The 72,089-nt window shown below is 32.9% G+C and overlaps 1 protein-coding gene across 1 annotated transcript; it reads right to left on the reverse strand.

Annotated features, from left to right (window-relative positions):
* Window positions 1-7,814: 7,814 nt before the first annotated feature.
* On the reverse strand, window positions 7,815-33,996 carry LOC148273659 (uncharacterized; the record flags this gene model as incomplete). The annotated part of the gene is made up of 9 exons (XM_088238395.1): window positions 32,808-33,996; window positions 26,916-26,988; window positions 26,726-26,766; window positions 25,669-25,863; window positions 23,345-24,038; window positions 22,965-23,145; window positions 22,625-22,791; window positions 22,185-22,303; window positions 7,815-8,031 (listed from the first exon to the last, which is right to left on the reverse strand). Coding segments are annotated over exons 1-9 (2,876 nt in total), but the record flags the coding sequence as incomplete, so codon positions are not given.
* Between the last annotated feature and the right edge of the window lie 38,093 nt (window positions 33,997-72,089).

Below are 72,089 nucleotides of genomic sequence, written 5' to 3' on the forward strand. Positions count from 1 at the left end.
GTATATTATGAGTAACATTACAATCTGACATAACTATATTTTATTTTGAATGAGTAACTCGTAATATTAAATTATTTTTTTTAAAGAAAAAATAAATATTTGCGTTCATATAATTCACCTAAATTTTTAAATCTTAGGGGCCATTTTAAATGAGTTGTAAATAACTAACTATTAGAAAGTGGATTGGAACCTCGGACCTTTGATCTATGAGTCCGCGACACTCACGGATCCACAAGCCGCTAAACAATAAAAATACCATAAAGATATTTTTACCTCCCGGCTTTCAGAATTAACCTCCCACTGGTTAAATTTATTTAAAAAAATTCCACACAGTAAATGCTGAAACAATAAATAATATACCTCTGGTTATGTCGATCAGAAGATCAGTCAGGCAGCTGAACATGATCACTTTAAAGATCGACATCTTTCACGTAAGAAATTGTGTTTAAGAGGCAAATACTCTTGCTATTGGAGAGTATTATGCCTTTTAATATCGAGCCATTGGTCAAGGGTTCGTGGCCTGATGTGTTGTCCCAATTTTTTGTTTTAAATGTAATGTTATTTTAGGTCCAATAAAAAATGAATTTGAATTTGAAAAATAGTGAATACACATTTGATAAATTTAGGTTATACTTGCTAAAAAAGTCAGAAATGTTAATAGATACAGGTACCTATAATCTGTAACATAACATTTTTGTGTAAATATGTATTTCACGCTTATCACACATAGGTCTGATAAATACAGGCGAGGAAAACGGAGGACTAAAGCGATAACAATAACATTGACGTATTATTTTAGCACTTCAATAGCAACTGTTGCAGTCTAATACATATATTAGGTATTTCCTTAACTATTGTAGGTATGTAACGCTCACTGTTTACAATTGTTATTTACTGTAATGACAAGAGAACAGAATATTTAAGTAAGAGATTAGTATTTATCTAGTTATGGGTATGGATGGCGATGTATCTCATTTCCTATGCATTATTGCACAGCGTTATCTTATGATAATAAATTATCCTTATTCATATTATAACGGAATACAATATTTTTGATAGGAATATATATATATATTTTTTTAAATATTTTTTTTATTTTTTTTATTTATTTTTTTATTTGTTTATTTTTCCACACACATATTATTTACAAAGATATATAATTACAAAAATACACGTTAGAAAAATACATCTTAAAATTAAGCTATAATATGAATTGAAAAAAATGCCCACAAAGACTCCAGCGTCTGAGCGTGGGCCATTCCTTTTTTAATTATTAAAAAGTTAATAGCATATATGTATATATGGTATGACATGAACATGAAAAAAAAGAAAAGAAAAAGAAAAGAAAAACTAAATGAACATATGCTGATATTACGAAAACATGATTTATTTGCAGAATGCATTTATTTTAAATTTTAATTATTTTTTTAAAGAATGTGTCTATCTGTTCCTTCCACGCTGATCCAAGACCTCAAACCTACTTTAAAATGTACCAGTGATTTAATGATTTGTAGTTCCTTGGTTAGAAAATTTAAGGATCTTGGACCAACATGTGAGGAGTGCCTCTGTGCGAACTTAGTCCTGCATTCTGGAACTGACAGTACACTATCGGATCTATTACTAATACGATTTAAATTATTACTAAATGAAAAAAATTAAGAGGTTTTTGACAATAAAAATAATGTAATATTGCAGCAAATATGAGTTAAAAATTGAACTTTGTTAGATTTAGTAAAAAAGTTTATTTTTTGTACAAAATATTTGATTGTATAAGGTTTTACGTGAAATTAATGCTTCAATAAAAAAAAGCAAAGAAAAGTTCAGTAAATTTGATGACTTGAGTTTACTTAATTTAGCAGCCTCCGTGGTGTAATGGCTAAGACGCGTGCCTCACGCTCGGAGGGTTGCGGGTTCGATTCCCGGTGAGATCACAAAAAATGAATGTGATTTTTGTCAAGCCTGGGTGTTCAGTGCTATAACTATACATTCACTACTGAAATTAGGTCACCTGGCCTGTTGTAGTCTAAAAAATATATATCATTTAACAAAAAAAGGTAAAAACATAACTAAACGTAAAAACAAATAATTTTACTTTTACGTGTATTTTTTATCAAAAGTACCCTATCAAAATATTGTTTTTATCAAATGTTTATTTTTTTAATTCAGCGATTTGAAAGAACGGCGTTTTGAAATAGCAAAATCGTATGATTTTCTTGTTTTTATCAGACTACAGCCTTAACATAAAAAAAGGAATTAACAGATCGATTTGTTTTTGCCTGCTGAGAAAGTTGTAATGACAAAAAGTTGTCAGTTATTTGTTGTTTCTAATGTTTTTTCATAAGAGTAATATTGTAATATTCATGAGATTCAGAATACAGACGAATTTTTAGAGCTAAAAACACTATCACGCGCACGTCAGTACATTTGAATTAAAATATTTATAATAGTAGCTGTCTTTTTGTGTGACCAGAATAAAAATACGCGTATAAATAATATACAATGTTTCTTCCTTCCTGTTCGTATGTTGAAACCAAAATAGGCTTGCTCTCATAAGAAAGCGTGTCGACAGTCCAAGTTGGCAAGATGGTATGTAGCGTTCAACTTTTGTCTTTCTAGTGAGCTAATGCATTATGTATGTGCACATATTTACACGCCCAAACACTAATTATTTTATTGTTCAAGACTCGCAAATCGGAATTGTTTGGTGAATTTATCAGACCGCAAAACTGGAATATAAAAAAAAAACGCTGCGAGTTGGAAAGGAATCGACGGTACCAACTGTGTCAACAAATTATTATAAATCAATATTGTAAAAACATCAAAACACTTTTGGGTGTAATTTTGTCTGTGACCCCGGGGGATAAAGAATGCAGTTCTGCGTGTGAAATAGAACCAGAACACTGGACAAGTGATTTCGACCCGATGTAATGGTTACTCTCAGGTAAAAATCGTGAAAAAAAAATCGAGTGGGTATAAGTACGCCTCGAAATGTAAAAGTTGGCGCATTTGTCTACTACGCTTAAGATACCCGGTTTCGTTTCCCGGTGACCCTACCGTGAAATATATGTGTTACACTGCAATACAGTACACATAAAATATGCAATGTGTAACCTGACAATATTATGAATAGTGAGTTCAATACAGGAGTGAGACGTAGGCTAAATTATTTTTTTTATTATACAATAAAATATAAAATATAGTACAATATGTACTTAATGTTTTTCAAATAAAATTATTAATAATGTAGGTTAAGTATGAAACAATCTAAAAGAACCTGCTGACGAGTTGTGTGCTTACAATTAAGCGGGACTTTAATTTTAAGATTACTGTGTGAATATTATTGAAAAATATTTTTTTTTAAAGATAAAAAAAGTGGTTGATACTGAAATATTTCACTGTCCCTGGACTGGTGCTTACAGTGTATGACTGATCACCTTACCTCGCGTGTTACAAAATAATCTAGATATGCTGCAATTGGAGTGGTAATGTAGTTAGTGCCAGATCGCCAGCCCAAAGCAACTGTTAGATGAACCCGAAATTTCTGATTTTCAGATACACATGCAGATATGTTAGTAAATGAAATGAATGAATGTTTTCAAAAACAAAACATTAAAGTTAGATAGTAAAGTTAATCTATGTGAAAATGTAGTATTCATAATCTACTTCAAATAATTTAATTCAGTCAGACCCTTCGCACACCTCAAAGTCCGATTATCTCAGAACACGTTCTTCAGAGATATCTCACTGTTGCTTCGGGCTAGCGATTTGTAATTTTTCTTATTTTTAAGGTCATGAAACTATCGGGATGTAGTTAAGAAAAAATAATGAAAGCTAAAAGGCAGAAATCAAAGCGATGGGATGCTCACGTGCCAATGTATGGAAGTGCATGCTAAACTTGACCGGATATTGGCGATTGTGCGCGGACGAGTGAGATATATTAACATAATAAATAGGCAGCATCCTGTTATGCAATATTAGGTTATGGGAAGTCTTTGAAATTAAGTAGCCTATCAAACACATCATGAACTAGTGATGATGGAAAAGGCAGGCGGTGCGTGGTCATGGAAATTAATGAAAAATTCAGTATTTTAAATAAATAATTTTCAGTTGCATCCATGTCATGATGCAATAATTATTAAAAAGAATTATCATTTGAACAAAAGTGTCGAAATTAAAAAATATTACTTAAATCTAACTTAAATATTACTGTGGTTAAAGTTTCTTATATTATGATTTCTTACTATTTCGGGTGTGTTAACTATCTTTATATATATAATTCCTCTGTACGTGTGATGTCACTGAACTCCTTCTAAACGGCTTAACCGATTTACGTGCGGTTTTCAGAGAAATATAGATCTTTGCGCTGTGCGTGTTCGTAGATATTAAAATCTTCAATCTAATGTGTAAAAAAGAAGTAGAGCATAAATGTTTTATTCATCGATAGATCGATGGTAGACCAGGGTTGCATTCGAGACAAAAAATGGAAAGATTTTGTTTTTTGTGTATTAAAAAGTTTGTTTTTTTTTTGTGTATAAAAAAAGTTTGTTTTTGAATGTTTACAAACAGCATTTGTTTTTCGTGGATCTCAATCCGATTCTTTCCTTAAATTCTTTATAATTTCTACCCATTTATTTATTTTTACTGGATTTTTGGTAATACTAAAATAATATTAAATTTAAAACATTTTTAAAAATCGTATTCCAACATAAGTACACCCCTCTGTTAGTGAGATGACCGGAGTTTGACGTTTGAAAAAAGTATGCCATATTTGAAAAAATATTTATTTTATGTTTTGGAATTCAACTATAAACAAGTACCTACTTAAATTTAATATTTGAATATTAACAATTTTTAGTTTTGGAATTTAATCACAAACAAGTACCTAGGTACCTACTTATCAAGAAAAAGTATTTTTCCAAGGTAAGCCAACGTTCGGGCAGAACAACGTCTGTCGGGTCAGCTAGTGTATGATATAATATTATGTATTGTAACAAACATGTTTTCTTCTTATGTACGGTCCCAAATGAGTTTTTTTAAATAAATAAACTTAAGACTTCCATATTTCCTTCCTTTACATTTTTATGTTCTCATATCTGTTATAATACCTACTACTACTACTACTACCATCTCGCCATTTCTCCGAAGTAGTAGGCAGAAAGAATGGACCGCCACACACGTCTATCCTGGCGTACATTCCTAGCTTATTCCACATTCATACATCTTGTCATACATGCCCTTCGTCGGTTCTCCTTGCTTTTGACATGACCAGATTTAATATTTTGGTTTATCTGATCATGCCACGTCTTCCTTGGTCGTCCTCGTACCATGTTACCGTTCATTCTTGCCATTTATAACTGTTTTACCATTATTTCGTCATATATTCGTTCTACATGACCAAACCATCTCAAAGACCCTTTCTGAATCTAATCAATATACCTGACTCAGACACTCTCACCTGATTTCAACATTCGTAATTAATTTCATACATTGATTTCCCACATATTCGTCAAAGCGATCGCATTTCGAAGGCATCCACTCTGCTTTCATCCTTCCTCTGCCAATTCCATATTTCACTTCCATACGTAAGTGCTGGGACTAAAACTCCGTTGTGCACAGCCAGTTTAGCTTCGATTGACATATTTTTATTAGCAATTACTGTGGCGTTCATTTTGTTGCCCGCATTCACCCTCCTTCAACGTATTTTTCTACTCTTTCATCTCTTGAAAACATGCTTCTCAGATACACAAATTCTTCTGCTTGTTCAAGAAATAAGTTGTTTACATTTTTTATGCAATCATTAACCTCACTTCCACTTTCAAAGACCATCACTTTTGACTTATATTCGTTCATCACCAATTCGCTCTCCGGCGGTGATATTCTGAACCACTCTCGCGGCCGTAGAAAACAGTTTTATCTCGCGTATTTTGTATGTAAATAGACGAGATAAAAGCTTTTTCTACGGCCACAAGAGCATTTAAAATATTACCCCAGACATACATCGTACATTTTAGAGACTATTTGTTGCAAATCCTCCTCGCTGCTTGCTAAAAGAACTGCATCATCAGCGTACAACAAACAGCTTACTGAAAATTATACATTTTCGCCCCAATACCCATAAATCCTATATCTTTCATACAGTTGTCCATGTATAGATTAAACAACAGTGGTGACAGTACATATCCCCGTTTCACGCCTTTTGAGATTGCAAACCACGATGTGAATCCCCCATTAACTCTTATACAAATGCGCGGAATAGTTTCTGACTTTTTGCCAAAAATTCAATACCTACATATAAGGCTAAGTAATTTATTGTTGGATTTGGGCAAGTAATACAATAATTATTATAAAGAATAATCCTTGGCCAACAATATTTGGATTTACGATGGCGGCGCACGCAAGTTGCGTTATGGGTACTTTTCTAGAACTTTCTTCTCCGTCTCCTGCAGTCTGCTCCACGTCAATTAGGATAAAGGTTGGCATTTTCGGTACGAAGAGTAATTACTTTAATTAACAAAACGGGGCTTCCTCGTAATACCGCGTAGGTGCTACAAGGAGAGGAGGTTTAGATATGCTTAAAATGGATACTGGGAATGCGATTAGGATAGCGTAATAGAATAAGCTCCGCTAGGGAGTGCATCCCCGGGGTGGGGAGCCCGCTACCGCCACACGCCCCCATTCTCGCTGGATGCAGCGAATATTTGTGATTCCAATTTGCTTATTTAACCTTCACGCCTTGTCTCTTGTGGAGTAGTACCAGCGATTGCAGAGAATTAGGTCGTCGTTTAGCGAGTCGACGGCGCAGATAAATTCATCTATTGTGTGAGTAATTCCCATCAGTAGTAAATTAGCGATTAAACAACCAACGGAAAAAGCATTAAAAAATTGTCATGAAAACTAAAGTGAATCTCACAATTTTTCAGTACAAACTGTGGTTTTTTGTGATTTTCTTTGGCTTTGGAGCTCTTAAATATTTTTTTAACTTTCTTAAAACTGCTTATAAAAGTTATGCAAGCACTTTTTGCTTTTTTTATAGAATAACCCGCTAAGCCTCTCTTTTAAAGGCTTGTCAGCAGGTGGGAAAGCGAGAATGTGGAAGTAAGTTTTGAAAAATACACTTTATTGAATTTTTTTCTTGCAACTGTTGGGAATCGGACCCGCGACGCCAGTTTCACAGTTGGCTGTCTAACCAACTGCGCTACGGCGCCTGTCATCAGACAGTGATTTAAAACAATATTTTCATGGTTCTGTGAGTGATTACTACCATCACGCTATTTCCCCGTAAGAACAGGCAGAATCCCTTATATAGATCCCTAGCGTTTTCCACTTCTATAGATCTTGTCATACATACCCTTCGATTGAGTCGGCTTTTGACACGAGCAGACTTGAGATTTCGGTTTTCCTGATCATGCAACGTCTTTCTTGGTCATCCTCGTCCTACGTTACCTTTCATTCTCGCCTTATATATCTGTTTTATAATTATTTCATCATCCATCAGTTCTACACGACCAAACCATCTCGGTGACCCTTTCTTAATCCAATCAATTATGCCGGTCTGAGATTTGCATTTTCGTCTGATTTTATCATTCATAACCCTGTCATACATTGATTTCATCCTTCGTCTACTATGTAACACTTACATGTATGTGTTGGAACTAAAACTTCGTTGTGCACTGCCAATGATTGAAAGAAGTAATAAGATAATTAAGTTTACAAAATATAGTACTGCTGATGAATTTGGGGCCACCGAGTGGCGTTAATCGATGATCACTGGCACGGTTTGGTTCGAAGAGAAGAGGAAGAAAGGAGATAGTTACCTCGGGTCCTTGGGTTGCTTGTCGTGCGGCGGCAGGTGCTGCGGCGGCGGCATGGAGTAGCACGCCGCCCCCGGGCTGTAGGCGGCCGGGGCGGGCGGGTGAGGGTAGGCGGGTGGGTAGGCGGCCCCACACTGGTACTGGTAGGGCGCGTACCCGTTGCCCGGATACTCGGCCTGGGCCATCCCGTACCCGGGGTGAGGGCTCGCCGCTGCGTAACCTAGTCATAGTAATAATGATGGTGATAATAATGATCATTTGTCGAAAGAGTCGAACTGTTTTTTTTTTAAAATCATTGCTTGGAGATATGACTCATATTTCGTATGAAAATACGGCTCATATGATGGTGTGTGGAGATATGACCTTTATACAAGCCAACTAGAACATGACATTTTTAATTTCAATTTTCAATTTAAATATTTATGTACAAAACAAGATGGAATATCTTAATTCATACATGTAGAAATAATGAAATAAAAAATGTAAAATTAGGTATTTATAAAAATAACACATTTATACCCATACATAATATCCAGAGAATAATATGTCAAAAAAGTAAGAGAATCTTGTAACGAAAAACTCCCCCAGAGACGTGGAAAATGTCAATGTCATTGTTCAACACAGAGATAGCCCTCAATATAATAATACCATATATAGTCTTACCTTAATAATAGACTACAATCAGTAGTCGTAAACGGGTTTAGTTCCGATGTTGTAAATGTACCCTCAGGCGTTCCACAAGGATCGCATTTGGGGCCATTACTATTTATAATTTTTATCAATGACATTGGTAAGTGCTTTAAATTTGCAAATTTTTTACTTTTTGCTGATGACATGAAAATATATTTAAAAATAAAATCTAATTTAGACTGTGTCAAACTCCAAGAAGATCTCGATAGATTAAATTTATATTGTAAACAAAACTTACTAAAATTGAATATTAAAAAATGCTCTGTGCTCACATTTTCAAGGAACAACTTTAAAATCATCCATAATTATTGCCTTGACTATCAAGTACTTACTAAAGTTAATGAGATGCGGGATCTCGGGGTTCTACTTGACAATAAGTTAACGTTTGAGGCACATGTCAACTCAATTGTGAAAAAATCATACCAAATGTTAGGTTTCCTCTTCCGTATAGGGAGAGAATTCAATCATGCGCGCACTCTTAGAACTCTTTACTTCACATTTGTTCGAAGTCAATTAGAATTCGCATCTCCCGCTTGGAGCCCTCAATACAAAAAATACATTAACCGAATTGAATCTATACAATCAAAATTTTTATCGTATTGCAATTTTAGACGGTTGACTCAGAATACAGGTCCAGATGAGTCTATAAACTTACCTAAACTCCAAACTCTCCAAACTCGAAGGAACATGGCTGATGCCATTTTTATGTATAAAACTTTGAATAACATGATAGATTGCCCTAAGATTCTGTCACTTATTAATTTTAGAGTCCCAGTAACGCAGACCAGAAACCAATCTCTTTTTAAAATTTCTAAATGTAAAACTAAATCTTTTCAAAATTCATTTGTAAATAGAACCTGCCATATGTGTAATCAAAAATTAAATTGTATTGATATTAATAATATATCTTTAACTTCCTTTAAAAGTGAAATCTCCAAAAATAATTCAAGTTATGATGTTGCGCCTTGAATCCGCAGCCTATATTATGCAAGTGATGTGCAGTTCTGTATGTAGGCACATAATAAATGAACACTGTATGGTCAACTATAGTTGTATTATTTATTGTAATGTGCAACTGTGTGACCAATATTCATTTACATTTCTAGTAATATTATAAGTTTTGTATGATTAGTTATTTTATGTTATGTATAATTTTTATGTGACAACATTTATAATAACAATATTATGTGGAAGCCTCTAATTGGACTTTATGATATGTATTTATAGTATAACTGATTCTTATAAATGTATAAATGTCTGTTGGCTTTCCAATGAAATAAAATAAAATAAAAATAATACCATAAATACGTATAATATTACCATAAATAAGATAAAATCAGACTCCCATTTATAAAAACAACGGTCGCAAATTTCAATTTTATATAAAGCAGAAAATAAATATTATGATGTGGGAAAAACATTTATGAACAAAAAAAAATATATCAAAATTCAAACTTAAGATGAAGACATATTATGTTGTAAACAGTTTATAAATAATTTAAATATACAATGTAATTATAAGAGGACATATACAATATGTTTATGTGTGCCCTACTTCAAGATTCCTAATAAAATAATTTTAAAAAACAAATACGACTCACATTATAGTATATGATGTACGAGTATGAGATTTGACCCACAATAATTATAATGTATGGAGATGTTTTTCCTAAGTGAGGTTATTTACCAGAATTAAGACAATATCAACAGAAACAAAAGTTATGTAATATTTAATTGATTAAAAACCAAAAAAAATTATTTATTTTTATCAAAACCGTTGAAAAAGGTGTTTTTACTGTCTTTAACTGGGTTCAATTCCCGTTATGGATGACATGAAATGTTTATTAAAATATATGTTTTTATACTAGAATATTTCATAGTGCCTGGGATGGTATTTGAAGCGAAAGACTGATCACCTTACCTTCATGTAACAAAATATATCAAGATACGCTTCAGTGAGTGTTCCTGTTGGTGGAACAATGATGACTACAATATTTTTTTATTTGGGTACGTATAAAAATAAATATGTATTAAGTAATATAATTGAATGAAAAAGTTAAAGAATTAAATTTAAAAAAATAAAATAAAACAACTTTGTTTTTAACCACTAATTTTTATTTTCAAAGCAAACAAGCTTCTTCCTCAAGGCTTACGTAACTAATGAATTGATTCCTTTTTTATTTTTATCATGTTCACTAAATACTACACGTGGACCCAATAAATCAAGTCGTATTTTCCTTACACGGGTGGTAATTTGATATAATTATTTTCGAAGTTAGACAGGAGAGAACTAAAAGAAATATGGTTGTTTTGGTTATTATTGATTGTTTTCTTATAGTTAGTGCTTCAAATATAAACTTTAAACTAAATTTTAATTTCAGATACATGATCTTAACTTTGCTACACCATTTGTTATTATTATTATAATCTGTGTTATATTTACTAATCTACATTATATTTTTTGATATTAATAAATTTTTATTATGTGTTTTGTATATTGATGCGTTATAATATTTATAAATATATTGATTTTAGTATAGAAGAGTCGGAGTCAGGACGTGAAAATTAATAGCTGTACTATAATAAAATAGTGCATAGTGTGTATTAAATAAAATTATAATAAATTACTTACAACTGTAACAATATATAATTAATCACAACAAATATACCGCATTTAAATTTATCTTTAATTCTACGAAAAATATTATTTATCCGTAATTTAATATATATATATTTTTGTTTTATTTGTTATTTTAGTAATAAAAAAAGTTAGATTTTGCTTTGCATTATGGATTATCATTTTCAGAGTGGTGTTGCACAAAGGTCCCGGAATATTAAACGACATATTTTTAATATCGTCCCGATCCACATCAGCAGCATGTTAATAATCATCCCTGTTACGAAATAAAAAGATGAAATGCGCCAACTGCCCGTTCCGGCAGGTTCGGGCCAGAATAAAAAGGTAAGTTAACATCCACCCCCGCCCCCGCCCCTGCCCTCGGGGGAAACTCTTACGGGATAAATCAAATATGCGAAATGTGAATATTCCATTATTAGCTGCGTCAGGGAGTGAGGACCGGACTGTTCAAATTACATTTTAATAAAATCAGTGTATTTTGAAAACTTCACACGTGTCGGGCTCATCATTGAAAGCAACCCTTAACTTGGCCCAGCACCGGGAGAAATGAAGGCGAATCATACATCTGGTGCCAGTGCCTAGTGCCTAGTTCCTAGATATCTCTGGATACCACGCCGCTCAGCATTGAAGATACAACACGATGAAGAATAATATGATATACGCTGTAAAGCGCTTCGAGTATTTTCTCATGAAAATATATAATTCCATATTCTAACACATTTATGTAAAGAATTTATCATTTGAAAATATTTACTTTCTATTTAATAGTACATATAAAGGTTAACATATATTTTTCTTTTATATTTATTGCGTACGGTTTTTAAAGGGATATTTTTTTAAAATAAAAATCATACATATAGAAAAGTAAAAATAAAAAACAAAACGAAATACCACACAGAAATAGAGAACCTCTTGTGTTTGGTGTGATATTACATGCTAACTAAAGCACAATCTAAATGTAATTAATTACATAAACAATGGTACATAACACAAAATGTGTAAATATATATGTACACTAGCGGACCCGACAAACATTGTCCTGCCCAAACGTTGGCAAAAGACTTTTCATTGATAAGTAGGTACCTAAATACTTGTTTGTGATTCAATTCCAAAACTAAAAATTGACAATATGCAAAAAAATATTTAATTTAAGCAGGTACTTGTTTATGGTTGAATTCCAAAACATAAAATAAATATTTTTTCAAATACGGCATTCTTTTTGTAAACGTCAAACTCCGGTCGTCTCACCAACAAAGGTGTCTAATTATGTAGAAATACGATTTTTAAAAATGCATCAAATTTAATATTATTTTAGCGTTACCAAAAATCCAATAAAACGAAATAAATGGTTTGAAATTATACGGAATTTAAGGAAAAAATCTGATTAAGGTCCACAAAAAACAAACGCTGTTTGTAAACATTCAAAAACAAACATTTTCATACACGAAAAAACAATATCTTTTCATTTTTTTGCAACTGCATTCTCCTCGAATGCAACCCTGGTAGATCGATGAATAAAACATTTATGCTCCTAACTTCTTTTTTATATATTAGATTGAAGATTTTAATATCTACAAACACGCACAGAGCCAAGATCTTTATTTTTCTGAAAACTGCACGTAAATCGGTTTAGCCGTTTAGGAGGAGTACGGTAACATCACACGTACAGAGGAATTATATATATATAAGATTACACCGTGATAAGACTGATAAAACAGAAATAGTTGATAACCAAAAGAATATAAATCATAAATTTATTGAAATGAAAAGAATACAAATAACAATTAATTGAGGTAGTCAATTGATAAATATTTTAAACTTGAGATTGAATTTAGTATGATTCTACATTAATACCCGTATGCAAAGACAAAACTTAAGGTGAGGAAAGTACATTCTAATCTTAAATGCGGAGAATAACCCGAAGGTGAAGACAATAGAATGTACTTTCCTCACCTTAAGTTTTGTCTCTGCATACGGGTATAAGTGTAATGAAAATGTCTCGTGATAGTATCAAGGTCTGACATGAGAACCCCGTAAATATTTTGTTAATGTGTAAAAGTTTTAAAGGTCCACACTCCTGAGTTCGGACCTGTGGAGTAGTTGTGGCGAGTCCGCGAGCCAGCTAGAGCGGGCACATATCCCTAACCCCTTTCTCTACAAGTTGGCGATGTTTTAATTTAACACATCGCGTTCTGCCGCCCGCGTCCCAGAGGAGAACCCCCAACCCCTATTGATAATTTACAGCGACTCTATGGCAGGAATTTTTCGCATTTTTTGTTTTGCATAACAAAAAGCTATCGGCCCAAAACAAAAGAAAGAGAATGGAAAGAATTATTATGGAAAACTCGAGTGTGCTCTGCGTAACTAGGTAGTAATTTCAAATGACTAAAATTAAAGTAAACAAATCAGTACAATATTTGTGTTTGTCCAAATGTTCATAGACAAAATACTGGATTTCACCCCCTCGGGGGTCATTAAGATTAACAAATTACAACAGGGATGGAGAATACCTTAAATAAGGGAATATGGAAGTCAAGGCATTTACAGGGCTTATGGCCTGTCATTGGCTGGTTAAAGTGGCCACTTTACTATTTAAGGTATTCTCCATCCCTGTTGTAATTTGTTAATCTTAATGACCCCCGAGGGGGTGAAATCCAGTCTTTTGTCTATGAACATTTGGACAAACTCAAATATTGTAATGAAATCAACTGGTCCAAGAAGAAGTTTAAAAATTGAAAAATTGTTTTCAGGCGTTGCCTAGTATGTGAAATAATTCAGTCAGATGAATCTCTTCACAACAATAAAGGTTTCAGCTCTTTAACTTCACTAAAATCAACAGATGGAAGAATTGAAGAAATATGGATGTTCAAACATAGGCAAAATGGTGAATGTTACACAGTGTGTAAAATGGCCACTTAAACCAGCCAATGACAGGTCATAAGCCCTGTAAATGCCTTGACTTCCATATTCCCTTATTTAAGGTATTTTCCATCCCTGTTGTAATTTGTTAAACAAATCAGGATTAATAATAATAAAACCAATATAATCATGTAAATGACCCCTTTTCAAATAAGTTCCGTTTTGGGTAAAAATTTCAAATAAGAAAAGATAATGAAATTGGAGGAAACTGTATTTGGTTTCCTCTTGAAAATAGCACCATGTATTAGGTGTTAAGATAAGTTTTGTCGGTTTTTCCACAAATTTAAAAATGAGCACCAAAAGTAAAACAAAATGGTACGAGTAAAGGTTGCACGTCATTTGCAAGGAAATTTTCTGTTATACAAGACTTTGTGTTTACTTTTACAATGCATATCGTCGACGATACTACAGTACTGTATAACCATCAACTGTTTTTTTGGAAGGCAAATCTAAAAAGCATTCTGTTAATACATCACTTACGATTTTAATCGACCAAAAATACTACTGGTGTATCAAAAAAACTATAATTATTTAGAAAAAAGATAGCAATAAATTGAAACTAGCGGCTCTTAGTCTCTTCAACGAATTGATTGCAGTAAAACATTTTCTTAAAAAAAGGTTACGCGGGATTACAGTATCACCGATGATATATTTATTTATTTAACACTTTATGTACATATTCAATTTCTATACATATAAGGGCGGGCATATATCGCCTTAAAGCAATTTCATCCTACCTACCCAAACCATTGAATTTGAGAAAAATACAAGTACATGGACATATTGAATCTTACGATTTTATACAACATTAAAAACGAATATATCATTTTGTTTGATTACATGTCTTCAAAATGAAATGCCAAGTAGACAAAAGTGAGCATTTTTGACACCTCTTTCTGTTCGCGTTCAACCGAGGGATTAAAGCTGCCAAAGTTGATGGCGATATTTGTGCAGTGTACGGGTGAAGATGATATGAATTATTGACTAATTTGTTGTAAAATAATAAACGAGAATATTTTTTTGACTAATTTGAGGTATTTTTTATGTTGTGTCCTCTTGTTCTCCTCATTTGAAAAAAAACGGACTAAACTTATGTTGACATTTAATAGTTAAGGTACACAAAACAATGCTAGACTCAATTCAATGATTATTGGTCACATAAGATAATCATAGTAATTATTCTGAGCTTAAAAACTCAATATGAGTTTTAAATACATATCATGAGCGTATCTCAGTAAATTAATGCATATTATCCCACTATATATTATGATGTAGGTAATGTGCACAATATTTAAATACATTATTAAAGTATGATCTAAAGTTGTAGCGACGCGACGCCGACGCCGACGGGTAGAAGCGAGGTGCCAGTTGACCATCACTGGGCGAAAGCCATGGCGATATCAACACGAAGGGAGACATGACATGCTCAGAATTCCGCCAAGCCCGGGGCATCATAGAAACAAAGGATTGTTTGGTAATTTCGAATTTCATGATTTTTTCCCCATACAACTGAAGCCCCTAAAATGATCGCGAGGCCAATGCCATTCCCCCTTCTGACTGAATTAAATTCAACATTTTCCCCATTAGATATATTTTATTAATGGCAATATAAAGTTTACGGAGATTTAATTCAATGAGGTATAACAATAAAATCCCATAACATAATTTTGTATTTTTTTGTACCGCAAATAAAGGTTGAGCCAGGAGGTTCGATTACAGTAGTGATTTATAATACGCAACACCGAAGCTTGAGAAAATCACGTATTTTTTTGCGATTTTACAGGGAACCGAACACGGAACCCTTCGTATATGAGGTTATAGTCTTAGTCATAACATCGCAAGGGAAGTCAATATAATACACATTGAGTTTTAAAATAAAATAATTGTTAACTCTACAATATTTAATATTGACTAAAAATCAGATATCAAGTATCTCGGAAAGGAACGAAAAACAAACATATTTATATAAAATGAATAAAACTATAACTTCTAATTTTTTATTTCTTTCCACCGACCAGTTTCCAAGCTGAACAAGCTTCTTTCTCAAGGTATACTTAACCAATTATTTTTTTCCTATTTTAATTTTTCAGTATGATGACAATGAAACTAATAAGTCAAGTCTTTTTGTCTTGAAAGGATGGTAATGTGAGATAGATATGTTCGAAAATAGACAGGAGTGGACTAAAATAAATATAGTTTATTTGGTTATCTCTCAATTTTTTCTCAAAGTTAGTGCTTCAAATATAAATATTTCAAACATATTTTTATTTATTAAACGCCCCCAGGGCTCTTTCAATAAACTGTTTTAATGTATATAAATGATATATAGCAAAAGTTATAAAATATAAGTATATAATAAAAATTTCAACCATAAATCATTGTCAACGAATAAAGAAAAGGAACTAAAAAATATTAAAAAGAAAAGAAAAACACTAAAAAATGAGTTGGAGAATTGAATGAATAGAAAATGATAATAATTCATTTTTTTAATATTTAAAGCAGTAACTTCGTTGAACATTATTATTCAATATATAACAAAACTTTGTTTTGTTATATGTACCACTTTGTGCTTTTATAATTTAATAACCAAATAGTTTCGGCAAAACATTATGCCCTCTTAGAGTTCATTACAAACAGAAGGCATAGTCTTATGCCATAACTATTTGGTTATTAAATTAGACAAAAATAAAGAAGTACATGCAAAAAACAAAGTTATTTAATTGTAATATAATAAAAAATAATTAAATTGAATTGAATATAATGTTTAATACATAAAATAATGTAGAAATAAATATGTACAAATCAATAAATTTAACGGTAACTGCAAAAGTCAAATATCTAGGGCACATACTGACTGATAATTGTAAAGACGATCAGGACATAGAGAGACAGAGAAGAGCCACCAATGTCAGGGCCTCTATGCTAGCGAGACGCTTCTTTCAATGCAGTAACGAAGTGAAGAAAATCATATTTACTTCGTATTTGACGTCCATGTATACAGCGGAACTTTGGAACAACTATACGCAAGGAGCGTGGAATAAATTAAGGATCACGTATAACAACTCATACAGACAATTATTCGGATTGCCTAGGTACAGCAGTGCCTCTGAAATGTTTGCTGGACGAATAAGCACCTTCGCTGCCCTGCTTCGCCAAAGAGCCTGGAGCCTATGGGAACGCCTAAAAAACTCTTATAACGAAATTCTCCAAGCCACTGCCAATCGCCGTTGTTCGAGCGATGGCGCGATATGTTAAGACCACCATAAGTGCTGCAATTTAAAATTTTATTTTATGTTTATATTTATGTTTATCGTTATATTTATGTTTATTGTTATATTTTTGTTTATATTTATATTTATGTTCATGTTTATATGGTAGAATTGGCTCTGCATTTTATAGCCATTTTACTGGAATAAAAATTAAAAAAAAAAAAACATTATTTAAAAAAAGGAAAGATTATAATATTAACATAATTAAAGTATCTCTAAAATAAAAATGGTAGTACCATTCATTTCGGTTCATAAAATAAGATATTGCAAGCAAACGTAACATAAATATTTTTATTATCCTATGTGAAAAAAATATAAAAGGTACAATTACGTGTGTGAGGATTTGAGGATTTTATATTTATTTACGAGTAGACATGGCAGTTGGAACGTAAAAGCGTTGTCGGATCAACAAGTGGAGATTGTTTTGACAGTAAGAAAATAGAAAGCACCCAAACAATAATAATGGAATATTATCAAGAAAAAAAACTCAAACAATTACCTATTGTAAAGGAAAAAGAATGGTATTCAGTGAAAAGAAATGAGGTAACAAAATGTTACGTAACAAAGTTCACCGGCTTCAATTGGAAACAAATTATAAAGTGTCGTATGGCAACAGCCTTCCTTCGGTACAAAATGTTACTTACTCGTACAATGAATAAAAGAGAATCAAAGACTAATTAAAATGTGCTTCTAAATGACGTGTAACTCGCCAGATTTTTTTTTTGGAAGTAAATAATAAAGTTCTACTTAAATTGAGTTTTTAAGGTTTCGTCTGGTGAATGACAAAGATATGAAAACAAAGTTCATCGACCAACGCGCGACGCAGCAGAGTAAAAAAGACTCGTTTCCCAACAATAATTGTTAGTGAATTAAAAAAATATTGAATACATGAAAAAAGTATTTGTTTTTTACTTTCTTAAAATCTGATAAAATATCGGTCGTCTTAACAAATATTTTTGTTGAATTGAGAAAATGACTTGCGTAAGATTTTGTTATTATTTTTATGATGAATTGAATAATTTTTTTTTGTTTTTCAAATGAAATATTTGTATTTTTTCAAATTTCTGCTTAGAAAAGTGGGAGCGAAAATTTACGTAATGTCATATTTGATTGGAAGAAATAATTCCAGTCCAATACATGATAAAAGTATTTTTAACCAATATGATTAAAAATATAGTTCTACACGTGAAATATAATCACAACCCTGGACTAGTGTTTTCGGCTCGATAGCTGCTCTCAATAAAAGTCCTGAAATAGCAAATCGAGTGGAGAAAAGTCCGCGTCGTACTGGTTGGCGCATTCTCCTACCATGCTTGAGGTCTGGGGTTCGAGTTCTTGGAACGTCGGCATGAAATATATTTTTTAAAGGTTGTTTTAAAATAAAGTATTTCATTGTCCTTGGACTAGCATCTGAAGCGTTAGACTGTTCACTTTGGCTTCATGTAACAGATGCTTGAGATACGCAACATTTTATTTAACAATGTAGTGCCTTATGCATCATAGTCGGCTAATAAGGGTTGAATGATGATTTAAAAAAATTCTTATTAAAATGTACGAGTATATCTATGTACCTATAAATAAAAGGAAACGTTCGTATGTGTCTCCTCGATAGACTGATTTACGTGCGGTTTTCAGCTAAATGTAGATATTTGCAATGAGCATATTTATAGGTCTTAAAATTTTTAATTTATCAAGTAAAAAACGAAAGATTTTTGGTAAAAACAAAATAAAATTAACTGACCTTCAATACATTTTTGAAAATCACATTCCTAAGAATTCTATATTTGAAAATCAATTATTTTAGGTTTTGGAATTCAAACATAAACAAGTTCGTAAGGGAACCTACATAAATTCAATATTTTAATATGAGTTATTTTTAGATTTGAAATTTGAACATAAACCAGTACCTAGGTTCATACTTATCAACGAAAAGTTACACCATCTTTTTACACGCTTTTACGCACAATCAGGCATTTGGGTTTCTAACGAAATATTAAGCTCACGTCAAAACCAGCTGACGGTTAAATAACGACTTAATACGCGTTGGCTATGACTGAGCTTTTAGGCATGAGTGAAGTTTCATAATTTTAGAGGGCTCAGGGTGCGTCTATGTGTACTAATAAGTCAATGGTTTTGTTTCAGAAAACCGAACCTGTTTCTTTGGTTACGTAAAAGCATTATGAAGCAAGCTTTGTAAGTATACGAAATAATGTTTTATCTTGAGAGGAAACGCGATCTTACTTTCCTCATACAAACGGATACCCGTATTTTCAGTTAAAAAAATTGGCAATAGGGATACATATTTACCACCGGCGTGTCTAAAAAATTGACTTTATTGATAAACTGTTTACTATGGGAACTAGAATCATCCAAAAACCCATAACCCATAAAAACATTCAGTTTTATTTGCGATCTTCGGGCGCACGGTTTACAAATATATTATAATAAATTTTATTCTGATACTCTGATTTTGAAAAAAAGAACAAAATCGGTTCACTTTTGAGGTACGGAAAATGGGACAACGAAACGTCGATTTTGTCAATTTTAGTTAGGCATAAATGGTCAGAAAAAGCAGATGTCTTTTTCGCATAGCATCGAGGAGGCATCTTCTAGACAGTGACAGGAAAACAATGTTCAACTATGTATTTATCCAAATTCATCAAAAGTCAAACTTAATATTTATATATAAAATTCCTCTGTACGTGTGATGTCACTGAACTCCTTCTAAACGACTTAACCGATTTACGTGCGGTTTTCAGAGAAATATAGATCTTTGCGCAGTTCATGTTCGTAGATATTAAAATCTTCAATCTAATGCGTAAAAAAGAAGTAAAGAGCATTCATCGATCTACCAGAGTTGCATTTGAGGAGAATGCATTTACAAAAAAAGGCAAGATGTTGTTTTTTTGAGTATAAAAAAGTTTGTTTTTGAATGTTTACAAACAGCATTTGTTTTTTGTGGATCTCAATCAAACCTTTCCTAAAATTCTTTATAATTTCTACCCATTTATTTATTTTTACTGGATTAGAGGTCATACTAAAATAATATTAAATTTAATACATTTTTAAAAATCGTATTCCTACACAAATATAAGTTTGACGTTTGCAAAAAGAATGACATATTTGAAAAAATATTTATTTTATGTTTTGGAACTCAACCATAAAAAAGTACATACTTAAATTTAATATTTGAATATTAACAATTTTTGGTTTTGGAATTTAATCACAAACAAGTACCTAGGTACCTATTTATCAATAAAAAATCTTTTTCCAAGGCAAGCCAACGTTCGGGCAGGACAACGTCTGTTGGGTCAGCTAGTTATATTATAATAATGCTGACGATTTGAAAAAATATATGCGAGCTAGGAATGTAAGCAGTAATATTTTCACAATATATTAATTATTAATAGTATTTTAAGTAGAACAGCAATAACAATTGTACACTGGCATTGAAATATTTATGCATAAGAGTAAACAAGGCTCGAATAAAAAAAAACAAACAAGGAAGACGACAATGGCCGTCGGTTTGCACAACACCGGCATGGCAGCGGAATTCATGAAAAAATAAGTCGCATGTGTGAGTAAAGGGTATCGGGCGGGGGGGGGGGGGGGGGAGGGGGTAGGATTTGTTACGTTCGTCGGGTACGGAAGTCGAGTCCTTTTTTTAATAAAAAAAGAATAACGGGCATGCCGACAATTTTATCGCGGCAGCAACGTTCAAAAATCGAAAGAGCGTCCGGAATTTCCGGCAGAAAAGGCTGCGAGCCATTCCCGCTCCCAATATGAAGGAGAATCACATTGTGGAAAACTCACCATAATATTATTTTGGAAAAAAAAACGAAATAATTTAACTTTAGTTCTCTGCAGTTCGAAATCTTATTTTATACATACGAGTATATAGATGATGTTGGGGCATCACTAGTATAGCGTATATCGTTAGGACAGCTACTTCTTCTGCACTCATGCATCTTCCCAAGCATGCAACGCCGCCGCCGCGCCGTTTATCCATATAAATATGTCTAATAGAAGACAAAAAAAAGATTGCAACAAATCAATGATATTAAAATGCATCCATAAATATACCGTTTTCTTAAATAACCGATTCACAGAAAAATAACTTCCATAAGGTTTTAAATTTTATTATATCATTTTCAACCAGGAATATAAATTTATATTTTTTATTATTATTTATATTTTTTATCTTCTCGAAGAAATTAAAAATTTCAAATGACCCGGAAACATAAAACTTTTAGGACTTTTTAAAGACCGTGTCACATTTATTAATTCCTAAGATAAAATGGTTTCTGACCTTGTTCTGATTTACATTTCAGGAAAAAAATTGTAAACAAGTTTTTTTAAAGTACCAAACTGTTCGTCGGCAAGCGGTATTATGACTGGAGAATTAAAAATATAACGTTATTTTAGACCAATTATTGACTTTTCTGAGAGTGGGGATGTCTTTCCTAAATCGGCACAGACATGCGAATAAATTGAGGTGCAAAAGCCATTTGAAGATGAAGTGATAGGTATATGACTTAAGTACGAGTTTTTCTTTTTATCTTGAACGATACTGATTGGCGCATAAGGAATTGCATTAAAATACGTATTGAAGCACACTAGATTATATGATGACAAAGGAAGATGACTAGTCTCGAACACCAGAAGCGGGTTTACGAACTACAAAATATATTAAACATAATATATAAATATATATTGAACTTATTTTGTTTTATTTTGAATTGCATGTATTTACTTTTATTTTTTGCGAATAAACGCCGTATTTTAGGACTGAACCTGAACCCGAATGTAAACCTTGTCACTTGTCAAGAATCAAAGAGTGAGAGGAACAAAACTTACCAGCAGGATCTCGGTGATAGGCGTCCAGGTAAGGGTGAGAACCCCCACTGTCGGGGGTGGACTCGCGGCTGTAGGCTGCCACGGCTCCGGGGAATCCGCGCGCCCTGCACCACGCGTCTCTGTAGGGAGACAATAAACGCTATTTGCTTTAACGTGAAAAGGATATCAGGATATGATTAAACATTGCAGCTTGTACGAAACGGGCAGCAAAAAATGTAGTTTTAATGCCTCTCCCGAAGCTGCGATATGGGAATTGAAGGGTTTCTTGTCAGTTCTCAAATTTAAACCCGACTACAAACGCAGTCATTCTTACCCGTCTTAAGAAAGTGGTGACTTAATCGAGATATAAAAGTGCTTTCTGATAATCTTAATGACGCGATTTCACTGTTGCTCAATGGCGATGAACGTCACAGTTAATGGAATGTTTATAGTAAACTAACCCGTGAGGTAGTCTCGAGACACTCAGGTCGAGCGTCTGTCCCTGCGGCGAGGGGACCTGGGGGCTGGCGGCCATGTGCGAGTGTGGACTGGCGCCCCCGCCCCCGCCGGGGGAGCCCCGCGCGCGCCCTCCACCGCCGCCTCCGTACTGAGGAGATGCGTAGGCACCCTGCAAAAAAGTGTTCGGAACCATTTACTAATGTAAATAAAAATATCAATTTTGCGATGATTTTGTACTGCTCGGTTTTTTAAAAACCTGCGAAAATTCGAGAAACCAATGATCTAGTATTTTTTGAAAAAAGTGCTTCAAATAGTAAAATGGAATTTAGTGTAGGTTCTAACCTGGGGACTGGTGGAGGTGATGTTAGACGTGGATAGATCCATGACGGGACCTTCGCGGGGGGAGGGAGAGCCTCCCTTCATTTGCGCCTGAGCCTGCGCTGCGGCTATCTTCACGGACAAGTTAATAGCGGAGAACCCCGGGGGGACAGCTCCCGTGGAGGGGTCGTAGTGGTACATTGGTCTGTAAACAGGATGCGATTAGCAAACTTGAAAAAAGCTAAGCGAGCTCTCCGAATGATCATATTATATTAATACGACTGATTCTAGCTTTGAAACCATCACACGTTGCATTCGCAAACTCAAATGTTTGTACGGAGTGGCAAAATGTCGTTAGATAAATCGATTGAAAAGTTTCGTTACATGAGTTTCTAGTGAATTACCTCGGATAGATGGGTCCCGCGCTCTGTTCTTGTTCGGAATGGTCCGTCTTGAGGAGGGGCGCGGGGGGCAGGGAGTGTTCCTGGTACCTGTCCTCCTCTAGGGGGGCCATGTAGGGGTAGGGAGCGCGCTGCTGCAGACCGCATGCGCCTCCTCCGTTGGCGGGCTCGTACCGGTCGAAGGCTCCGGCTCCGCCCTCATACGGCCTGTGCCCCTCGTATCCTCGACTGGACATATCGGAGTAGCTCACTACGGGGCGCGCTAAGCCCGACAGTTCGTTCATTTGAGCGTAAGAGCGAACATACGCGTCCTCAGCCGGCGGAGGGACGTGCTCGTAGGGAGAGCGCTGGGCCTCCGGGGGACCGTAGCCCGGCGGGGGCGGGGGGCCCTGCTGGTGAGGGACGCCCCTCGCCGCCATGGTCTCCATACTCGACACGGACGAGGAGTTGGAGTCCTGGTTGAGGTAGTCGTACCTCTGGTTAGGGGGTGGCGGGGTGGACCGACACGAGCGAGACTCTTGATCCGCCTTGGGTTCGGTTTTCACTCGGAAGGGACTGACTCTCTCGGGGCTTTGAGGTCTCCGGTTTGGTTTGGATCCGTAAAAAGAGTCCAACGAGTCGGGAGGGAGAGGATAGCGGGCACCGGGAGGCTGACCGCTCACTCTAGTCGGACTAAAGTCAGACTGGCCACTGGAAACTGTGGGAACAGAAAATATGTTTATTAGAACTTATAAAACGAAAAATAAAACCATTTTACATAAAATAATATTACAACAAACGAAGATAAAGTAAGAGAAGAGGGTATTAAGAAAAAAGTAATTCTTCGAAATTATTAACTAATATGTTATATTTTTTATGAAGTAAAATTAAAAAATAAACATATAAGCAGATAAAAAAAATTAATGTGCATGTAAAAATAAACGGTGTTAAAACTAGGAAAAATGATAGAGATTTGAACCTATTTTGAGAAAAGGTTTAAACCTATTTTAGCGAATGATTAGAGCCAATTTGTTTTTATATGTCAAAATTAATTTTTTTAAATTTTTTTATTTGGGAAAAAAACAACAGTTTTTACAAATATTGTATGAAAAAAATAAGAATACATATGAATGAAAATTGTGAAAACAGTCAATAAAAATTTTCCACAGTTGTGTAAGATATCGATTGAGTACATTATCAGTATCAAAATAAAAGCAATTAACAATTGTTAGGCACTTAGAGACTTGCAAATAAAATAAAAATACATATACTTATTTACAGTTATAAAAATAAAGTTAATAGAAACAAGATAAACTTAAAGAATAAGAAAAGAAAAAAGTATAGTTGACTTTATTCGTGTCAATATGTTGACTTTATTCGTAAACACCTTTAACTCTTTGCTCTCTGATGGTACAAATTAGTTTTTCTGTAAAACAGCTCGTATAAATTATATGTTCACTATGTAAGAGTGAATCAAACCGAATAGGTAAAATACTGTTTTTATTGATGTGTTTTTGTTTGTAAGTTTCATATGATCTTTATTATGTTTAATATATATTTCAGGAGTTTCAAAATAATGTAAAATGTTTCTCTCGGCACGGGACACCCCACCCCACCCGGAGAGGGAACATTATTTTTAATGTATCAATACAAAAATTAAAAAAGAATAAAGAGAGGATTTTTTATGCAACAAATCACTATCGGCACACTACATATTTGGAAGTTTTTGAGTAGTTTCGGCCATTTTTTTTTCAATTCAATTAATTTATTTTAAATATAACATATACATTACAAACGTATATTCAAAACGTGCATATTATAAAAAGGAAAAAAAAAGTTTTTTTTTAAAGTAATTAGTTCCAAAATAGTTGTGTAAAGGTTACTACTCCTTTACAAACTTTCATATTATAATCATTATGATGGCAGTTAAGTTTTTTTTTTGGTTGCAATATTATTGTTTTCTTATTATAATGTTGGATTTGAATTTATTTTGTTAAATATAAAGTACAGAAAAGATAAAAAACTTTTTCATATTGCCATTCATTGATGGCACAAATAAGTATGTACCACGTTTTTGTTTTATAAATGGAGTTTTAAAAAAATCAAGAAAAATACATAAACGCTTTCAAGCTATAAATACAATAAATCAAAACGAAAAAGTTCAGAAACTCTAATAAATCTATGTTCAGGGATCAAAGTACAATATCACAATCACGATAACACAGTTAAAAAAAAAAAGGTTTAGTGATATGTTTGGCATTCTTAATTTACTATGGTTCAAATTTGGATTCAACAAATTCGGTGATAGCAGTAAGGTTAGAGAGTGAAAGTGAAGTGTCTGTTCTGACCTGAGGAAGCGACGTGCGGACTCCTGGCTCGCAGGAGGGCGGCGTGCTGGCGCTGGTCGCGGACGGCTGCCTTGCGCGCCGCTGCAGTGGGACAGCCCGATAGGCTGCGGTGGGTACTCCGGTTGGAGCTCACGTGGCCGCGGCCGTTACAGCCTTCCGTGGGACACTTCAAGATCGTCTCGTGCATCGCCAGGACTACCCGGGTACACAACACACAAGCCTCCAATCAGACTGAGTATAATCAACGAGGGACGCGACATCGCGCAGGTAATTACTGATCTACACCCCGACTTCATCAAAAAAATTACTTCAAATTCACAAAATATCCAAATAATTGAGTTTGAAAGCAAAAACAAATACTGATTTGATAAAAAATACAACTTTGTCGAACCAAACGTTCATAAAGACCACACACAAAGTGAACAATTATTTTTTGATATTTGATATTTGAACTGGTGGCTTAGATTTAAGATTTCAAACAATATCACGAACACATAAACGCAAATCATAATATATAATTCAATAAACAAAATACAAAACAATAGTTTCAATCAGAGCGGGTAGAGAGTTTTTAAATACGTAAAAATCAAAATAAGAAAGTTACAAAACAAATAAAAAAAGTTGATTTTACCGATTTCTCCCACAATCCTTGACACGACGCGTGACGGAGAAATAAAAACAAAATCATAAAGTAAAAGAAAACCAAAGAAAATAAATCCGCGATTACCTGCTTAGCTCGGGGGTTGGTTATACTCAATGTTGGTCGGGTGCGGGAACCTCGCATACCGATATGGGATTGTGAACTGCAGGTTGGAATAAACAAAAACAACAACAAAAAATGAACAAAAATGATGAAGAATGGAATAAAAAAACTACAAATCAAATAAAACCATCTAAATAATGCATATAAGATAAAACAATACCTATAAAAGCAAATGACTGCTCTCTAACCCGCCAATTAGGATAATTTTTCTACTAAATCGATACATAAAAAGCGAAGCAATGGCACTAGTGCTAAATATTATAAACATTATAATTATTGTATTTATACACTTACTCTCAGGAGTGACTTTGTCCTTCCTGGGGCAACCGGACAGGCTGTTAAAATAAATTAAATGGTTTAAAAAAAATACTAATACGCATTTTCAAATATTTCAATGATCAAATATTTGGACAGCCGCAGCCGATGGCAGTGGCATAAACAATATTTAGCGGTGATTCAGTATTGAATATAATTTATTGATCACCTTCGGTGGTGGGAGTAAAGCCCCGTGACGTGTCCTTGTCCATTGCAACCGGGTGTTGGGCACTTGTTTCCTTCTGAAAATAAATAAATTGCACAATAGTATTCTTAAGCATTGACCGATAAAATGAAAAAAAAAACGTTGACAATTTGATGTAACAGATGTTTGAAAAAAAAACAGTAGTACGACAGTACGATATGAACGGAGATAGTAAAAAAAACACAATGTTTACTATCGAACACCATCAAGATGAAAGTATATATTTATTGATATATAAAAAATATAAATGAGTATTTAAAAATAAAAATAAAATATTCGTAATTTTATTGATAAAGAAAATACTTTATTCGTTCACAAATGATTGATTTATTGACGAAACTTCTTAGGGCCTTACTTATGAACCTAGTATAAAGTTACGTCTAGGGATAGTGGTAAAATAAGGATGGGAATACCATCCATATTCTACTATGCCCAGGCGTAACTTTATGCCAGGTTTATAAGTAAGGCCCTTAGATTTTCACGACCGTTCAGATGCACAATAAGTTTTTCTGGTTTATTATGCCGTGTGTCGTTCGTACTCTTTCCGACATTTCGGATCGCATTACGGTGTCCATCATCTGTAACGTAATGTACTTAGGGTTTGTACCGTGTTTCGAAACCGACAGTATTTTTTCACATTTTTATTTGCACCACAACAGGCCAACAACTCTCGCGGCACGAGAAAACAGTTTTTCTCGTGTATTTTGTATGTAAATACATACAGACGCGAGAGCGTTTGAAATACCAGCACTGCTACCTAGTTATAAAGAAATCACATAAAAGCGTACACTGTAAAACAACACAGATTTCAAATTAACAAGCTATAGACACACGGCACAATAAACCGGAAAAACTTATTTATTTTCCTTTATTGAAATACGAGTCCAAACTCTATGGGACTAAATTTCTACGCTGAGTTAGAATGAATAATGTAGTACAACATTATTGTGCAACAACTGTTAACTTAAACAAACTTTCGTATTCCACATAGACCAACAAGATTTTTTTTTTTGTTTTACAGTCATCATCATAGTACTGTGGCGCCTCCGTCATAAACAATCCTCAAGGACCTACCAAGGAGCGAAACCACGCAAGCGAACGCAGCTCGTTAAGTTACCAGCCTGCTGTTCTATACCCAGCCGGAAACAGAGGGCGACCAGAACAAAGGCTATAAAAGGCGCGGAGTTAAAGGCCCGTCCTTCTCTCCTTGTCCGAAACTCGACTGCCGTACTTCCTTACATAAAATTAGTCTTCTATAAAACACGTGTTAGATATAAATTCGAAGTAAGTTAGATTTCATTAAACGTGTAATAAAATATCTTTGTATTACACGCCAGTTTTCTTATAAAATAAATAGTGTTATCCATGTAAGTAAGCCGTTCTTATTTCTTGTGTGGTAATATATATGTGAATCCTTTTCCCCGCCACCTTCTGAAAATAACGTAGTAGGGTGTCGAGCGAGAGGCCATAAGGCACCGACGGGACCGATTGCAGGCTCCAGCAGGGACGCGAGGCCCCGAGCGTACGGATGCAAGAAAAAAAGACGATTGCCTAATCCTACCTCACGCACATGCCTGTGCGTATAAAAGTTACACACAGCGTGTACAGAGAGACCCCGACAGGTAAGCCAAAGGCCACGACCCCCACAGTACTAATTATTTATTGAATTCACCAATTATTTACATGCAGCGACTTACAAATCAATACGGTGATGATTTAGATTTATTTTGTACCACGCCGCTGATGATCAAGTTTGAAAGAGAGTTCATAATTGGAAATTAAAGGAATAATTCGTTCTTTACTTTTGTTTTAACTCTTTACTCTTGTGTTTATAATTATAAAAAAAAGTGGTTCGTATTGATATTTATATATACCGTGATATCAACTTTCCTTTTAAAGCACATTAATAAAAATATATATATATTTTCTTCCACTTTTTTAAACCTGTTAGTTTCTTTCATTTAATTTTTTTTTAAAAGGTTTATATTTATGTTTGTTACAGATGTAATATTGTTTATTAATGTATATTTTTTTAATGTTTTTGTTTCTTTTTTAGAATTACGCTATTTTTTGTAGTATTTTTTTCACTGGTTTTATTGTAATTATTTTAAAGGTTCATAGAACAGTAAATAATTAAATACGTACGAAGAACATCAGTGAACCTAACACTTAGCACATCAATATAGAAAGAACAAACAACGACAATTATCTGATTTACATGAAACAACCAACTCAAATAATTGAAAAATCGTTAAGGAGTTTCCAACTCAAATCAGTCCCTTCCCGCAAGGAAAATACAATTCTTAATACGCTCTTCCAAAATAAACACTCTCGATGCGATAATGGAGAAGTGGATCAGAGGATCAAAATGAGTTCGGGTTTTGGTTAATACGTAATTCAAATTCTAGGAAAACCTCATTCGAACAATTTTGCTGAGACCTGTATTATTCGACCAGAAACGTGTCAATGCATCATTGAGATAAATTGTCTAACATCCAGCACCTTCATACGCTGGAACAACTGTTCTGGAGGGCACCGGAACATGACCCCTAGGAATATTTTTTGTAAAATTACATATGATAGATGCCGCGCAACTATTCTATAGGTTGCTGTGGATTGAAATAGAGTAAAGTACACGCTTCTGAGAGCGCCAATATCTAGAATTTTTTAAGAGAGCAGAATAGATGACGCAGCTTTCACAACCTAGAAGCTAGTGACTAGACCTGAACCCATCGCAGATTCCTATTAATGATAACGCCAAGGTATTTCATGGAATCTGACTGTTTTCAAAGTTGGCATTTATTAGTTCCCAGAGTAATTTCATAAATTAAGCGCACAGCCTGGCAGTGGACTGTTATTTATGCAAAAAGTAAGGTGTTTGGTTTTACTGATATTAGGATTTTAGATAGTCACCTAAAAACGGTTTAATAATGTTTGTACTACTTTCTGAAAAACAAAGCTCCTGTCACCAGCCTCGAATAACAAAACCGCGTCATCGGTAAGCGAAATTGTTTTCCGGCTATTATTTAATTTACAAAGTGAGTTTATGTAGACCAGGAATAGGATCGGTCCCAAGACGCTGCCACATGGAACTCTCGTACTTTGCGATTCTCCTCGCGAAAGTAAAATAAATAATAATTTATGTATTTACGTTATTAAATATGAGAGATCAATTGGCAAATACGTTAGCAGATTTAATGTCGAATGGATAATTTTACTAAAAAAGAAAACACTTAAAGTAAAAATATTGCAGGAGTACACGTTATTTTAAAGATATATCAATCGGCGTGGCGCGGCGCCTTTGAAACGATTGTAAAAATGTGTTTGCACATTTCCACGAGCGTTTTAATGAATACCTTAATGACACATTATGTATTGTGTTGCACCACAAAAAATAAGAAATAGAGTACGGGCTTTTCATCCACCCACAGTTATCACACTGAGTGCCCCCACTAGGAGGGCGTTCTGAGTGAAAAATCCGTCGGTGGAGTAATAAAAAAAGACGTGAACATCACACAAAGGCCCACACGTGGGCGGGTTGACATCTGATCTGCGCAGGGGCCGACGGAAGGGGAACACTCCCACCCGACAGTAGCGGTTTCTTTTTATACACAGAAAAGAAGCGAAACGATTTTTCTTCCGGATTCGCCCACCCCGAGGCTCTGATAGGCGGTTAGGGCGGGCCTGAAAGTGGGGCGGGGAGCGGGGAAGGCGGGGTCGCGCCGCCGCCCTGTGGACTGTGGCCTTTCTTTTTGCTCGCTTTCTTTTCCGCCTGCATCCCCCACCCCCGCCTCCATCCGCGACACCAGTCGAGGACACCGCCTACAGCCGCCCACGCCTTACAAATGAGCCTGGAGGATTATGAAGTTAAATTGTTTCAGATTCGATACATAATGCATTGCTTTAATGCGCAAAACAATTAAAATGAGAGCATCTTATTTTATGATATTTGTCGTATTTCTTCGGCATGGTAAAAACTAAGATTTATGAGAAATAAAACGTTTGATTTAGGGTTGTTTTTATTTTAAATAACGTAATCGTTGATTTAATATTAACTTCATAAGTGCAAACTTGTTAATGCAAAATTTATATTATTCATAAAATTTGATGATAATATAAACTATAATCCTTATTCTACTGGTATCGGGGTAACATAAAATGATTTAATTAAACATAAATCAGTAGCAGTCAGAAAAGTTAATTGCTTCGGATTTATTTGAAGAGCATTACGTGCCTTCTTAATTATGTACTTTTGCGCACTCAGCGAAGACTTTAGTGAATGTTGAAAGTTATATCCTCTGTAGGTGTTGCAAGCTGTAGGAGAGCTAATTAAAGACTGCACTTCTGTCTTATTTGCACAAGACGACAGTCTGACAAAGTATCCAGCGCGATTAAACTCAAACAGTATTCCAAAGTCTTTCATAAAACGAGACGTACGTATTTATTCTTGAAAACTAGTAAAATGCACTCGCCGCCTCTTTCAGTAATCAACGCACGCGACTTTTCTTAATTGAATTCCCGTTTGCTACTTACTACTTATGAAGTGTTTGCCTTTTAGTTTTGTATATTTTGAGGAGAAAGCGACTAGAGGAAAAATACACATTTCGGAGGAGACGCTTTTTAAGACGTTTGTCGTCTCTGCTATTTACAAATAATTCTAACCATCATAAAAAAAACATTAATTGCAAATGTTATTTACAATAAAGTGATACTAGTTTTATGGGTCAAGATACTGATAAATAAAAACTTTATTAAAAGAAAATACATGATAGCTTTTTTACTTACAAAGTCTCCGAAAAGAATAAAAACTTTCGAGACAATGTTTATAAACAGAAGAAATGTCGAAGTTGGAATTCGATGACGATAAATATATTTGCAAACAATAAAACCCACTATACATGACAGGCTCAATGAGGACCATGGCGGAAGTTTGGTGACAACTTTAAACACAGATAAAAGTTTGGCAACTTTTTTTTTAAATAGGTGCGAAGGTTTTCACGGTCACTGTTATCAATATTATGTATCTTTTTTGGGTGATACCGTGTATGTTGGATTTGATCCGACGTTTCGGCTACCATTGCAGGAGCCAGACAGTTTTCCCTGAAGATGGCTCCTGCAATGGTAGCCGAAACGTCGGATCAAATCCAACATACACGGTATCACCCAAAAAAGATACATAACTTTTTTTTTCATTGAAAATTATGGGCAATTCGACGACAGAAGTTCGCTTGAGTTTTTTAGATTAGGTTCATTTTATTGTTAAATCCTGATTTAAAAGTATCTACATAATAAACAATCTGACGTAAAGTGAAAAATCTAATCGTATAATATGTATATAAAAAGACTATGATAATTTGAAAGGACAAAATACGCTCTGATCTGGGAAAGAAAGTACATACAATTCATAAAATTAAAGTGCTAAAGTAAAAAAAAAAATATGCATAAATAGACGAAGAAAAATACATAGCAGTAAATTTTACAGATTAATGAAGTTTAATGATAAAATAAACAATTTTTTAAGTTTATTTAAAGATTTCGTGTTGCCTATAGAAGAAATTGTAATACCTATCTCATTTAAAAACATCTAAAGGTAAATAGAAGGCGGTGCGGACATTTTCTTTGACCATCATTAGACCCAATTACGGCCTAGTGGTACTCGAAGAAAATGTATGACTAGATATTTACATTACAGTCTACGTTTTCGTATGAAACTTTGCTTTGCCATATATTATTCCATTATGATCTTTCTGAATTAAAAAAATCAAAGAACAATAATTTGGTTGATATTTTTATAGGAATAAAAGGTCAGTACAATTTAATTAAACGGATTACAATTGATTTTGGGTTGGGTCTCACCTCTCGAGAGGCTGGCAGGGGAGAGGGCTGGAGGGGGGCGTATTTCCGCTACTGCGGTTACGCTTGGAGCCCCTCGGGCTGCCTCTTGTAGGGCTGTGGCTCGCGAGCCGGCCCCCGCGGGTTGGAGTACCGTGTATTGTTTGCCGAACCCTTCCTTTACGCTCCCACTTCCTTCGAACCTGACAGTTTCCTCGACAGCCACTTTGGAGGGGATAATCGACTTGGTCTCGTTTAACATCATTCCGTGGTGGTTGGGAGGTACTCCTTCTGGATAACCAATAAATGTCGCTTCGGCGGGGTACGGCCCTAAACTTCCAGGGCCTCTCGCGTGCTTACTGATCTCGGGCGGAGGTTTGAAGGCGGATTGAGAAAATATCGGGTGAGACGCTGTGGCCGCTTTATACGCGCTGTACAGGGATAATCTTTGGTTACTATTATGATCTCTTTTGTCATCGGACTTTCTTCGTTGACGATCTTCCGATTTTTCCTCGTCGTCTCTGTCGTTACTTTGTTCTGATATATCGATTTCGAGATCGTTCGACGAGTCATCAACAAGCTCGTTAAAATCGGGAGGATCATATCCCGAAGAATATTTTTCATTCGGCTTTGGCGAATCGTTTTTGTCTCTATAGGAATCGCTTTCTTTGTCTGATCTTCTATTTAATTTATTCGGTTGTTTGCTATCTATTTTATTTGAATTCTTAAATTTACCATCGATTTGATCCCGAAATGTGATAACATCTTTTAAGGAGTTCGAAGCGTCCATACTTCCCGTAGAGGAGGTAGAAACTGAGGAAGGGGACATTTTTATGTTGGTTTTCTTATCTTCGAAAAGATTTTCAAAAGCTGGAGATTCCTCAGGTTCCGGTCTCGTGTAGAGAGAGTTCCGTTGTTCATGCGGCCAACTGCCCGAGAGGCTTTTGAGGGCCGCTTGAGTTTCTCTGATGAGAACTTCGTCATCTTCCGTTTCCGGATGTCCATCTTTAAAAGGTTTTCTCGATGGACTGGGTTGCGTCGAGAGTCCGTGAGGTAATACTCTCTTCTTCTGAGGAAGTGGAGCAGTTTGGCCGTCAGCGTCTTCATCTTCGGGTGATCTACGCCTTCTCTTGTTGCCTCCCACCTGTTCCCCTCCACCTGTCCCCATTGCGTCTCCCTCATCTTCCCCCACCCTACCTCGCCCGGAGCCCATGCTCTTTGTCTTATCTAATTCATTGGCGGTTTCTAGTTTGCGCTTTTTCAATTGCATTAAATTTGTTTGAGTCGTGGGGATCGAACTGGACCTAGAACAAAGCAACATTGTTTGTTTTAGTTCACAGACCATACGTAACTAAATACGCGATAAAATACAGTTGAGAAATCAACAAACAACTTTAAAGTGTTTTTATTACTTCGGAATCTTTGATAAACGGAATGAAATGCAATATAACGAGGTGAATATTGTTTATCTAAGTTAATTTAAAGTAAGGAAAAGAGAAAAGTGACATTTATTTGGAAAATAAATGTTACTATTTACTCATAAAGTTAACCCGCGCTGATAGTTTCTGGCAAAAAATGTTGCTTTGTTTCATTAAACGTACGGTCTACCCCAAAGTGTATCAAGAATTATACAATTCGTACCAGACACGGTGGAGGTAGATTATCCTAAGGCCACTTGATCCCTAGATAAACAATGTTACCTACCTTGACACATGACAACAAAAACATACACTTAAACAACTATAAAATACACACATGTACCAAACAAACAAAGCTGTAGATATAAAATACCATTGAAAAATAAATAAGACTTAATCTGCAATATGCCAAAACAATAGATAAAAAATGGCCAAATAACCATTTAATTTGAAAACGAAAAATTCATGGAAATTTTCGAAGTTTACGTAAAAAAACAACGCAAAAAATCAAGGTTATAGAAAAAAATGCTGTTAAGTTGATTCAGTGAGATGTTCAATTTTAAATTAAAAGAGTAGTTTATAAATTAACAAGTTTTGAATAAGAAAATTCAATCATCTGAAATAAAAAGTTAACCTACGAAGGAGTGTAGGACGAAAAGTAAACTTTTTGGATTTAAACATTTATATATAATAAATAACAAGTACCGGCATATTACATTCTTTTGTAATTAACAAATTGAGTAAATACAGACAACGACGTAATATTATAATCAATTAGGCACGTCGTAAACGCGTAGATGGCATTTCAATTCTTTGGTAATTAAATGTTTAACTTGCCTTGTTTATCGGAGGGACTTTCGTCATGATTAGACGCAACGCTACCGATAGGTAATAATGTCACCGCGCGTTCTGAGAAAATGCTTTAATTACACTGTGAAAAATAATAACGTGAGTTCAGACAATCGTTTTATTTTTAGTATAGTTTTTTTTGTGGAATAAGAAGATAATTAGTTGCATTTTTAGTACGTTTTTTAAAATACTGACAGATGCCAGGTAGCATCGCAACTATGGTGAGCTACACAGAAATAATTTTAAGCTGAGGAAACATGTATATCTCTCCGTCATGAATGATTGCACGTGTAACGTGATTTGCTATCACCTTTTTTCAAATTGTTGGGGGCAACGCAATATTTTCGATGCGGGTATAGTACGGGAATAAATTGTATATTTACTGCGCGTCAGTGCCTAAAAAAATCTCAAGTACTCGTATTATGTTACACTTATAATTCGCATCCTCAGAAGTACACTGTCGTATGTTATAATTTGGCTGCTTTGAGTCATGAATGCACTTTAACTCATATAAATGTATACACTGGATGCGGCACTAAGCGCCTGACTTGTGTTCCATTCAACATAGATTCCGGAGCTTATCTTGTATTGGGTAGGAAATAGTATTTTTCATTGTATACGCTAAGCAAATGTGAAGCAGTGCGAAAGGGCGTGACGTAAAGCTTTGAATTCAGAGTAGGCGGCATAAACAGCTAGTCTCTTTTACTCTACTACGAGTTTTGCACGGCAATGTTGTTCGATAATTGTTGTCAAACCACATTGATTTCTTTAGGAGAACACTAAAGTATTTCTAATTGTTTTTGTGCGAGATATACCACACACTTCAGTTATTATGATGCTTCGGCGATCTTCTCATATTTTAACAGTTAAATGAGAAAATATCACCAAAAAATACTTGGCATTGTAATGCATAAATAATACATTAAATTACGAGCATTAATTTTTTTTTTAAAATTTGTTTTTGCCCTCCTCCAAAATGGCGAATTCAGTCGTGCCACAGTGTTACTTTTGGAGGTGTGTTTATTAACTGAAAGAATGAAACGATATACTAGGAAAATACTCTTACCTTTATAAAAACCATTAATGATATATCCTTTTCCACAATTTTCCATCTCGAACTCGTGATTAAATGACATACCCAACTCGTTTTGCTTTTATTTAATTCAAACATGGAACAATGATAAAGCATTGCAATTTGACAGGCGCCATATTTTAAAAATATCAACCTACTTAGTAAAAAATCTTAAAAGTAGTTGGTTACATCAGTACATATTTTGATTAAAATGATGTAAACATAATTCTTAACACGTTTATTATAAAATACCAATTTGTTATACATACTGATTAATAGAAACAAAGATAAAACACAAAGCGTATTTAATTGCTTTTTTTAACCAATAAAAAAATAACAAAATTTCCAGTATGTCAAAATCTTTTATGGTGGATTTCAATCCATAGGGAGATATCTATTTATAAGTTCATTTTTATTCTCATAGAAATACCAACGTTAAAAAGTAATATCAGGCGTTGCCCATTAGGTGAAATAATTTAGCCACATTATGAATGAATCTCACCACATCAACAAAGTTTTCAGCTCGTTTACTTCACAAAAGTCAACAGATGGAAGAATTGAGAAAATACGGATATTTAAACATAGGCAGAATAGTGAATGTTACAAAGTATGTAATATGACCACATAAACCAGCCAATAATATAATCATGTTTTTTTTTTTTTTCAATATTAAAAAAATATAAAAATGGAGCTACAAAATAAAGTAACAATAATTATATTTTTTAAATTTACACGAATTAATTAATACCGATTTCCACGGGAGCTCATAGGCACGAGTCGTTCCGGAACGTCACTTCATATTATTTGAAACATCTGTCTTCTCACTCTATATTTTTTTTGTCTAACGCGTATAAATTTTTTATGTGTCGTCCGTCATATTTTAGCAATTTAATTATTTTGCCACAATCACGGTTTCAAATAAAATAAATCCAAATTGTTTTTAAACTAGATAAATAAACTGTTAATCGAACATTTAATACGTCAAATTTATATTTTCTTATATAATAAAACAAGGGCGTGTATTTCAAGTTAATAAATTAAATGGACACATAAACATAAAAATCGAGAATGACATGGCTTGACCAAATTCAACAAATACATAAAAATGGACATGTTAAACGTAGAAAAAGCCGATATGCGTACTGGTATGTATGTAAAGATAAAATTTCGGGGCGTTCTATCTTTTCGCCCCACACCTACGGGAAAGAGCGTGATTTTTCAAAAAGAGAATTATTTCAGTTAACGTTATTTGCCAAATTTTTTAATTTTACGGCCTTTTCATTGTGCTAGAAAATGGATTGTGGTAGAGTAGGGTTTAAACAAAAATAACAAGAAAACGTAAAATGTTTTCTACAATTCAAATATAAAAATATTTTTAAATTGAAAGTTGCGTGATTTAAATTTTTTTAAATTTATTTTCTTTTATTCAGGAAACATACAGTACGGTTAAATAGTTTTATATTTTACACAGCTAGACTTAACTCTAATGGGCCAGTGAAGTTTCCATATTACATTATAATTAAATGTAAGGTCAATCAACTATTTTTTAGCACAATAAAAATATGTACAAAAAAGAGAAGGAAAAAACATAAATGGAAGTTGTTTAAAAATTAAATTCAAAGTAAAAAAAGTATTTAAAAATTTGTAGTTAGTATTTACAAATATAAATAGTATTAAAAATAAAGGTAAATATTGTAACCATTATGAAAGGACTATTCTATAGAACTTACATAAAAAAAGAAATCATCATCATTACCTTTCCGCACCTAATGGTGCATAGGGCACTGCATTGGTACACGAATCGAAGCGTATCTTAATCATTTTTGTTACATGAAAGTAAGATGATCAGTCTTACGCTTCATGTACCAGTCCAGGGACAATGACATATTCTAGTGTGAAAACACCCTTTTGAACAGATATTTAATATTAACCATGTCGAGAATCGAACCTTAGACCTCTTGCTTGGCAGGCTAACGCGCTGACCATTACCACCAAAATCACGATTAATTAAGCTATCAAGATATGCCAAAAAAATAAGATAGAATTTTCTGTACGAAAATGTGCATCAATATGTATTTTTTGGATGATCCCATGTAAGTTGGATTCGTACCGACGTTTCGGCTACCATTGCAGAAGCCATCTTCAGGGTAAACTGTGTGTTATGTAGAAAAAAATATGTGTTTATGTACTAGAAATTTGTACCGTTCCGCAGTCGGCATTAGGCACATTCCGTGTCATTTCCGTAGTGTGCAGTGCCGGGGACCATGCTGAGTTTACTTTTAGCCCGTTTTCTTTGTTATATGAGTGTTTGTGTACTTTCATTGCCTCTTTTATTATTTGTGCACTGTTATTTCTATGTTTATGCAAAATCTTTGGTTCGAAGGTGAAAAGATGTCCCGTGTCTATAGAGTGTATAAAATAGTCGAAAACGTGAATATTTTTTTTTTCAATAACCTGTAATTGCAGATGTTAAAAATAACATTGAGTGTATATTTAATTTTTCATACAGAAAACTCTCTTTTACTTTAAAGACAATTGGTTGAAGAATAAAAACTTCCCATTGTAACCGGTGTCCAGGAATGTACTCTGTAGATTTCGTAACAGTAAAGCACTTGATTTGATTGTCCAATGCTCGTAATGGTTTTTATCGAAAATCGATAATTATAGTGTCGAAATAATAACTGGCTTTGATTGAATGATATGGTGGGCAGTAGCGCGAGGTGAAAATCGAATGAATATCATAAATCGTGGGAGAAACGCAACCCCTTATCGGCTGTTTCCATACTAATGACTAATTCGACATGATTTTATGGCCAAATGACATTCTCACTGAGTGGCATTGCATGCTTACCTAACGTGTCATTTGCTTTCCACAAGCACAGCCCCAAGTGGAACCCTTGACTAAGAAATCATTTGATCTTGTAATTATCCTGTTAGGTTTGATTTTACGGTTATGCGTTGCGGGGTGGATACATCCGAGTAATTTTGATCTGAATCTGATTTTCGTGCACAAGTCAATAATAACGCGACGAAAGAAATGGTAAGCGATATTATACACTAAAAGTGACGTGTATATATATTGCAGATAGAAAAAAAACTAATAATTTTAATTTGTATTCGATATACTCAAGTAAATACTTGTTGAGATATTAAAACATAGTATATAGTACTAAAATCTATCGCTTCGGTTGTAAGTTACCTTGATCGTTTACTTGATGAAGATCAGTCTTTCTATGAAATATTTCCAATCCAATTTTTTTTTAGTGGGAATTTACTACAAACGTTTTTTTTATAGTTTAAGAGTATTAACATTTATTTATTTGGCTTGTAACTTAACAATATTACATAAATTTTTTACGAGTATAACACCATATTAATAATGAAAATAAATAAACCTAACTTGAATTTATCGGTGATTCTAACTAATATATAATTTATTGATAATGTAAATAAAGCATTTTGATCAAAAAGTGCAGACGCTTCCAACTTCCTTGAGACTTTCTGGGAACTCATTTATTTTTTAAAAAACGTTAATAGCAAAGGTTATTTTGAGTTTCATGGTGGTTTTGATATCAGAATATGGAATATTTTAGCTAGCTGGAAGTTATTACTTTTGGCAAAAACCCCGCCAACGTGCACTTATTCTTTTACTTTAAGTTATAAATAAAGAAAGAAAAAATGACTTTTAAAAAACGAGTAACAATTTGGTTCGTTAAAAAAAGCAGAGATTTCCAAGAATATAAAAATGCAAGAAAACAAAACCATACGGCTGAGAATTAAAATTTAATTATAATAAACTCTAATGTATAACATAATCATTTTATTAGGAAATCTTTCGAAACAGGGGAATCATATCTAGAGGTGGAAACGTGTGTTTAGAATAACAATGGGAAGTTTAATGGCTAAACCCATACAAGCTTTTACCGTGCAATGTAAGTTCTCGCTATCTCTGGTTATGGAAGGTATAATTGGCGATATGGAAGCTGGGGGTAATGTCTAAGTCTAAAATCAGCAGGTTTTGCAAATCCCAAGGTGTGTTCTGAGATTATTACCCTCCGCCCGAAGGCTGTGTTACCTGACCACATAGCGAAGGTACCAGACTCTGTATGGGGTTATTTCTAGGGGAGGTTGCTGACAGATGGGATGAGAGGGTGAGAAAGGAGGTTGTCTGGGTTGGAGCACGTAGGCTTACTTCAGGGTGTGGAAAGGTTAAGGATGTTAAAGATGCAAGGAGTAAAGGGTAACTGTGGTAAGTTTTGGGGAGAGAATAATACATCTTGACTTGATTGTAAACACAAGAAATGAGGGATCAGAAATGTCGAATTGTAAATTGATAGACAACTAATAACACGTCAACCGTGATACAAATAAGATGGATGTATGTACCATCATCATCATCATTCCCTTTCAGCACCCAATGCTGCATAGGGCACTGCATTGGTATCCAATCGCAGCGTATCTTGATCATATTTGTTGCATGAAGGTAAGATGATCAGTCTTACGCTTCAGGTACCAGTCCAGGGACTATGAAATATTCTAGTGTGAAAACACTCTTTTCAATTAATATTTTTAATCAACCATGCCGGGAATCGAACGCGAGACCTCTTGCATGGTAGGAAAACGCGCTGACTATTACACTACGAGGGGATGTATGCACACGTTTAATATATTTATTTTTTTGGTAAAAAGACCAATAAATATTTTGATATTAGTATTTCTCAGAGCATTTGATGTTTTCATATGATTTTTTCAGAAATAATGTTACCATTAAGTATTGATTACTGATAAATAAATAGAAATTCATCGTAAAAAAGTATTTATTATTTTTTTAAGCTTATAAGACAGATCAGTTTTAAATATATTATTAAATATTGGCAGTATGCGATAGCTACATATACATTTAACAAATGAAATTCTAAATCTGCATGTCGCATGTACATAGATCATAGCAACGTACAAACGTTTATGTAAATTTATTGAATAAAATATTTTGTCATGAGACCACATGATTTTTTTTTGGAGCATTACTATATAGTTTTAGAAAGTACAGATCTTTCCATTTAAGCACAAATATATGGAAGCAAAAAAATGGGGTACTTCCTTTGATACATATCAAATCAAATTCCTTCATTCTATTACAAGTAAAAATCAAAAAATGCTTGGAAAATAAAGAAATATAAAAGAAAATTGAATTCGGTAAATTTTTTAGTTAAAAGTATTTCATTTAAAAATCCTTTACCATTTTTACAATATTTTCGTTAAATAAACCCCCTCCATAATTATTCTCTCCCACCCTTGTCAATTTTCAGATTTTTTTTCTGTGTATTTATGTTTAGTTTTTAACTACATCTGTAGATGGAAAGATTTGTGCTTTCCGAAACTATATTATAGAAGTGCTGCAAAATAAATTCAATTAGTCTCATAAATAAGTGTTTTTAAAAAAATAAATTTGATAATGTTTTTCCACAATGTTAATACCTATTAAATGCTTTTTTTCGTAGGACTTTTTCAATGTACAATACAAAATTTAAAAATATCGATTACACAAACATCACTCTGTCAGATTTAAAATTTACACTAAAAATGTATAATGTAACTTAGTAGACATTATAATAATAAATATGTACATCTTCCCTCCCCTCCTTATCCTCTCTTCAAGCATTTTTGTCCCTATCCCGCCCAATTTACAGTAACTTAATGTTCTTAAAATTAATATTTAAAAAATCTTTGATTATTGAGTACATGAAAATAACATTTTTATATGTATAAATTGTATGTATTTATTTGATATGTAATATATATTTTCTTTACTAACTTTGTATACTATGTGGAAATCTGTTATTAGTTCTGAGTTTATACACTATATCTGTTTGTTTACTAAAAATATGTATGTAGAACTGTTGATTTCCCAAATAAAATAAAATAAAATAAAATAAAATATTTGTACACGTAATTATTTAATCAAATTTTATCATAATTCAATTCATTTTAATTATTTATTCAAATGTATCTTATTTATTAAAATTGAATCGGGTTGTGGTTCCGAGGCTAGTATCGTGGACTCATGTATCAAAGGTCCGAAGTTCGCACCCAATCTACGTCAACGTAATTTCCATTTTCTAATAATGAATTATTTACAACTCGTTAAAAATAAATACCAAAATTGAAATATTTGGTTATACTATAAGAACGCAAAGATTTCTTTTAGAAAAAAAAATATATATATGATCAATTAATTAAGTAATTTGACCAAATATCACTAAATGAAACTGCTTACAATTTATTGTAGTCCGTCATTCCTAAATCAAGGATGCTAGAAGTGTAGTTAGTTTATGAGAATTTATTTATTTAAAACTTCAAGTACAAAAAATAATTACTTTGGCGGACTTATTGCTAAAAGCAATATCTTCCAGCCAACCAAAAAACAGACTGGTCAGAATAAAAGATAATTCGAAATTTTGTACTAAAAATCAATAAATATATATCTAAAGATTGATTTATTTTACAGTTTAAAAATATACAGAGGTTCATTGTTTCAGGTCCCGACTAGCTAAGAAATTCCCGTGTTTAGGAAAGACCTTCTTTTTACATGTATTTTTTTAAATTATATTAAATAATGCTTTAAAAAGTTCAAATAATAATAATACAAAAAAAAAATGAATATAAATAAGAAAACATCTCGATAATAATAAAAATTGCAGCATAAATATAAATTAGAAAATTTACCGTTAATAATTAAAAAATGATAAATAAATTTTAATTAGAAAACATATCGATAATACTCGAAATTGAAGCGTAAATATAATTTAGAAAATATTCCATTAATAATTTAAAATAATAAAAAATTAAACAAAAATATGAATTAGAAAATATACCGATAATAATAAAATATATGGATGAGGGTACTATTTGCTAACCCAGCAAAATCCTTTTTTCTTTATTTTGAGCTAATCGCAATAAACTGATACAATACTTAAGTTAAATTTTTTTTTATACTTCATTTTTTTATTATAATCAGTAAATATTTTACACTTAAGCAGTGATGTCATAAGCATGATTATGTCAAGAAACAGTAGTGAAATAATAAATTTAAATTGTACATTCCAACTTAACAATACTCAAGTAGAGGTTGCCACGTTTGCAACAAACCCGACAATTTAAAAGTTAAGTTCTTACAAATAAAGCCGTATTCTTAACTGACAATGTTATAATTACCGTAAAAAGTTGTTTTCTGAACACGTTTCAATTAATATCTTACTTTTTTTAGATTTTAGATTTTGCCGGGTTTGCAAGTAGCACCCTCACATATGTTAAAATAATAAAAAAAGCCCAATTAATTAAAAATAATAGCTGTTTTTAATCGGAAGATAAGGCTTGCGCATATTAACATAAATAAAAATAAAGTACATTATGTTATACATATTAAATGGTGAGGAATGTGGGGTCAGATAATGAGTGTGGAAGAAGAGAGGAACCAAGGAAAGAAAAGGGGATTAAAAAAAAATATATATTTGAATTGTAAATGTAAGTATAATAAAAATACTTCATATGGAGGTTTTCTAAATAAATATATTTTTTTCCCACTGAATAAATAATCGGAATTGAAACAGGATTTCTCGTTAGGTATCCCGCATAGCCAACGACCGGTGCAGCGTCTGCAAAGTTTCAAAATTAAATTTCCACCGTCTTATTAATAATCTAGCTTTGTATAAAGTAGTTTCAAGCCACAGATATAGAAGAAATCTACCTTGTGCTTTGATTGCGTTTTAGTATAAGTATAAGCAGAATACCAGATAAGGTTTTTTTTAAATTTCCTACTTAAACTAATTTTTAAATAGAGTATACTATCATACTATCTCTTTGTTTACAATCGTGAACTAAATTAATCTATTTACCGAATCTATGCAACGCCATTTTTTAAGAAAAGTGGCATGTTTACTCGGATAGAAAAGGGGTAATTATTTCTATTTTAAAAAAGGACAATCTATAACCCGTCTTCATTGGAGAAACGTAGAACGGAGATGGATCTTAAATGCATTTTTAATGCCATAAGTGATGTCGCATCTCTGTTGCAATCAATATATTTTTATGTTCCCAACCGTGTCATCAGAAGTCAAAATCTACTTTCTACCAAATCTTCTAAAAGCAACTTTTGTTTTTATGTCCCAATGTCCAGAAAAAGTAGATTAGTCAATCAGCTTTGAATTTTTTGGGATAGATCTTCCGTCTTTTCATAGATCTCCTCGTCATTACCACAGTGTGGGATGAAGATGGATTGGCTTGGGTGAGCTCGAAGTCTTATATGTTGATCGTGTTTTAAAATATATTATATATTATTATTTTATTGCCCTTGTTTGTTTTTGCCACATAGTTTTATGTTATTTTTGTTCAGATTCTCGTACGTATGTTTCTTCATATGAGTGTTGTAATTAGATTAGGCCGTATGTATAATAAAAAATATTATTTAAAAAACATGCTAGTATATACATATTTTTGAAACTTAGGTTAATACAAGTATAATTTTTATAATTAATAATATTTCTGTGTAGTTGTTTAATGGTAAGCGCGATTGCCTAAAAAGCAACCAAACTGGTTCAATTCCTAACTTGGTTGACATGAAATATTTATGAATCGGGTTGTGGTCCCGTGTCTAAGTGACGCAAACTCGTGAATTAGAGGACAAAGGTTCGAATCCCACTCTATTGAAACTTGATTTTAATTTCCTTATGGTGAGTTATTTACAACTCATTGGAAATGACCCCTAAAATTTAAATATCGTAAGAAAGCAAACATTGTTTTTGCTATTATTTAAAAAAAAAAAAAACGGTTTTTACATTAGAATATTTAATAGGCTTTAGACTGCCACTTGAAGAATGAGACTGATCATCTTACCTTCATGAAACAAAAATGTTCAAGATTCTATGCAGTTGGTGCACCAATGCAATGCACTACGCAACATTAGGTGCAAATAGGGGAATGATGACGTTTGATAAAAAATCTATATGGCATGCATTTTTTTGTATTTTTTTAATATTAATTATTATTACAAATATTATAATATGTAAATACTTGCTATTCAACCTGTTTGAAGGCTCCATTACATATTTTTTTACTTTTTTTTAAAAACATCCAATATTTTTAGTTTATCCAAACTTTTGTAGAGAGTTAATTTTACATTAACAATTTCTGATAACGTTCTGATGTTTTTATTATATTTTTTATTGCATTGCTGAGCCAAAGTAATTTTTAATTTCAGAATAACAAAACCAATAATTTAACCGCATAGTTATACGCTGTTTGATTTTATTGATTTGCTATTCAACACGTCATATAAATAAAAACAAACAATAAAATTTAACTAATACGGTAAGAATGCATTTAATTTATTATTTTTAGTGTCATCGAATGCAGAACTAATATTAAAAATTGAGGAGTTTTTCAATGCATTTTGAAATCCATTGAACGACCTAAAACTAAATACATATAAATTACAAAGTCAATGACAAATAAGTGCTTTGTGCATACTTTGTCTTTATTATCTAACGGATTTTCGTCATAATCAGCAGGTTTTTTCTAATTTCGTTTCGTAAATTTGATCGTTTGTCATATATCTATCTCATTCTAACCCAATCACAACCATATTTCACTCTCGTTCTTTCTCATACGATACGAATGAATTTACGGAACGAATTGGTTATATCATAAGGCCTCTGACGTGACGATACACATAAAAATGCCGCCGTGTGTGATGAGAAAATGCTTTTATTATACTGTAACTAAAAACCCGAGAAGATATATCGTTTCATAGGTAAATAGAATCCAATTGGTTTAATATTCACATTTTCCACAATATTAAAGTACATAAATAATAACTCAGACGGTCAATAGCTATGGATTTTAAATAATAAACGGAAATATGAACTAAGAAATAATTAGGTAATTTGATGAGGAAAAAACCCTGCTTAATCACCAACATGGAACAAGGTCAATTTCAGCCATGAAACTCGTGGAGACCAAAGCGAACTTCTATGGAAGCCGAACAGCTGAATTTCTTATACCAAGCCTTCCCTCTAAGATAAAAGGCTATAATTCTTATTTTTTGAGGTGGGGGTCAACTCCGTACAATCTCCTTACATCGCCACGACCTGTGAAGATATTTTGTGATGGGTCTCCGTGAATAGTTCTCGTCCTCCAAGCCCAGGTCTTTCATGAGCCTGGTCACTGTGTGGAAGGCGAGGGTTCTCCTTTTGCTAAATACCCCCTTCCAAGTCCAGATACGTAAAGTATCAGGTCATTAGGTAAGGAGCGAGATCTTTAATATCCTTAGGTTTCAACCCGTTTACCTACCCGTTTGGCGTAAAGAAAAATACGGTTAAAAGACTTGAATGTGTTTATTAAAAAAATAAAGAATATAACAAACCAGAAAACAATTCTTTGAACTTTAAATAAAGGATGCATGTATGTACATCTTTTATTTAAAATTTGAAGTATTGTTTTTTGATTCGTAATATTCTTCAATTTTTTTTTACAAATCCTGTTTTTTATTTGTATTAGAAAGCCACAGATCTTTTTACTATTATAAGTTTGACACTATAAACGTTTTGTTTACTCTTTTATAAAAAAAATATGGGTAGTAAAAAAACAAAAAAATGTCCCCTTTTCATACAATCTCTTTACTTCGAATTATAAAGGGGATAGGCAATATTTGCTAAATATGAGATGAGCCTAATACTCTCATTAACGTGTCTATTTATGAAACGTCAGTGAGTTTAAATACGTTCCTCAATTTAATTAGCTTAAACATAGGGAAGTTAATTTTCCATTTGATTTAATTTATTTCAAGGCTTAAACCATTGTATCTTAAATTGAATACGGAACTTGAAACGGGAACAGACTTAACTTTTCATTTGTCAAATAAAACGTTTAATTCAATGTCGGTACCGCAAAACAACCTCGTTCTTGTGCTGCCATCTTAACCGAAGAAGATGCAGCTAAGGCACTGTAATTACCTCATGTTAATAATAATGGTGAGCTTCCCTTTGGTTTAACCCTTAGTGGTTCGCGACCGCCTTGCCAAATTAGATAAACTCACCCCCGTCTCCGGGAGAATTTGCAATCCATTCGCTCTTAACACTTTAACAGCCTTTTTATGGTTTCATTTTATTTTCACGAGGTATTTTAAATAAAACAAAAGAATCATCGCATAAAGGCTTCATAACTATTTTATTACAATAATTTAAAAAATTTATACTCATGAAGAGAAAATAGTTATTTTGAAAATAATTGTGATGCATACTGGGTGACAATATAAGTTGTGTTTGCTTTTTCCAAATTTCAAAATGACCATCAATAGCTTAACAAAACAGTAAAAGTCATATGTTATTTAAAATAAAATTATCTGCTCCATAAGATGTTGTATTTGCTTTTACGTTAGACATATTATTTTATTTAATTACAAGCCTTCAAAATGGAATATCAAGCAGAGAAAGTGAGCATTTTTGACACCTTGTTCTGTTTGAGTCCTATCAAGGAAATAAAGCTGCCAAAGCGGCTAGCGATATTTGCGCAGAGAGTGAATATTTATTTTGCCGTGTCATCTTGTTCTCTTGATTAGAAAAAAAATTAGCCAAATATACACCCAATAGTTTTAAGCATTAGGAACACTGGTAGCTCTACTATCATTGTTGCCAACACTATGAATTACATACCTCTATCGTTTTGTATTAACGAAAGTTATAAGTATTAGGTATGTTGCCGTTTTCATCCATTAATTTGGTAAGGTAGCATTTTACGCCTTTAAAATCCTCTAAAATATAGTCACATTTTGATGGCTGAAATATATTTATGTACTGTATTGGACAGACGGCCTCGTGGTGTAGATATTTAGCGCGTTTGCCTACCATAGAAGAGGTCTCGGGTTCGATTCCCGACATGGTTGACTTAAAATATTTATTTAAAAAGGTTTTTTATTCACGAGAATATTTCATAGTCCATTTATGTAGCAAAAAAGATCACGATGATACGCTGCGATTTGTGTACAAATGCATTGCCCTATGTACCATTAGGTGCGGAAAGGAAATGATGATGATGACTGGACAGATAAGAAATAATTATAAGCATAATTCGATCGATACAGCAATTTTTCAAAACTTATCCATCAACAAAAAAAAATTCGAGCATAAAGGCTGGTTTGATCAAAATATTGTCAAATAGAAACAATTCTCGAGTACACAATAAGATATAGTAAATTTGAATTTATACATCTGATACTACCTAATTTGTGAAGTGTTTTTTTCTGCATGACAACATGCCAAGATGTTAATTACAGTGGTAAATTACAATACAGAACTCCCGGGCTTCAGAAAAAAAACCATTTGATTTTGGAGTTTTTACCGGGAACCATATGTATCAATGTACGAGTACTCTGGGTAGAATTAAAAGTAATGCGATATGCATTGATATTGATTTTTTTAACACAAACATTTAATTATTGAAAAAAACCGGTTAATCTTTAAAATAAATTATTTGATTTTGTATGTTCATATATGAAACTTATTTATACTTTTTTTATTATATCGCTCAACTAATCACAATATCTTTTTTATTTTTATTAGTATATTAATAATTTTCAAAGCATTTTTAGCTTATTTTATTTTGTTTCTTTTTATTAAATTCATCTTATAATTTCTCACTGTTTGAAATGTTATTGCTTTTTGTTTTATCACCTTAATTTTTTATTCATAGTTTTTTTTCCTTGCTTCATATTTATACATTTTTTTCTTTTATATATCTATTTCCATAAAGACTTATTTTATTAATAATGTCAAAATAGGCGTAGGTACATATAAAAATAAAATAAAACAGAAATGTTTTTGTGAAAAGACAGTGACTTTAAAGTGAGTACAGAAAGAGAAATCTTACCTCTTGATGGAAGATATCTTTATCATAAGATTAAGAAATTAACACTTTTCTTTCTTCTTCGTGAGAATTCTCTCACAAGAAATAGAGCGTTGTTCCTTCCGTCTGTAAATCAGCTCTTAAAGCCCAGAGCTTAGCTAAGGGATGACTCCCCGACCCTCATTTTGAGGGGTCCCGTCGTATTCGTGACTGGGGATTACTACCAACACTTGCGTTATTCAAAGTTCAATGATATTTTGCAGATTTTTTAATTTTATTTTGATAAAAAAACTAGTGATTTAATACAAATAAACGAACGGCTTAATCAACTAAACAAATTTCAATTTAAGCTAAAATTAAAACGGTTTCTAAAAATGACTAAAAATTATATTTATAACATTTTTATTGGAGATTAATAATGTTCTCATAGAAAAGATAATTACTAATAAAAACAAGTAGTTGAATACTATATGTAAAAAAAAGTAGTTAAATGATATATCATTTGAATCGGGTCATGGTCCCGTGGCTAGTGTTGCAGACTCGGGGATCAGAGGTCCGAGGTTCGAACCTCACTCTACCCCAACTTAATTTCCAGTTTCTAATAGTGGGTTCTTTACAAATCGTAGAAAATGGCCACCAAAATTAAAAAAATTGGGTTAATTATAAGAACGGTAATATTTATTTTACAAAAATAAAACTTATTTCATATTGACAAATCTTTAAAAACGTATTGTACAAATTGATTCCCCGACTCGCGTTCTGGTAATGGTCAGTGCATTTGCTAACCATTCAATAGTTTTCGGGTTCGATTCCCAGTATGGTTAAAATGAAATATTTATTAAAAATTGTGTTTTTACAATATAATATTTCATCGTCATAGTACTAGCGACTGAAGGGTAAGATTTATCAGTCTTACGCTTTAGTCCCTACCTTCATGTACTAAATATGATCAATTAGCCTCGCCAAGTCTCGTGCCAATGTTCGCTACTCTTCAGCAATAAAAAAGCTCTCAAGTCTCGTAGTTATACTAACTATTCCTTTGGACTTGCTTTTCCTACATAACTAAATAAGCCATCTACTGTTATAATTCGCAGGGAATATTCTAGATTTCTAAATCAATGTATGTATGCTTTGACGAATCTATGCACATGATAACGCAACTGGCTAAAACGCACATATCTTAGATTATTTCAGAACGTTACATCAACTAAAACTTATGCATAAACAAATTAATCTAATTCATATTTTTATCTACGCCATATGCACCATTAGGTGCGGAATGAGAAAAAAATATTTAATAACTGACTTAGTATCATGTGTCAATTAATTATCAATTAAAAATGAATAGATAAAATAATATCTTCCATTCACTGTTTCAGAAATCAGTGTTGAAAAAAACACTTATTACTACATTAAGTTGCTTTCTAAGTTCATTTTCTGTGTTAATCAAATTCCAGGGTATCAAAAGCTCGCAAAATCAAAATGTTTTAATTTTCTGGTAGCGTTCTCTCTCGAACCCCATAAGCAAACAGCGGGAAGAGTATAGTAAGGAGGGTTTTTTCTTTTGGGAATCCCTCGAGTATTTGAGCCTCCCCTCGGAGCCTTAGTACGCTGGTGGAATTCAGCCTTTTCTCCCAGACTACCGTCACGTATGGGGGGTCCTTCAGCCAAGTACTACTGAATTATTGCAAAGGGTAGAGACAACTGACCGTGAAATGTTTAGACGGTCGGACTTTTTGCAGTAGATTTAAAATAAACAAGAAATAATAAACGTTCTTCTTAGGGATATAAACGGTTAGCGTTTGTGCAATTAATGAGAGGATTTTTTTATAACGCATTTATATCGCACAACGTTGAGAAGTTTAATGAATTTATAATATTTATAGTTTATTATCGAGCGATAAAATACTCATGAAGTGTTAAAATGAATTGCGGTAAATCGTATGATCAAAAAACACTTAAAATGCTAACTAAGCCATGAATGTTTAAATACATAAACAATGTTTTAATTAAATTCTTCATCAAGTTGATAATATTGATTATTCATTGTACGCTTTCCTCACCTAATGTTGCATAGGGCACTGTATGGGTAAACCAACTGCAGCATTTCTTGATATTTTTGTTACACGAATGTAAGATGATAAGTCTTACGTTTTAGGCATCAGTCCCGGGAGTATGAAATAGTCTAGTGCAACGGGAATCAAACCCGAAACCTTTTGCATAGTAGGCAAACGCACTGATTATTAGACCGCGAGGCAGACAAAAGTTATAACAGTTCAAAAATCTCTAATAATAATCTTGTAATTCTTAGTCATCAGTATAATTATAAACACGTAATCTAAAGTACTTTTTCTGTTTACTCATCCTGAATACTTAAATAAATTGCCGTAAGCTTTAAACTTTAAAAAAATATATAAATATGAAATTATATATAAATGAATTAAAATAGATGTTTGGTGGGTTATTCCCTTTCAAAAAAGCAAAAAATATATGTGGTGAAATTAACAAAGGTTTACGTCGAAATTAATGATAAAGACACCTTTATTTAAATGCTTAATAACCATGAACAAACCATCAGAGTATCGCTTTTACGGTTTTCTCCCACAAAATAAACACGGTGTATGAGTGATTCATAAATTCATCGAGATCCTATCAGGGTTAAATCCACTTTACGGTAGACAGGTGAGGGTGGAATTCATTCACAAAATTGAGGGTAGTATTTTACGTAGACTTCCGTTCATACGATATTCATGCAGGGGTTGAAATGTCTCGAAATGTGTAGCATTAGATTATTCTATTACTTACATTACACAGTGAATGTCTCGTTAGCCTTAGCTTTGCGATCGCTGGTTTAGTAACGACGCGATTAACGAGATCAAATCTCATTTACCTTGATGCCATTCATACGCTAAGTGGAATATTTAGGGAATGTTGAATTAAAGCGAAACATATCAAAACGAGATACGATTTATGGAATAAAGTTAATAAATAACGTCTGTTTATCTTAAAACACCTATCTATCGTAGACATGAAAATACAAGATTCTCTTTCTCAGTTCACATTTAAAAGTTTTTAAGGTTTTTAAAAGGCATATGATGATTCATTAAATTTAATGAAATTATGTTCATTTTTAGTGTTTAAAAATTTGGTTTAGCTACAGCGATTAGAAATTTTTGGTAATTTTAACGAACAAATGATGCAAAACATTAATTAAAGGTTTCGACTAAAATATTTTTGGCTATTGAGAAAATAAAGCTAAATACTCAAACTACATGGACAAAGTCACAAGACAACATGAATTAAAAAATATTAAGGGATGCAAACTTACCACAAGGGTCTGACCATGGCAGACATATCACTGTGAACTACAGGCAACTGTATCGGCCCGAGAAACTGAAGGTAATGAGTTCATCATTCACTTTGAACTTGGATCAGTTTATTTTTCACCACTTAAATCTAAAACTCCGACTAGTAAATTTTTATTGAAATCGTTGATCCTGAAAATTCTCGAAACTGAAGAAAGATGTCCTTACGCAACGCTTCATTATGATGAATTTAAAATTCAGTTCACAATATTTAATATTGTATAGCAAATGTTAATTTTTCTTGAATATAATAAGTATTTGTCGGGTAAATTCGAAAAACGGGAAAGAATATCAGCTGCACTTTTTTCAATTAAAATACGCAGCACAAAAACAGTTTTTATCGTGCACACACGAAGATCGAAGGGTTAAATTAGTAACTTTGTGTTGTTACAGGTCGAAAAAAAATATATCACGAAAATTCGCAGTGCTATCGATCGGCCACGGCAGTTTCAAACTTTGTCAAAAGTGGGTGACGGGGTTTGAAAACTTTTACGCGCAGCTCTAAGGGAAACTGTTACGGAGCTGACGGCGGAGACGTCCCTGTGCGATGGAGGCACGGGCCAGAATGAGGGCGGCCTGCGGAGCTACCCCCGCTTGCACCCTCTCCCGCCGCCCTCGCCCCCGCCCTGCCAACCGCCTTACCCCGAGGGCGGAGTCTGCGCGCGCACCAGTCCGCCCAGAAGTGGAGGGGAGCCGATAGTTGTTCCGTTCGGACGTGGAGGAAAATTCCTAGAGCTTTCGCAATTAGAGCTGGACCGCAGATTAAAGAAAAAAGAAATACAGTGTTCAAATCATGAACTTTTATAAAAAAAAACATTTTTTTTCGGGAGATAGAAATTTGAAAAATCTACGTACAAAAAATTTTATCCAAAAAAAATTGTTTATTTGAAAATGTTTACCTGAAAGATGAAATACACATTGATGTCAAATATCTACGTTGAACATTTTTGGATACTGAATATTATATAAGTTTGAATTTTCGAGTGGTTTTTTAAAATTATATTTCAATTTCTTACAACGCAACGAATACGCCAATAAAACTTAACTCTTAGTACGCGAAATATTTCATTTGCACCGGGTGCGTTAGAAAGAAAACGGTCGGGGGTAGTTGTCGCAGTATGAAGGAATTGTGTTGGCGCGCCTGTACGGTGCTGCTGAGCGCTGAGCGGGAGGTTGGAGCGACACGCCGCATCGACAGAGGAATGATTTGTGTGGCCTCGCGTACACGATTTTCTGAAAAAACGAATCAGATTGCCTCTGGAGACTGCCCCGTGATTTATTCTTAAAGTTTTATGCTGCCGAGATTTTATCTAGAAATAGAAAATATTCAATTTATACCGTCTGCAATTATCACTGTTTTTTTGTAATTTGAGTTTTGCGGGAAACTTCATAAAAATCCTTCAAATGAAAATCGCAAGCATTATTATTATTATTATTTTTATGTTAACTGTCAACTTTTCAAATTTTTGTAAATATATAATTATGTGAAAAATACGTATGCTTTTAGTTCTTAATAATGTTTATAAAACTTGTTAAATTTATGTAATTTAATATTTTTTTATATTTGTAAAGACAAAATAAGATACCCGGTGATAAGCTGGTATCACAGTTTAGTGGGTTTCATTATTTTTGATTTTATATTTTCTGTTCATGTGTACCTTCAAAAATAGCAATGAATTAACAAACTATAATTTTTTTTTTTAAGTACTAAACTGCCTAACTAGGGATAACTTCCCCGTTTTAGGACAGTAAATATATTTTTATTTGAAATAAAAATATTATAAAAAATAAATATTATTTTATTATTATTTTTAGAGCTCACATAAGAATATGCCTATGTGTGCTTTACTTACAGACTTGAAAAAGTGTAATAAATACACCACTAATGCCTTAATCCTATTTATAAATTATTAATATTTCAAGCGTGAATTTTCTTTCAAAAATACTATTATTTATTTTCTTCGCTAAGATTACAGTCGGACTCGTGGCATAGTGGTCAGCGTGTTCTCGGGTTCGATTCTCGACATGGTGGACATAACACATTTATTTAAAAGGTGTTTTTAGTCCCCGGACTGGCGCATAAGGCTTACGATCAATCATTATACCTTCATGCACGCTTACCAAACACACCAAAGAGCCTGACTCTTCCATCTGAATTGTTTTATATTTTTTTATTTCTTTATTTATGTTTTATTGTTAAATGAAGGTTTATTTAGATTTTTTTTTTAAGTAAGAAACAATTAGCAAGATACGCTGCAAATGGTGAACCAAAGCAGTGCCCTATGCATCATCAGGTTCACAAAGGGAATGACGATGACGAAAATAACAGTACAGGCACGTTATTTATTATTTTTGTTAGTATGGAGCGAAATTTCTGGTCGAATTCCTAAGACCGGTAAAAAAAAAAAAAAAGATTATTTATTTAAAACGTTCACCCGAAAAGTGACATTAACCTTGATGTCAAAGATTCTACAAAACCGATACCCTGCAATCTAGAATAACCATCACTAATGTCGTCTTCCTTTATAAAATAGTCGATTACAACTTAGATTGCCCACACCTGCTCGAGAAAATTGAAATTCGTATCCCTTAACGTACAACTCGGCTTCAAAAATTGTTTTATGTTGGTATTTCAAGCACAAAAAACAGTAAGAATGCATCTTTTTCCAGAATTTTTAATTATCATAATATTATTTTTTCTAAAATCGATATATATTTATTCCCTTACTCTAAACAATTACAAAGAAAATGCCAGAACCTTAATTGTGAATAATAATTATTATCGAATTAATCAAACTATACTATTTTAGGTTTTACATACTTTATTTCTAAGAAAGAAGAAAAGAGAGAATGCTGATCTAAGGGTACTCCGTATCGATCCGCTCGCAAAAAGATTTTTTAAGACCAAATAAAGAAAAAAAAAATTACATTAGTTCTATCTCATAAGTATTGTTATATTTTTACAAGTGGAGCTATTAAGGAGTGGCTTTACACGGGTACGCTTTTTTTTCTTATTGTTTGGCATTGTATATGTTTATATAATTATATTTATATAGTTTATTTTTTGCACCACAACAGGCCAGGAAGCCCAATCATAGTGGTGAATTACGGTACAAAACACCCAAGCTTGATGAATAACATATTTTAATTTTTATGTTCTCACCGAGAGTTGAACCTGGAACATCCCGTGCGTGACACAAGCATCTTAACCACTACACTACAGAAGTCGCCAAAATAGGAAAATATAATTGGCCTGTAATTTTGGTTAATTTGTTTTCATTTATTTATTTTTATTGTATTTTTTTGTTTAAATGTCTGTTGTTTTCTTTTGATAAAAAAACAATAAATTAACAAATAAAGACTGATTTTTTTTTCACTTTATAGCATATACTCGAGCTATAAAAAACGAAGAAAAAATATGAATCGATGTGGTAAAAAACACATAGTTTCTAATTTCATATTTCCTTACTTTAAAAAAGTTATTTAAAAATATTTAGGATGGAGTCGTTTCGTGTAATAAAATATCCCATTAAATAAGGGCCTGGATAAGTCTCAGACTAGCAGTGTAAGTAAGAAGGACAGGATCAAACAGGATGTGAAAAAGCGATCACAAAAAACACTTTCAATTTGCGTTATATTTTTTGGCATATCCATTCAGCGAAAAGCTATCAATGTCACTTACATAAATTGAAAGGGCAGCGGTCGCGGATAGAGGGAGGGAAGGTATGTATTTGTTTTTTTATGGGGGAGATCAGAGATTTGAAATGATAGTAAACGGTTTGTAAAAATCAGGAAATTTTGGAAACTACATAAATGTGTTCCATGGAAGAGACCACTGTATGATATTGGTCCAGGAATAAATACGAGTATATAATGTCGAGGCTTTTCCTTATTACCCTTATATGTATATCATATTTAAACAAACTTAATAGTGATGATAAAATTTGTAAATATGTGTTTTAACTATGTTAAATCAAGAGGCGCCGTGGCGCAGTTGGTTAGACGGCCAACTGACGTCGTGAGTTCGATTCCCGCCAGTTGCAAGAAAAAAATCCAATAAAGATTTTTTTCTCAAATGGTCTGGGTGTTGTAGTGAATTTTTCATTACCTCCTTCCATATCCCCTCTATTCCACCCGCTGACAAGCCTCAAAATAGAGACTTAGCGGGTTATTCCTTACTTTTAAAAATATATTCCTGTTTATTAAACTAAATATTCTACGATATAAATGTATTATTACTATTATTTTATTGAATTATTTTATTTTTATTTTTACAATCAGAATTAATTACTAAATTGAATAATAAAATTATTTAAAAAATAAATTGAAGTTTTAGATACATTATCTAAACTTTGCAAACGATATTTTGTTAGATAACTTATTTGTATAGTAAAACGTGACATGTAAAGGATTTTATTGTGCATTTTGCATGTGTCATAGTATTTATAAACGTATTGGTTTAATATAGAATAATCCCAATTTGTCTTTTTCTAACAGGTCGGGATATAAAAATTATAATTGTGTTGTGATTAAATTGTGTATTGTATGTTTTAAATAATGAACTTTTTTTTTACTTATTTTATAATATTTACTTATAATTTGTAAAGAGTATATTTGCGACATATAATTGTTAATATGCCTTCATATCTGTACGTAAATAAACAAATATACTATAAAATGTTTAAATGTCTTATGCGCCATAAATTAAATTTCGCAGGCATGCTAATAAAATATTTATGGTTTGTTCTCGGTGTCATGTAAGGTTTTGTCGCGAACAATATATGTGTATTTTTGATGGCCTCGTGTGCAAAAACCGTTAAGATTACAGAACATCTAAAACTATGGTAGGATATCCCCTTTTGTCGACTACTGGAAATAGTTTGTCGCGGGCAGAGGGGTGGTTGCGAGGTGACGTCACAGCGCTGCGCGTGAGGGTCTAAATTTGGGCTTGTATGGGCACGGCGCGCGCTCAGTTCAGTTATATCTCCGAAACGTGTCGGTCAATTTTTTTTAGTAATCGTCGACCTATTCTTCATAGGTTAGCTATATGTATTAATGATTTCAATGAATAAATGTTATGTATAGCGTAATTTACTTTCGTAACTTTTTTTCTGACAATTCAAACATTAGAATTTCCCAATAACGAGAGTAACGTATATAATTTCACATTCACAAAATAAAGATCCGAAGGGAGTATCAAGAATAATCTATGTATTTATTTTGTTAAAAAATGACCAATACTTAAAAAAAAAAAACTTTAAAACAATGAAGGTAAGGTTTTATGAAGAATACGGAAGAACAGATTTTAATGTAAATCTAAAAAAATAAACGTAGAAATATGATGAGTTTTTTATGTAAACGTTAAAATTGACCTCCGACATCCATGGATGTCGGTTTAAACGACGCAACTTAAAATTTTGAAAAAGTGGTACCTATATTATGTGGGTAACTCAATTTCAGTAAGAGTGGCGCATCATTCATTTAGCCTATTTACCGCTAAAAATACAGTCTCATTTATGTATTTAAAACATACATAATCATGTATGTTTTATTCATTGCCGTTAGTACAGAGAGTACTGTATCGTGTTGTTCGCCGTATCAACATTAATTTGTTTTGTCGATAGAATAAAAAGCTTGTCAAGACCACAAAACTCAACTGAAGGCTCCTGAAGGTAGCGACGCCTTTGACAGTCTGTCCATTGGCATTAGCTTTTTGTGTGAGAGGGTGATCGGGGGTAGGGATTAAATCACGAAAAGGGGACGAAGGAATGCCCCCTCGCAGGACGTCATATCCTGGTGGTGACGTTCCCAATTAAAACCAGGGGGACTACCGCATTCCTTCTAACGAATTAAGAATATCAGAAATAAATATTATCAGCTGTGTGTAAACGACCACGCAGCCACGTGTACAAACAGTTGTGTAGTAAACAACAAGACAAAGTTACTCGAGTGGAAGTTACATCATCAAAAGTTCAAACAATGCATTGACAAAGTTTCCCGCCTAAATATGCAAAATCCCACTACAACTGTATTCATCCAACAGCTGTGGCCTTGAAACCCTAAAAACTTGGATCGATAGTCCGTAAGTTACCAAAATTTGGGAAACAACTTCCAATTGTTTATAGTCTGGCAGAAGTTGGGCGGCGCGCTGCAGCGCTCCCCATAATGGTGAAACTTTCCAAGAAAAACTCCCGACGCGAATTTGATTAAGATCTATAAACCCCAGTTCAACTTTCACTATTAAAAGTAGTTAGTTGTTATAAAGGAATTTGTAAATTGTTGGCGGAAGTTCATGAACTCGGTTTGTTTTAAGAGTCAACCTTGAAACAAGAAGAAAAGTCCTGTAAAACAAAGTTTGTGGGCCGCCGCACTTTGAGGATTGTGCCCGAACTGTCTGTCTGAACAACTTCACCGATTAAAAGCTCAAAAGCTTCCAAAGTCATTTTAAAAGTTTATCTGTGCCGTTCGCTGCAAATTCTGTCGCTTCCTATAGGAAGGATCTTCCTTATCATGGGAGCGCAACACCTCGGGGAACCTAGTTTCACTAGTTTTAAAATCAATATTCTCTAGGGGTGATCAACTACCCTTACTGTAAATACACCACGAGATGAGGGTGCAGCGAAGCCAGTGGTCGAAACTAATCTTTACGGCTTACTGACTAACTCAGAATTTTATTGAACAAGCTTAAAGTTAAATGTGATTAATCGTACCTAGATTAACGGCCAGGTGTACCAAAATCATTATGATGATTTAAAAATAATATTGAACAAACTTTCATTGACTAGAAAGTTGGTCGTGTATGCATTTGAAAATCAAATCTGCTCGCGAAGGTATAAGTATAAATCTCCGCGTATGTTTATAACCACACCATTTGTTATAAAGCTCGTATTCATCAGAGACAAAACCAAGACGAGGAAACTATATTTTCATCTTGTATGCAGATCAAATAACTTGAGGGTGAGGAGAGTAGAATGTACTTTTGTGTCTGAATACGGTCACAAGGCGTAAAAAAGAGAATTATGAATTGAGACTAAATGTCACGTTACGTTACTAATAAAATTGATCTCTCATGATAACGTATTGGATACTATACTACAATAATTATAATTATAATTTTATTATACCTCCTGAAGCTTCCTGATCTCCTGGACTAAGATCTCTAATGAAAGAATGTGGAGGTGATCTGTTAGATTCGTCGAACGAGAAACTGGAACGAGGCGACGATACTCTTGATCTTGACTGAGGTGAATCACTTCGCATGCTGTAAATTTCAAATGATTAGTGAGCATTATGGATGGCAAAGATCGATCGTAAGATCGTAAGATACATTTCAATCGTTGACTTGTATGATATATAGCACACTGTAAAAAGAGAAATAGTAAAATCTGAAATCAAATTACAATTATATGCATGTTAGAATGTCATGTTAAATAAAATTTCTGAAAAACCCTGTAATATTAGATAAAGAAAATCAAACATTAGAATTTGTTTAAAATAACAGTACTGGCAACATTGAATGGAAAATAAAAAATGACAACATACGAGAATTATACTAACCTCTTATTCTCTGAAATAAAAGAGGTGAACAATTGTTAAATTTATAAAACATCTAATAAAACAATTTTGCCTTAAAAAAGGTTGTGATTTCCACATTAAAAAAAAATATACACGTTATGAAGTTTTTCCGCAAATATTTTTCATCCAGTTATCAATAATTGAAAGTAACATTGAAATTGTAACGAGAGGGAAATGAATAATTTTGCAGTTCAGTAAAAAAGAATATCGGCTCACTCCGCCAATTTCCATGCAGCTTGCCGGCCGTAATTTCAAATCTCGCGACCAGGTGAATTTTCTCAGAAACGCCGATAAAAATAAGAACTTCCATCTTAGGGGTGGGAGGGAAATTAGCCAAGCACCTTGGCGGGTAGCCGTCAAATTGCAGTATGAAAAATAAATATACATTGCCTTTTGAACGACGCCTGAAACTCGAAGGAAATCCAGAAGGGGAGCAATGAGTTGCTCGAGGTACTGAGGTGTACTTAAGGTTTATAGGTTCCTTGAGTAATATTACTTAAAATTTCAATGGAATTCTACCTAATTTACGACGCAGGTGAGGCTCTGCATGTGAATTGTTACATTTAAATTTAAGCTCTCCACAACATTTTTGTTTTCACAGATTATTCTAATTTGGTTTTGTCGCTAGTACAAAAAAACATGATATTGTCGTTATTTTAACAAACAAAAAATATTGGTATTTGAATGCACTTACCCTAGGGATTTATTTTCAAATAAGAGTGACGTAGTTAAATATTTTCTACTAAACTGACTGTCCACCTGAAACAAAAAAAATAAATTATTAGTATTTTTTCCACATTAAAAAGTCAAAAATTGTAAAGGGGAATTAAAAAAAAATATACCAAATATTTCACATTATTAAAACGAACCCACAGACCTTTTGCCTTACAACCAAATTAAACTATAAGTTATGTATTTATTCAGATAGTTGCACAAAATATTATTTTTACAACAACGAATTTCTTAACAAATGCATATTAAATACAAAAACAATTTCAACATATTGTTTCTTATTAATTAAGCTTTTATGATGCCACTCTACTTACCTATAGTATTTTTGCCTTCAACAAAAACCAATGCTATTCTATGTAACGTAGGTAAATATTTAAGAAATTAAAATATAGTCTTATTGACTTTAGTAATATTTGTGAAATAATTTAACGGTTTTCAAATAAAACCGAAAAATATAAAAACAAACAAAAATACAGCAACAATACAGAAAGAACGGCTCCAGCAACATCGATACATACCGACGTAATGACCAAATCGAGTCTCTGCTCTTTTGATAAATGATGAAGAAATTGTGAAGAAAATGATAAATACTTTATAACTCTTTGCCAAGGCTAATTTCTTTGCACGTACTTGTTTATTTATTTGTAAGAATCTGTAATATTGTCTATAGCATATACTTAAGGTCATAAGGGTGCTATCTAATATCCATTAAAGCCGAAAAATTTGGCTGTAAACCAAACGTTATATTATCCATTAGGAAACTGGAGAAGCAAGAAGTAATATTGACATCAATCGACTCGTTGAATGGTTCCAACGCTTTATTGCATAGAACGCTCTTAAACCTCACAATGGCACTTTAAAAATTATCTACAATAAACAAAAGTGAATAGAAATCATCTTTTTCTTTTATTTCATCTTTTCGAAAGACCCTTTGTGAGAAAATATAAATATGTGCTTTTTTCCAAATGTGTTTTTTTAAAGCAATAGTATAAAATATTGTATACATCCAAATATTTGCAGACAAAAACTAGATGTTATGAAATTCCCAATAAATCATCCGTCTATGGAAATCTTTTTAGTGTATTTCTGAAAAATACATAAGTTACATTGTTATGCTGAATGACAAAGATATCGCTTCCAATAAATGGACAATTAGGTATTTTTTTTACACTGTTGCAAAATTATTAATAATGGTTTATTTATTATTATTTTTTAGTTTTATTTCTAGATGCTTACTGAAATGTGTTCAACTAACAATTTAAAATTGTAATTTTGACTATAGTTTAATAATGTGCATGCTTCCACTTTCCATTATGTTGTATTCGATCTCAACACAATAATATAGTTAGGGATACGTTATTATTATTTTTTGTCATATACTCCCAAATGTATTTGTATTAATTTAAAAAAAAGAATTTTCGAAATCATCATTATCATCACCATCATCATCATCATCATCACCATCATCAACATCATCATCATCATCATCATCATTCTCTTTCCGCACCTAATGGTGCATAGAGCACTTAATTGGTACATATTTTTTTGTTACAAAAAGGCAAGATGATTAGTCTTACGCTTCAGGTACACCAGTCCAGGAACTATGAAATGAACGTAGTTATGCAGAAAACAGCCAGCCATAGAAAAGTAAAACTGAGATAATAGCACTCTAGTGAAAATAGTGAATAATCAATATACACAAAAGTTGGACTGTTTTTTTAATTTTGGCAAGTGATAAATAATGCATGCATTCGTTGTTTTATAATACAGAAAATAATTTAACTATGTATTCAACCATCTTTAATGATTTTAATGACAGCCAGGTCTAATATTATATGAAACCTCAAACAAACTCACAATGTATGAGGTGACAATCATTTTCATGACATTTTGACTTCATGAAATTTTCAGAAGGTGATTATTACAGTTTGTTGATTTTTTTGATTTTTTGCTTTCAACAGAACAGAGAATTGACCTTCCTGAATTTGATAACAACAAAATCTATTTTTTTCAAAACTGTGGACTAGCTGCTTTCTGCATAACAACGTTAAAATATTCGAGTGTAAAAATACATTTTTAAATAAATATTTCAGGCCAACCATGTCGGTAATCGAACCCGAGACCTCTTGCATGGTAGGCAAACGCGCTGACCATTACACCACGAGGCCGACTTTAGAAAAAAACAAGGCAGTGCCCTGAGCACTATAAGGTGCAAAAAAGGAAAAATTAATTAATAAATTAAACATTATTTATACGTCAACACTTAAAAGTCTCTGGTTAATACGATAGTGAACTATAAAAAAAGATCAACAATATTGAAAAAAACCAAACAAACTTTTAGTTAAAAAATGAACGTCGTTGTATACCAAATTACAATATCTTTGGATATAGTTGAAAAATAATACTTTGTTATTTTTTCCGTATGAGATTTTTATGCAAACATTCCTATGTATAAATTATGAATAGTGAGTACGAGTAGATTTGACGTGGCCTTGTGAAAAGCTTCTCAGTTTTCATAACACGAAGACATGAAACGGTGAAAGCTCACCCTCCCTTAACGTGGCTCGCTACGAATGAATTTTATGAATCGCAATAAAATGTTCAGATTTACGATTCGCGCCCCGCGCGCTCATAGCTTGTTGGTATCAACTCGTTTTTCATACACAGGGGGCGCGGGCCGGGCGGGTAGGACAAAAAACGCTCCAGAATTAAGAGGGAAAAAGAGACTCGTATTTTGGTAATTTTTATTTTATAGAGGTGGTTTAATAATGAATACATGATTTATAAATTTAAAATACTTTTTTGTATTTTTTTATACGGTTCGGTTGTTAAATAATGCAAAGATTTTGAATAGGTGCCATTGAATCAAAAATAAAATTTTGTACTTTTAAATAAATTGAGATAAATAAACCGAATTCTTCGGAGTTTTAATTAGAATTTTGTTAAATTTTATTCTTTAATACATTTTGATTTTTTTAAGAAAAACTTTTTTTTTATAAAAAACAAATATTTGCATTCTTATAATTTACCACAATATTTCGATTTTGGGGCCATTTCCAACGAGTCGTAAATAATTTAGTTTTAGAAAATGACAATCTAATTGATGTAAAGTGGGTTTCTAACCTAACACCTCTGATCCGTGAGTCCGCAACACAAGCCACAGGGCCATAACCCTATTTTTCTAATCAGTACTTTACACAACTTTCTAATAGGTACTAAAGAAAAAAAAATGCCACCATGCATGCGGACATAAATGAATTCTAGATTGACCCGGTATCCCTGAAATTACGGAAATTTAAATAAAAAAACGTATTTTCAGATACATCCTTACTATTTAAACATTGCCAGTACATAAAACTTTGAGTAAATACTATTTAAAAATATTTATGAATATCAACATATTTAAAAAATATAAAAAAATAGAGTACGTATCATAAAATAATTATTTAAAAAAATAACAGAATTTTCCACACCACTTCGACAGCAAATGAATTAAAATTAAATAAAAACAGGTTCGATCAATATGGTGAAAGCTTTCGATGCGTTAAAAACAATTTAAATACATCCAAAAGAGCCCATATTTTCATTACATTGTTGTCTTATATTAAAAAAGTAAATAAGCCCCTTTATCTTATGCATATACGAGACGGCTTTCAATATGGAGTCAGAAAGGAAGTGTGATTAATGGTGCAAGATATTGTGAGGGAAATATACTGCGGCTTCAATAAATATTGTTTACCAAGGGATGAGTACAAAAATGCACAGGAGTAGCATATTGCTTCGCAAGACATACAATTATCTTTAAATTGTATTACGAAAATAAACTATGAATAAAAATATGAAACGTATGTTTAGGAGTCACCCGGAAATCATTTTTCAGTGTCAGATGACCTAAATATTAAGGACACTGCTGAAATAAAGTCATACATTTCCTGTGTGTAAATAATTGATTGCCGAAACATCTAGATTACCGATGAAAAATTATTGCTGACATGCGCGGATACCAGCCACATCGATAACATCGCTCACAGCCAAGGAAGTAGTTCACGAAATCAAGTTCCTACTAGAAAATAAAGTGAACACTAGACAATATATAAGTGATAACAGCCTCAGTTACAGTTTTATATAGTTCATACAATGCAGTTACAATAGGAAGTTCGGACAACTAAAGAAAATATTGTTTTGAAAAACATATCGAAATTGCGATAGAAACGTCACAAGAGTAAACTTTTTAGTTTCTACATTTTTAGTTTCTATTTTTTTTTCGTTTTATTTACTAGTTTTCATTATTTTATTTTTAATTATATACACATGTGCGCGTATGTATGTATATTTGTGTATGCATATATGTTCATGTGTGTATGTGTATGTATATTTATATATGTGGATGTGTGTGTGTATGCATATGGATGTATGTTGTATGTGTACATTTATATTAATTTTGTGCATGTGAATTATAACGTGCAGTTCAGTTAAGTGCTTAGTTACTAATGTAAAACATTGACATAGTAAACCTCTCGGTTACTCTATTTATTCGACATGTAATAAATACACCTTTGACCCTCAACACCGTTTTCTTATTTCAACCTCCAACACATTGGCCAACCACATTGGCGCACCCGACGTGATGATCCAGAGTGAGTTCAACATGCACCCAACGTGGTGATCCTCCAGGATACCAGGGTGGTATGGTGGTGATGGTGTTTAACTGTTTCAGATACCTGATCCAAACGACGCGACTGGAAACCCTCGCTCTATGCAGCATCGACACCTTCATCATGCAGCGTGTCAAGCGAGACACGCCACCTCACACGACTACGCTGAAAATGTGCCGCTATGCCATCCCGCTCATTTACGCCGATTCCACATAGCCACACTACACTGTAGGCTTATTCTGCCCCAATTTTGTTTTTTAAGTTTGTTAGTTTGTTCGTTCGTTATATATCCATTTCACTCAAATGCAATCAACATCATATTTCGCTCTTGTTCCCTCTCATACGATACGAACGAATTTATGAAACGAATTAGTTACAAAATAAAGCCACTGATTTCGCTCAAACATGCTTAACTAAATTGAACTCTCTGGTGGTACTCGTAGAATTGATATTTATGTCATAATTGATATTTTTGTTATAAGTTTGGGATACGTTCCTATTTTATGGAATATATCGTCTGCTTCGAAGTAGAACTAATTATTTGCAATATTGAGCAAAAATGAGTTGAGTGAACGAAATTTATTATCTACATTCAATGTATGATTTGTAAAAGTCATTATCTGCCTAAAGTGGCTGTACAATAAAATAAAATCACACAAAATAATTAATTACATTATTTCGAATTTTTGTGAGAAGTAAAATTGATTATGATTTTTACTTGTTGTTGAAATCGATATAAATTTTGCAGGTAAAAGTCACTCAATGACTTAAATAATTTTACTTGTCAATGGTTTAAGATGTATCTATTGCTTCCTCCTGACAATGGCCCACTAAACGCCATCTTTCCGGTCGGGGGTAAGTGGGGACAAGCGGGGTAATATCGCTTTCTCTCCAATATCAGCGCGATAGAAAGAGAAAGCTACAGGGATGGGCTATTTAGTGGGCCATTGGCCATTCAATAATTAATATCATAAAATTGACAAAAGTAACTTTTTTCCTGACAGGAAAAATTCATCAATTAAGATTTTTCAATTTTAAAGCAAAAACAAAACTAAAAAAAGGTGTAAATTAATTAAAATCTAAAGAAAAATATTTACCACACTGGCTAAGAAAAAAATTGTTTAATTCATTGAAAAATAATAAAAATATTTGAGAAAATGTAAAAAAATATTCTTAACCTCATTATCTCAGATATATGATTTGTGCAAACAATGAGTTTTACCTCTAAGCGGACGATATGTATTTTTGTGAATGAAGTTTTAGAGAAAAATATATAAATATGTTATTCAAGACATTTACAGGGATCATTACCTGCCATTAACTGGTTAATGTTATATATTTATCCCATAAAACATTCGCCATTCTAAATATGTGCGAATATTTTTTTTCTTAAATCCTTTCATCTAATGAATTTTGTGAAGTAAATTACAAAATTACTCGTAAACGAAAATTCGTTTTCACATTTAATTAATTTTGATAAGTTATTATTTAAATTAGTTAACAGCACAATAGATTTTCCCTTTTAATAATTCATCAACAAACCCTAATCCGCGCCTAATGGTGCATTGCATTGGATACCCACAGGAAGGTAAGGTGATCAAGTCTTAAACTTCAGGTGCCAGTACAGGAAGAGTAAAATATTGCTGTGTCAAACCACCTAATAAACAAATATTTTGTTCTGGCCCTCCCCGGAATCGAACCCAGAACACATGGTTGGATAATACTCAGACTTTTTCCATTTGATTTCCTGTTTTAGGGTTTTTGCCTGAGAGAAGCCATCGAGTCGGAAACATTCATCCTGGATTCTATTTATATTTCACACACAGAACTGTATTCTTCACCCTCTTTGATACCCACATTTTTTCTCTGTTTTAATTGAAGCATTAAAAAATCTTGTACCGATTATGGCAAGTCTACACACATCATTCTACCTAGCTACACACACATAATGAATTCCATGAAAACTATTTATTTTGCAAGGCCTTTAAAATTCTGTTTATCCAGGTCATGAAGACATTTTTTTTATTTCCACACAGCTCATGTAGGGAATTATCAATGAATAATAATAATAATAATAATCACAATTTATTAAAAAAATAACAATGACTTTATCTACTTCATGTTTTAGGTAATAGATTTCTCTGGATTATGTCTAGTCTGCCTGACTAGGTACAATTTGTTTTAAAGCAGACATTTTTATGCAAAATAATAATAACATGACTATCTACTAGTTCATTTGTTATACAATTGTACAATATTCAATAATTCTATTTGTTTTTTAAGAATGCTTTTTAGTTAATTTTCCGATTTTTCTCTACCTAAACCCAGCAACCAATTTTTTACATATTAATCAATGTGCATTCGGGTCATGGTTTTGCAATGCTCGGGTAACATATGTAATATTTTGGGGCCCAGAAACCTGAAATTTCTTTGCCCGAATTCAGAATTTGTGGTAGACCCCATGACCCATTCTCTCGTTTGACTTCTAGTAGTGTGGGAGTGTCTTGTTTGGGATTTGGTAGAATAATTTGCTTTCACAAACAATATTATTCTAAATATGTAAAATTGCCTTATATCTAAGATCCCGAATTCCAACTACTGGACGTTGGTGTGCCTGAAGGGTTTTTAAAAAAATATTTTAATGATAGATTTTTTAACAGATTCGAGAGGTTTAAATATTGATTTATAAGTGCCTTCCCATCCTATTTTGCCATAAGTTATAATGCTAGTACATAAAATATAATATAGTTGTTTGAGTTTAATTAGGGATAAGATGTTACGTGTCGACTTAAAGATATGGTAAAGTCTTCTAATTTTGTGTTATATATTCTATGTGTTCTGTCCATTTAAAATATATGTCAATATTATAAATTAATGTATTATAATTTGACTTTAATTGCTTTATTGTAACTGTTGCTTTATTAATTTATATTTAAACACTTTCATATTTAATTTATTGAATGTCTTGGAAAGGTCGACAAGAAATATTTATTAAAAAGCTGGCTTTATACTGCAATATTTAATTGTTCTGGGCAGGCAAATGAAACGTAAGACTGTTCACCTTACCATCCTATTACAGATGATCAAGATACGCTGGATTTTATTAACCAATACAGTACCCTATGCACCATCTATGATTTGACGCCATTTCAATATTTCTTATAGGGCTAAATTATGAGGATATGCGGTGGTAGAGAAGGATGACGAATATATATTTGAACAGTTTTTCCGCTTCCCCGTTGGATTGATAAACTAAAGTCGTCAAAATTGAGGTCTCGTATTCCCGATTTCCGCACCCTAAAACTGAACCAATTTTTAAAAAAAAATAAAGAGTATGGGAATAAAATTTCCTGTATTAGAACCATTTGCGTTTTTCAAAAATATTTATCGTATTTGTATACCGAACGTCCGAAAAAGTCATATAAAACTGGGCGCTTTTATGGGTTCAAAAAACAAAATTACAGAAACATACCAATGGCAAATTTCTATAGTGTGTAAAATCGCTGTTCTAGTGCCATAATCCAGTGAGAAAATATAAGATTACGTCAGCATTAAGAAAAGTCAGACCGCATTTCCTTCCTGGTCAATGGAAACAATGCAAAAAAAATTGAAACATTGAGAGGCAATGTGACACGCATTGGGATCAAAAATTCTACCAACGGACTGTGGAGGACATTTTTTCGGATATGATTTTCAAAAAATAAATGTGTGTTTCCATTATTTTACACATAATAAAAATAAACTTATTCCAACAAATATCTGTTTCTTTTATTTCAAATTGAAGTTGTTTCTCGTCTAAAAAAACATCGGTTATACTCGTAATTGTTTGTATTTTCATTTAAACATCCTTGATAATGCTGCTGTTTTCTTTACGGGAAAAACTCAAAGAATTTTTAGTCAATGTAAATCACTGGAGAATACTTCGTAAGTGATGTATAGTCCCTTGTTTTCAGAATGTAAGGGGAGTGTAAAAACATCCCCATAATACATCTTCATACTCAAGACGACCATCGTCGGGGAGGCCACTAATACAAGTGTTTATCTTACTGTCCAGGGATATTGTGAGATGAGATTGATTGTTGTTAAATTTCATTGTTTGAAATAACATCATAACTCCATTAATAGTACCAAAAAGTGCATAGGATATTGCATTGGTACACCAATCGCAAAGTATCTCGAACTACGGTAAGAAATAAATGACCTAAAATAGATAAATAAATTAAAGAAAACCGTTCTTCCATAGTTAACATTAACATTATTTTTATGACAAAATGTATATGTATACCATATATGTAAGGTATGTATTGTATAATTAGGTATACATGCATATATGTCTGTGTATATAAATTAATTCATTTTGCTATTGTTGATTATTTCTTACAGAAGTACTTATATCTAGTTTTTTTATTTTTTCTTTATTTGTATAAGTTTTGTTTACTTCTTTTTCACAGATGTTAAACATTTTGAAGCATGTAAATAATTTTCTTTTCTTCCCGCTTAAAACTTTAAATTAGTAAAACAACAGTTTTAAAGTTTTTCTTACTGGGTGTATCGATTAATTAAAATGTTTTATTTTTATTTATTTATTTTTGCTTTATTAAAGTACTTTATAACATCTTACAAACTTATACAAACTTTTAATAACATAACAATATTTAATCGAAATGTTTCAATCTTTTCCATCTCCTTTATTTCTTCAGGTAACTCATTGTACAGTTTCAATCCCTTGTACGATAACAATGAGTTTTGAGATTCTGTTTTTCTCCTCATTGGTAATCTTATATTTTTTTATCTCTTGTTTCAAATGTATGACACTGTTGGTTAAATTGGATTATTGTTTTTATTTTATTCATCCCCTTAATTATTTTATGCATAAAAATTGCTACATTATATTTAATTTTCTGCTTTACTGTGAAGCCAATTTCTTTGTGCATTCATTCAACATAAGAATACATATTTTTTTAAGCTTTAATAGTATGACTAAATATTTTATCTCAAAATAGAGAATTGGCCATGTTCAGCGGATTTTATTAATGATAAAAATACCCTTTACGCAATATTTCATTTGGTCTTTTTTTTATGAAAAATATGGTTCAATTTTTGTTGGCGACGCGTTGTAAGGGAAAATGGAAATCGGTATGTTTTATCGCGAACGTGTTCCGAATAAAGAATGACTTAATATCAATATAAGGACAATAGATGTAGTGGAGGTTTGAGAGTTTCCCCGTTCTCTGAATAAAGCATGATGGTGTATCAATTTGTCATCGAGTTTTCATACTTTTAAATTTTTTTTAACGCGTCAGTCAAAATCAGGAATAGGAGAGTGCATTTAACAGTTTCAGTGATGCAGAACAGCGTGTATTTGATTTTGAAAAAACATATTACAATTTGTTACCCATTAGTCTAAAGACTAATCTAAACACAGTTTTTTACCCACAAAGTCAAAAGACTAATCTGAAGATAATTTGTTACTGAAGAAATATTTTTTTGAAAGGAATGTCGAAGATCAGGCAGTAACATAACTTATGACCTGTCATTGTCTGGTTTAAGTGGCTACTTCACACACTGTGCAACATTCATTATTCTTAATTTTCACAACAATTGAAAATTATTTTCAGGCTTGCTTAGTAGGTAAAATAGTTCAGCCAGATGAATCTTACCCTCATCAATAAAGGTTTCAGTTCTTTTGCCTCAGAAAAGTCAACAGATGGAAGAGTTAAAAAAAGTGTGGAAACATAGACAGAATGGTAAATGTTATCCAGTGTGTGAAGTTAAACCTTAAACCAGGCAATAAGCCATAAGCCATAGGAATAACTAGACTTATAGTTCCCAGCTCAATAATATTTTCCTTCTCTTTTGCAATAAATTTCAATCTTGATAACTCCCTAAGGAGTGAAATTCAGCTATGTCGACCAACATTTGGACATACTCAAAATAATATTATTATCATTTATCTTATATTTGAAGTGTTGTGTAGATAAATATTTCAGGTACATGTCCTACCATTTCATGGCTGGTATTCCAAATGCTCTCGAGGCCGTATTATCTCATGTATTTACATTAAAAATATACGAGAAAAACGTTTTTTTTGTGCCGCGAAAGTGGTTTAAAATAGCACCCCCGATTAACTTGCAAATTTAGGCATGGACTGACTGCAAGAATCAGAAGTCGTTTTTTCAACTCTCGCCTGTAACTCACGAGAATGTTACACAGGGTGTAAAGTGATAGGTCACTAGCCACTGTAAATGCCTAGAAGTATATATAGCCTTAAATAAAATATTATTCATCTTTTTTGTAAAATGTTAAAAATATGTCTTGCAGCAGACTTCTGCAAATTACTGCATAAGACAGTCTGCGGCCTCTTTATTTCTTGTATTGAAACAAAAAAACTTACAGTAAATTTATTGGTAAGACATTACCATTCGGCAGTATATAAATAAAGTAAATATTTAGTCAAATAAAAAAGTAGTTTAATGATTGATTGATTTTAAATTTAAAAAAAAATATTTATGTATGCTTTATTAAGTTAGATCATAACATCTAAACGGGTGGCTATTAAGTGCGGAAATTCCCACACCCGAGATAACTCGGGAAAACTTTACTTACAGAAAAGACCACTCCCGAACACACTTGGGTGAAAAAAAATATTGCTACGAGCCACGAGGTTTTTTTCTAGTTCTTTGCTTTTATACGGCATTATTAATGAATCATAATGAATATATTTTCATGAATTTAATTTATTT

This window comes from Micrasema longulum, unplaced genomic scaffold (genome assembly GCF_059751315.1).
Source record: "Micrasema longulum isolate JH-2025_06_02 unplaced genomic scaffold, ASM5975131v1 h1tg001884l, whole genome shotgun sequence".
Classification (NCBI taxonomy): Eukaryota; Metazoa; Arthropoda; class Insecta; order Trichoptera; family Brachycentridae; genus Micrasema; species Micrasema longulum.